The sequence below is a fragment of the Pipistrellus kuhlii genome, unplaced genomic scaffold, assembly GCF_014108245.1.
Source record: "Pipistrellus kuhlii isolate mPipKuh1 unplaced genomic scaffold, mPipKuh1.p scaffold_m20_p_3, whole genome shotgun sequence".
Classification (NCBI taxonomy): domain Eukaryota; kingdom Metazoa; phylum Chordata; class Mammalia; order Chiroptera; family Vespertilionidae; genus Pipistrellus; species Pipistrellus kuhlii.
In genome coordinates this window covers 147439040-147505113 of record NW_023425529.1, presented here as the reverse complement: position 1 = coordinate 147505113, position 66074 = coordinate 147439040, and the positions used below count along the sequence as shown (strand labels likewise).

At 39.6% G+C, this 66074-nt stretch overlaps 1 protein-coding gene across 1 annotated transcript; it reads left to right on the top strand.

The window, feature by feature from the left end:
• The first annotated feature begins 18263 nt into the window (after window positions 1–18263).
• DCT (dopachrome tautomerase) lies at window positions 18264–44249 on the top strand. Its single transcript, XM_036458143.2, has 8 exons — window positions 18264–19051; window positions 24658–24957; window positions 27219–27319; window positions 27458–27624; window positions 30196–30375; window positions 32223–32358; window positions 41022–41223; window positions 43811–44249. The coding sequence occupies exons 1-8, from the start codon at window positions 18757–18759 to the stop codon at window positions 43981–43983; spliced, it is 1554 nt and encodes a 517-aa protein (XP_036314036.1). The 5' UTR covers window positions 18264–18756; the 3' UTR covers window positions 43984–44249.
• The last annotated feature ends 21825 nt before the right edge of the window (window positions 44250–66074 follow it).

Sequence of the window (66074 nt, the reverse complement as noted above, 5' to 3'; positions counted from 1 at the left end):
CTCAATGCTATACCCATCATGTTCCTTGGGGGTCTTGAAGTAGGACTAGGATTTGGGTGGGGACAGGGAAGGGTACTGAGATATAATTGAGATACAACAAACTGCACATATTTTAAGGTGAAACTGAAACAATTGCCTAAACCAAGGTCATACATGTATCTACTATCTCCCAAAGTTTCCCCATACCCATTTGTAACCCTATCCTCACAGTTATACCTGTCATCCTGTCCCTAGGAAAATACTATGCTTCCTGTCACTTGAGATTAGATTGCATTTTCTAAATTTATAAAAATGGAATCAATCAACCTCTTTGTTTGGCTTCTTTCACTCAGCACAAGTAGGGCAGTCATTTCCCCTGGAATCTGTAGAAGCATATACTTCAACTACTGACAAGTCTTCTGAAAATGGTAACTGATAATATGGAGTCAGAGGTTGCCCTACTGTCAAATATCCCCTCACCAAATATTGTCTTATGCACTGTTTATCTCTATATCTATCTCTAATCTATCTATCTATCTATCTATCTATCTATCTATCTATCTATCTATCTAAAAGCCTAAGTGACTGTCACAACTAAAACAATTGAACAGACAACTAAACAGCAGGCTGCGTGGGGTTATCAGGCCGGCAGGGGAGTTAGTGAGGGCTGACCAAACAACTGAACAGCTGGTTGCATGGGGCGAACAGGCCAGCAGGGAGGGTAGTTAGGGATGACCAGGTCAGCGGGGGAGGTAGGGGAAGTTGGGGGTGAACCAGCCAGCAGGGGGACAGTAAGGGAAGACCAGGCCAGCGACAGGGGGACGGGAGGGAGTTAGGGGCAACCATACCAGTGGGGGTGGGGGGGCGGGACAGTTGGGGGTGACCAGGCCAGCAGGTGGGTAATTAGGGATGATCAGGCAGGCAGGTAGGTGAGCAGTTAGGAGCCAGTGGTCCCGGATTGTGAGAGGGATGTCCTAAACCAGCAGTCAAACATTCCCTGAGGGGTTCTGAAATGGAGAGGGTGCAGACTGGGCTGAGGGGGCTCCCCCACCCCTTGCACAAATTTCATGCATTGGGCCTCTAGTATTAATTATAAAAAGAGTCCAAGCTGGTTTTTTTTTTTTTTTTCCTTCAGAGTCATGTTGCAAGAGTCAGTACAGACATGAAGCATTGATACAATGAACCTTCCCAGCACAGTGGGCCCCTGGATGTTAACATTCTCTCTCTGAATGCCATGTTTTGATATGACTGATATGGTTTTGGTGAGTGAAACTTTCAGCCTTCCTATTCTCTGTAATTTAATAACTGCAAACTATGGAAAAGTCCTCAGCATATAATTAAATGGAGGATAAAAGTAGATTATGGAAAGGTATATACTCTCATTCCAATTTTATTAAAAAACTATGGGAGGAATGAATAATTACATTTACCTGGAATGATAAACAGCAATAGATTAATTAGAATTATTTCTCAATGGTGAGAATTTGAGTGATTTAAAATTTTCTTCATACTTTTCTGTTTCTTAAATGGTCCAAAATGAATGTGTGTATTGTTATCAGAAGACAGATAATAGTATGGTGATTACAAGAGGAAAAGAGGTTTGGGGGAGATAGAAGAGGGCAAAAGGGAGATAAATGGTGATGGAAGGAGACTTGGCTTAGGATGGTGAACACACAATACAATATACAGATGGTATTTATAGAATGATACACCTGAAACCTATATAATTTTATTAACCAATGTCATCCTAATAAATTCAATGAAAAAAAAGTAGTGTGAAAAAATTTATATTAAACCTCAAATTTGGGCTTTTGATTTGTGAGAAATTATTAAATTATATGGAATAGTTTTCACCTTGGAACTAACTTGAACCCTACAGCAATGATAGCTATTGTTTGTCATTCATCATTCATTCATTCATTCATTCATTAACATTCCTCCATTAAACACTTATTATTCAGTTACTAGGTCCTAGATTCTGTGTTAGAGGTTAGATATAAAGATGAACAAAATGGTAATTCCCTTCCTTTGGAAAAATTTCTCTACAGTCAACCAGTTATCCAGGTCAGTTTACTAATTTGAAAGCGTCAGTCAAGGGTTGGGCCTTAAGATTTGCATTAGGAGTAGGCTTGGAATGAGAAGAACTCTGTTTGGGTTCTTAGGGATATGGCACCAATTCCAGTGACAAATGTCATTCTGCATGAGTGTATTGGTGTTTCCATCAGTGAAATGCAAAAACAACGAAGGGCCTTTAAAATGCTTCAATGCAGTGGTAACTGCAGTTGTATCATTTGCTTGCTGACTCCATTATTCTAGAGATTTTTTCAAAGTTAACATTTTTTAATGTACACTATATTTTATTATACTTTAAAAAAGATTTTAACTTTATTTTTCAATTACAGTTTGCATTCAGTATTATTCTGTATTAGTTTAGATGTACAGAAAAGTTGTTAGAAATAATGTACTTTGCAGGGTGGTACACCCAACTGCTTCAAGTACCCTGTGGACCCAGACATTCTCATCTCAATACTATTGACTCTATTCCCTAGGCTGTAATCCACATCTCTGTGAGTATTCTGTAACTACCAATTCGAACTGCTTAACCTTAACTTTTTTTTAACCTACTGTCCCAACCCTCCTCCCCTCTGACAACTGTTTCTCTGTTCTCTGTATCTATAGGTCTAGTTTCTATTTTGCTTACTTGTTTATTTTGTTCAGTTGATTTCACATATGAGTGAAATCATATGATATTTGTCTTTCTCTGACTGTCTTACTTCACTTAGCATAATATCCTTTCGTTCCATCTGTGCTATCTAAAAAGGTAAGATTTCCTTCTTTTTCAGGCCAAGTAGTATTCCATTGTGTAAATATAACACAGATTTTCTTTTTATTCACTTATTTATTGATGGGCACTTGGGTTGCTTTCAAATCTTGGCTATTGGAAATAATGCTGCAATGAACACAGAGGTGCATATATTCTGTCTAGTTAGTATTTTGGAATTCTTTGGATATATTCTCAGAAGTGGAATTGCTGAGTCATAAGGCAATTCCAATTATAATTTTTTGAGGAAGTTTCACACCTCTTCCCATAGTGGTTCAACCAATCTGTATTCCCACCAACTTTATCTTAGTAAAAAGGTTAACTTTTTACTTTATGATAATTATAGATGCACATACAGTTATGAGAAACAATACAGAGAGATTCCATGTGTCCTTTATTCATTATCTCATAATGGTAATATCTTACAAAACTATAGTACAATATCACATATTATAGAAATTTTAATACCTAGGAAAAGAAAAAAGAAAGCTTTGGCTCCTCATCAAACTCCATATATAGCAAGTACTTGTCTTTTTCTTGGCAAGCTTCTGCAACATTGACTCTCTCACTTTAATGAAGAAGAGTTCTCTCAAGATAGGTTTTTCTTTACATCTTAAATATTTCTTTAAAAGGTTACATTACAATCACCTTGCAATAACTTGGATTATTTTCTTTGGGGAAGTTAATATAAGAATGTGAAGGAACAGTTTCAAGTCATCAGGTTGTAGGGACTTTTTGAACAGAAAAGCTTACCCTATTTACATGAAGTATATCTGTAGGGGTGGAAGGAAGATTGATAGAAAGAATATTCCCAAAGGAGGTCATGTAGAAGTGCACAATCTCAAAGGAGCCTTGATGGGCCAACTGAAGTGAATGCAGAATCATGTTACAACAGCCATGATTCCATATACAAGGAGGCTTCTCTTTCTCCAGAAAAAATAGAAGCCACACTTGGAGACTCTAAAAAGAGGCAGTTCAAGAAAAAATCTAAGAGAGGGCAAAAGGGGTAGTTTTTCTAGGAGAAGATCAACCCACCTTCCAATTCAGAAGGAAGCAAGTAGCTCCTTGGATCTTTCTATAGAGATGAAGGAGCAGTGCCAGAAGCCAGTTCCAGCATGTCAGCAGGGCTGAATCATCTGTATGTCTAAGGGCATTTCCCCAAACCTGAAAAGGATGCATAAAATAATTGCTTGCTGCCAGACAGCTCAGGGTATTTTAATCTACATGTTATTGCCTCCTACTGGCCAAACACCTGAACAGCCATGGGAAATTTTCCCCAATCTGACAATGGATTCTGGATAGTAGCCCTGGCCTTTGATGTGTATATCTACCTTGCCTTAGGACAATTTGTGTTAATAAATAGCAAGGGGTCCTGAGACAAAAACTTAGTTCCTTTAGCTAAGTCTTTTCTGGCTCCCCATAATGCCTTTCAAAATTATGTTTCATTTCTGGACTCTAATTTACACACAGTGCCTTCTCCAGATTCCTGAACTCTATTAGATGCTGGATCAAGATCACTGGCATTAGAGCAGTAAGTCAGGGACCTCTTGGATGTTCAGCTGAAGAATTTATCTTTAAAGGTACAGTGCTTCCTGTTCTCATTCACAAATTTATTTAATAAATTTATTGAGCACTTTCTCTTTGTCCATCTCTAATGTTGACAGAAAGATGAGTGACTTTTAAATATGAGATGCTTCATACAAAGATGAGAGGGAAAAAGTCCATATCAGGAAAAAGGTAGATCATATTAAACTTATCTCAATTGCCTAATATTAGGAAAGAGCACTGTATTCTGAATCAGGAGACCGAGGCTGTGTCACTAACTAGCTTTGTGGTATTGGGTAAGTTACACTCTGGGTGAGCCTTGGTTTTCTTAATTGAGAATTCTTGTCTAAAATGTTCACTTCTGACCCAGATCTATAATTTATGAGATAAAATTCTTCAAAAAGACCATGGATAGCACTAACTATAGAAAAACAGGAGATCCTGGCACTGCCAACCAAATACCACTCTTTACATAAATAAGCTCTTCTCCACTCAATTTGGAATTTCCAATGAGTTGAAGTAGAATTTCCTTAACTGGAAAAACAGTTAAGGCTTATGATGGTGATTCTCTGATTTCTCTACAGTGTCTCTTCCCACCCATGTGATCCATACCAACTCTCATTCTAAATTCAAAAGTTTGAGGATGTGGTGAGGGTGACTTGATTGTGAAAAGAGAGTGAGCTTATGACTTTTGGTGCCCAGTTTCACCTTTTACCCCATGTGAAGAGGTGAATTGTATCCCTACATACCAAATTTATATGTTGAAGTCCTTACCCCAGTACTTCCAAATGCAACCCTGTTTGGAAATAGGGCAATTGCAGATCTAATTAGATGTAAAATGAGGTCATGGTGGAGTACAATGGATCCCTAAACCAACATACTGATGTCGTTATGAAAAGGGGCAATTTGGACACAGAAACACACACACACACACACACACACACACACACACACACACACACAGAGGAAGAACACCATATAAAGATTGGAGTCATGCTACCACAAGCCATGAGACTACTAGAAGTTGGGAGAGAGTCCAGAAAGATATCTTTCTATTGTATATTAACTTCAAAGGGAGCATGGCCCTGCTGACATCCTGATCTCAGACTTTTAGCTACCAGACAATAAATTTCTATTGTTTAAGCCACTCTGTTGTACTTTGTGCTAAGGTAATAAAACAAGAAGGCCATTGGTTTGAGGTGTAGATCTTGCTAGTCTACATAAACAAACCAAGATCCAAGTGAATTGCTGTAAAAGTCTCAAGGTTAAGAGCAACCAATCACAACCAACCAATTAGGCTTCCCCCCAATTGAAACTGCTTAAGCTATAGCTAAACAGATAATTTCCTTCTTTGCTTCCAAATCTTTTGTAGAAAAACCTCTCCCCTGGTTCCTGTTGGTAGAATGCTCCTAACTACTTTCGGTTTGGGACTACCCAATTCAAATCCATGTTTGCTCAAATAAACTCTTTAAAATTATAATTTAAAAAATTCCAAAATAATTCAGTTTATCTTTTAACATTCCTTATAATAGCCATAGCTAACTAATATAACACCTGTGCAATCTTGGGCAACTCAGACAAATTCTATGAGTTCAAATTTACTTAATAGAGATTGAAGACATATAGAAAGGTTTATTTTGTTTTTTTAAAATATGCTTTACTCTTTAACTTTTCACCTTGCATAGTTCCCAGTACCCAAATACATCGTGACTTTGCTTGTTCACTTATAGCTATATATTTCCTGTTTTTCTTATACTAAAATACTTTTTATAAATAAAAAAATTATAATAGCAAAATTTACATTTAGTAGGTAGCTGTTTGCCCCAACTTTTATGAACACATTTCTTTTCTATAGCTTATAAAATGAGTTGGAAGTTTAGAGTTATTCTTTTGGGTCATGTGTCTCTGTGTATGTGTGTGCTAAAAGTAACCAGTTAGGTCCTAGCCATGTAACTCAGTTCGCTAGAGCATTGTCCCAATATGCCAAGGTGTCAGGTTTAATTCCTGGTCAGGGCACATATAAAAATCAAACAATGAATGCATAAATACATGGAATAACAAATTGATGTCTCTGTCTCTCTGTCAAATCAATAAATAAAAAGATTAAAAGTAATTGAATTAGTGCAGATGAGATTAAATGAGAAAGGGTCATTTTTAATGAGAGTGTCAGAAAGACATAATGGTTTAATGCTTTTGACAGAAATTATAAAACAATGAGTATCAGATTCAGGTCAAGTATTTTAAAAAAATAAATCTTTATTGTTCATATTATTACAATTGTTCCCCCCCTCCCCCAAAGCTCCTCTACACCTGGTCCCCACTCCACCCTCTGCCCTTACACCCCCCCCTCCACTGTCCTTATCCATAGGTATATGATTTTTGTTCAATCTCTTCCCATACCCCCCCCCCACACACACACACAGACACCCCTTTCTCCCTGAGAATTATCAATCCCCTTCCATTCTATGCCACTGATTATATTTACCAGTTTATTCTGTTCCTCAGATTTTTAATTCAGTTGACTTTTAGATTCACTTGTTGATAAATATGTATTTGTTATTCATAATTTTTATCTTTTTTTTTCCTCTTTTTAAAGTACACCTTTTAGCATTTCATATAATACTGGATATACAGTAATACTGGTTTGGTGGTGATATACTCCTTTAGCTTTTTCTGATCCGTGAAGCTTTTTTATTTTATTTTATTTTTTAATATATTTTATTGATTTTCCACAGAGAGGAAGGGAGATGGACAGAGAGCTAGAAATGTCGATGAGAGAGAAACATCGACCAACTGCCTCCTGCACAACCCCTACTGGGGATGTGATTGCAACCAATGTACATGTCCTTGACCGGAATCAAACCTGGGACACTTCAGTCCACAGACTGATGCTCTATCCACTGAGCCAAACTGGTTTCAGCCCGTGAAGCTTTTTATCTGCCCTTCAATTCAGAATGATAACTTTGCTGGGTAGAGTAAATCTTGGTTGTAGGTTTTTGCTATTTATCACTTTGAATATTTCTTGCCACTCCCTTCTGGCCTGCATAGTTTCTATTGAGAAATCATCTGATAATCATATGGGTGCTCCCTTGTAGTTAACTGTTTTTCTCTTGCTGCTTGTAAGATTCTCTCTTTGTCTTTTGCTCTTGGCATTTTAATTATGATGTGTCTTGGTGTGGTCCTCTTTGAATTCTTTTTGTTTGGGGTTCTGTGTGCTTTCTGGATTTGTAAGTCTATTTCTTTCACCAGGTGGGGGAAGTTTTCGGTCATTATTTCTTCAAATAGGTTTTCAGTGTATTATTCTCTTTCTTCTTCTGGCACCCTCATAATTCTGATGTTGGTATGCTTGAAGTTGTCCCAGAGGCTTCTTATACTATCTTCAACTTTCTGGATTCTCTTCTCTTCTTGCTTCTCCAAAAGAGTGTCCTTTTCCCCTTTCTATTCCAAATCTTTGACTTGATTCTTGCGTTCTTCTGGTCTGCTGTTGGGTCTCTGTATAATATTTTTTATTTCAGTTAGTGTATGTTTAATTTCTAGTTGGTTTAATTTCTTTTTCATACCATCGAGGGTCTTGTTAAATTTATCAGCCTTTTCTAGGAAATTCTTGAAAAATCTTATAACCATGGTTTTGAACTCTATATCCAGTCTTTTGTCCTCCTCCATTCCTTTTGTTTGAGATCTCCTTTCTTTTCTCAGCATTTTCTCTGCTTATGCAAAAGCAGCTGTGTGGAGCCTAGGTGGGTTTGTAGAATGTGTGGGGTAGGGCCTCAGGGTGGGGTAGGGCCTCAGGGTGGGGCGGGATCACAGGAGGTCACTAGGCTGGGACATGGCAAACAGCAATGGCTGCTGTCAGCCATCTCTTCCTTTCCACATTTCCAAGTCTCCACACTCCAGTGCAGTAAACCATGATTGCTGCATGCACCTCTAGGCTTTTCAGCTTTTCAGTGCTTTCTTTTTCAGCCAGCTTTCCCATGGTTTTGGGTGATAGACATTTTGTCCTTTAGTTGTAGTTTTGAAAATTATTGTGCAAGGTGGCAGATTAGTTGCTCACCTATGCCGCCATCTTGGTTTTCCAGGTCAAGTATTTCTTGAAGAAGATTTATTTTTTATTATTTTTAATGATATAATTTATTTTGGTCAGCTCTTGAAATTAATAAAAGTGATTTCAAATTCAGTTTACTTGTAGTTTCTATTACTTATTTAAGCTTTGTCCACACAAATATTTTTTATCATTAATGGTGGGAAAACCTAAGTTCCAAGGCTAAGAAAATAGCATATCTAAGAAATCATTATTTAATTAATTTTGCACAATCTAAGGAAGAACAGTTTTTTTCATTTCTGAGTAGTAATATTGCATCATTGGTAAGCATATTTCCCATATGAAGCACTGATTTGAAGGAAAAATATTGTAAAAGGACCTTATAATTGGATTTTTGGATTAGATATGTGTATATGAATAAGTATGAATATTTGCATGTTCATGTGTATATATTAATTAATAAGTCCTGAAATAAATATGCAGTGGGAATTTTTCAGTGTCCTAGTGGGATCATCCAACCCCTTCCTAGTTATACATTGAGATAGACAACCAGGAAGTAAGGGCCGTTGATTAAGAAGGTAATGATTCTCCAAACAAACACAAAATGACCTAATAGGCCAGACCAATGATTTGCTAGTGCAGGAATTTGAAAGGCTGACAGTGACATCAATGGATTATTTTATGGAAATAATGATAATTATAGTCATTCTTTGTTGAGCACCTACTAAGTGTCAGGTTCTACTAGGCTATTTACATATGGTGTGGTATTTAATCATTATAGTTAAACATAATAGATATTGTCATACCAGATTTATAGATTAGGAAACTTAGACTGGGAGAGAATCATCACATTGCCTAAGGTAAGAGCAGGGTCAAGATCAATAAGACAAATCTGTGTTGTGGCAAAGCCATCGTAATGTTACTGCTTGCAAATATACTTCCACTCTTTCTAAAGTCATTCACATAAGTACTCATCATTCTAAAAATTTTAACTTAAAAACTTATTTATGATTAAAAAATAACTACTAAACGTCTATGATTCAAAATTCGATATGTGTAAAAAAAAAAAAAAAAGAATAATAACAAGTCTTTTTTCCTTTCTGGTTCCCAGTCATTAGGCCCACTTTTCAGCAACAGCCCCTCAAATAGGTTCTTGTGTATGTTCTATACATGCAAACACAGAGACTAGAGAGTCACATCCTCTCCTCCCAGCCTCCCACCCCAACCCATCCACACAGAATGTTGACAGCTATGGACCTTATATTTTCATTTGACACTATATATATCGTGATTCTTACAGACACTGGTCAGTCATAATCACATATTTGTAAACTCTGTTGGATCTGTTAGCACTCAAGTTGTCTAGAGAAGCCTGTGCAATCTTTTGCAAATGTATAAGTGGTATTTGCTGGGTTTGATCAGCAAATTTTGAAGCAGAAGTGGTATATTACTTACTTCCCCATGGCAGTCAGTAAATTAAAAGGTTTTATATTAAAAAAAAATCCAAATTGAATACCCATTACCAAGATGAGAAATAATAAACAAAATGTTGACATAAGAATTAGAGGACACAAGTTGCATAACCAAGAACTGAGATAAAGATATAGAGGAGTGATGCAAAATTTGAAATTAAAACGTGTTTGATGTACAAACATAGCCTTAAGGATAGACCATCAACAAATGCACGCAGGAGGGAAAAAATTCTTTCAACTGAAATACCAGAAGCCACACAGCCCATCTCTAACCCGTAATTCCAGTGAAGAACAATTCACATCACCAAGAAAAGAAAAGCTCTTAGATGTAGAAAGCAAAAATCCTTATCGGTACAAATGCCCAGCGTTTAGGAAACAATTTGGACACGGGAAAAAAAATATAATCTCTTTTCCCCATGATGCGGCAGCAGAGAATAGATCAAAAAGCATCAGCCGGAGGAGTCCAGCAGGGACTAAAAATGGGGAGGATTTTCACATTTAGAGGCCTGGAGAAAAGAGCATGCAACTCGCTCACAAGCAGAAGAAAGACACAGGTGATTTTTCTGATTAATCTTAGCAACAGCTCTAAAACATTTAGCACCCCATCGATTGCTTACCAGGCATTGAGTCTTCCTTTGAATGTAGGAAAAGCACAAACTGGCATCCTGTCTGCAAAGTTTTACAGGCACACCCTGCACCATTCACTCACAATTCTCTAAAGTATGTAATACAGTTCACTCTCACGAACAAGCATCAGGTCCTTCTTACATGCAAGAGGCTGAAATGCAAAATAAGTTTGCAGAACATCTCTTTCTTTGAGATGCTTGCATTGACTGTAAACAAAGAGGGTAAAATGAATTGCTTTCTAATCAAGCACTTTTCTACATTCAGATTATTTATTTAGTTTTATGATACTCAGCTGCCTCTCTTGACTGGGTCTCAGAACATTCCTTAGAATATTCCATGGTTTTATAGCTTCCATTGGCAACAAATGGTCTCAAAATACCCATGAAATATCTCCTACTGAATTTCGCTATGCAGTTTCTAGCAAAGAGTTTTCCTTTTGTTAAAAAAAAAAAAAGGCAACATTTAATTACAGCCATGCTCATGAACTGAGGAATTGGCTTATGTCTTTTGATCTCAGATTTACACCAATTTCTCAGGAATTCATCTTGAATTCTTCTCTAAGCCCTAACTTTCTTACAAACAATAACTTGGGTGGGTGTTTATTACCTTTGGGCTGACACAGAAATATACGTGAATGTATATATCTCCCTGACTCCTTTCTCAAGGAATCTGAGATAGGCTGGATAAATGCATAAATTTGCAAAGGGATAAAATCGGAATCCCAGAATCCAAGAATATATGGGGGAAAAAAATATCAAACTAAATGTTGTATGACTCAGTTGCATGATACGAGGGCTGCAAATTTGGCTCTAAGCTTCATAACCGCAAAGGCAAAGAAAGAAACATTATTCTAAGAGTCACGGGGTCTAAAAGCTATGAGGAAGCACAACTTTTCTGGGTACTGAGCCCTGAGAGAAATCTCTCTCCAGGATCCTCATAAAAGTAACACTGTGAAGTATATTAGATGATATAAAAATGCCTTAGAAGTTTCACATGACGTCTTCCCATTATGTGCCTTAATGTAGGAGGATGGCAGATATCAAAAGGTAATTCAGTTAATGCAAGGTTAGGAGGGACCAGACATTCTCAGCTTCAGCCATTTCCCTATTAGGATGAGGATTTCTTTTCTTTTTCTTTTTTTTTATTTCAGAGAAGAAGGGAGAGGGAGAGATAGAAACATCAATGATGAGAGAGAATCATTGATTTGCTGCCTCCTGCACACCCATTACTGGGGATTGAGCCCACAACCTGGGCATGTGCCCTTAACTGGAATCCAATCCAGGACCCTTCTGTTTGCAAGCCACACTCTATCCACTGAGCCAAATCAGCTAAGGCAGGATGAGGATTTCTTAATTTGATTCTGACCTGCTTAGGGCTTCTATCTAGGGTAGCAAGATTAAAACAATTCATTTAAATTGGAAGTATTTTATCACAAGTAGCTGTTCATTGCAATTAAATGGGATAACACAGGTAAGGAAAGCAAGCCCAGCACAGGAACTGGTAGAGAGTAGGAGATAAAGAAATGTGAGTTTCCATGAGTCCCTTAGCATGAAGCACTCTCCTGGTAAGTTTGCCAATACAGTATAACGAAAAGACCATGACCTTGGAGTCAGGGAAATGGAACTCAGTCACATGGCTTGTTACCTGAGGTCTCACAGCTTTCACTTTCTACTGTGTAAATGGGGATAATAGCAAGATAATCAGAAATAACCCTTAGCTACTTAAATAATAGCTTCTACAATCAGTGAAAGGAAGTCCAAATGGTCTCTCTGCAGCTCTGTTTCCATGTTCTTTTGCATAGTTGATTACATTCAGTTTGAATTTTGCAGAGTAAGACAATCGCTTACCTGTATTTATCTTTTGACAGCTTTATGGGTTCAGAATGCTCCCATCCCTGTTTCATCTGTGCACTCTCTTCCTCCACCTCCAATTATGGCATTAGCTGATGTCAGTAACAATAAGGCTTGTGATGGGCGGAAGCCTGTTTGACAAGGAATGGGCAGCTGCACACCCTCCTCCTCCTCGGCTGACTTCCATGTATAAGATGTCCCACGATTTTTAGTCTAATGATTTTAGAAAAAAATATCATCTTATACATGAAAAAAATATGGTATATTTCTGTTTATTATTGTAACTGGAACAAACAAAAGAAAATTTCATAAGAAAAGTACAGGGAATGGAGATAAGAGAGACATTGACTTTAAGAGCAGCAGTGTCAAAGCTATATGAGACATTTAAGCTATATGAGACATTTAAAAAAATATATGTATTTTGTTATTTTGTCCAGAGAGGAATAGAGAGTAGAAACATCAATCAGCTGCCTCCTACACACCCCTACTGGGGATGCGCCTACAACCAAGGTACATGCCCTTGACCAGAATTGAACCTGGGACCTTTCAGGCTGCAGGTTGACAATCTATCCACTGAGCCAAACCAATTTTGGCAGCTATATGAGACATTTAAGTTAATTTTAAATGCAGTGAAAATAAAATATTTGCTGACCCTCCCTGTAGGGGTCCTCCTCATAGAACCCGTCTTTGAGAACAGCATTCTTGACCATGAGACTTGCTTTTGCCAATGAAATGTGAGAAGTGAGCATTAGGCAATTTCCCATTATTGCTTTCTTTGCCACAAGATAAGTAATGTCAGAGGCATTTAACCAGACACTGGTGATACCTTGTCAGAAACAGTGAGGAGCAAATTTTCTGTTATTGGTGATGTGGAGCCAGTAGTTTTTAAACATTTTTAGTAATGTAACAAAATCTTAAAAGTAACCCTCAATAGAGACCAACATGTGTTTATTAGTCTACATTTTTCTATATAGTAAAATTAATAACATTTAGTTTGTATGAAACCAATTTCTGTAATGGTGAGGTTTTGCTGATGAAATTAAAAATTTAGAATTGTAAATATTTACTCATCAATTATTATCAAGTAGACACTCTTTGCCAGTACTGTTCTTGACACTGGAAATAGGAAATGGTTAGGTTTCTTGGTCTCTTGGAAGAACCTGAGTAAAGAAGACAGACAATCAACAACTAAATCAATAAATAAGATAATTTTAATTAGTAGTACATGCTATGAAAAACAAATAATGCAATATAGTAGAGAGTAGGTGACTGTGTAGACGCAGTAAAAGGAGTGGTCTCTTAGGAGTTAATGTATGAGTTGAAACCTGAGTGACAAGGAGGATTCTGAGCATGAATGCTCCAGGCAGAGGAAAGGGCAGTACAAAGGCCAGGGTGGAAATGAACACATGTTTGCCCTAGCTGGTTTGGTTGTGGATAGAGTGTCACTCTGCAGACTGAAGGGTTTTGTGTTTGATTTTGGTCAAGGGTAGATGCCCTGGTTTGGGCTCAGTGTGGGGCATGCAAGAGGCAGCCAATCAATTATTCTTACTCATCGTTGATGTTTCTACCTTGTTTCCCAAAAAATAAGACAGTGTCTTATATTAATTTTTGCTCCCAAAAATGTGCTAGGTCTTATTTTCAGGGGATGTCTTATTTTTCCATGAAGAAGAATATGGTACACATTTATTGTTAAATGAAAATAAAGGAAATTTATTACCTGTATACGGTAGTATGGTAGTTGTCAACACAAACCAGACAAACTGTGAATCCTACAGTATCAAGAATTTACTCATTTATTCAGTGACAATCATGTCATCATCTTCTGGAACATCATCATAACAATCCAATTCCTGAATTTCCTGGTGAATTTCTTGTGACTCCATTTCTTTCAGAATCAGTGGACCAAATCTCTCATGTTTAGCAATAGCATTCTGAGACAGAGCCTAGGGGGGCCTTATTTTCGGGGGGATGCCTTATATTTCACTCAGAAGGAAACCTATAAGTAGGTCTTATTTTCGGAGGATGTCTTATTTTCGGGGAAACATGGTATTGTTCCCTCTCCCTTCTCTCTGAAATCAATTTAAAAAGAAAGAAAGAAAGAAATGAACACATGTTTGAATAACAGAGTGGTTACTGTGCTCTGCTACTGCAGAACAAGAGGTAGAACACTGTGGGTGAGGGATAGATTACAGAGGGTCTTACACACCAGTTATCAAACTATCTATGGTAAGGAGCTTTAAAAAAAAATTCAGCCACAGATCAACATGTGATCCAACATAGTTTGTTTGCAGCATGTGCTACAAGATCATCACCATACAAGTTGGACACCTCCCAACCCCAAATGTACCCTATCTTCAAAGCAATGAGTCCACAGATCATGTGCTTGACATTGTGTCAATGTCAAATTGTTATGACAGTTTCTAAATGTTGACTTTTAATTTCTCTCCTTATTGTATCCTAGAGGCCCAGTGCTGAAAATTCATGCACTGGGAGGTGGGGTTCCTCAGCCCTCTCACAGTCCAGGATCCCTTGAGGGGTGTCCCTCCTAGAGAGAGCTGACCTAAGTCATCAGTTGGACATCCTTAGTGCTGCCATGGAGAGGCTTCCACCACCGCTGCTGTACTTGCCAGCCATGAGTCCAGCTTCTGGTTGAGCAGTGCTCCCCCTGTGGGAGTGCACTGACTACCAGGGGGCAGCTTCTGCATTGAGTGTCTGCCCCCTGGTAGTCAGTGCATGTCATAGCAACTTGTTGTTCTACTATCAGGCCGAAATCGGCTCTCTGACATCATCTGAAGTCCCAGATTGCTAGAGGGTGCAGGCCAGGCTGAGGGACCCCATTGGTGCATGATCAGGGCTGGGGAGGGAAGTGGGGGGTTGGCTAGTTGGGAAGGGACTATGGGAGAGCCCATCTCGCTCAATCCTGATAGGCCAGACCCCAGCAGCAAGCTAACCTATCGGTCAGAGCATCTTCCCCCTGGTGGTCAGTGAACACATAGTGACTGGTCAACCAGTCAACTGTCTGCTCCCTGGTGGTCAGTGCATGTCATGTGAGCAGTTGAGTGGCCTTAGCATATCATTAGCATATTATGCTTTGTAGTCGAAGGAACTGCTGAGCTAAAGCCAGTCCAGCATATTATGCTTTGATTGGTTGAACAGCCAACTGGATGACCAGACACAGCATATTAGGCTTTTATTATATAAGATACCTTATTGCAGACCAGGAACACATGTCTGTGGATCTGTGAACCACACTTTGAGTAGTGCGTGGAAAGGACCTTAGATTTTACTCCAAGTGCCAGGGGAGGTGAAAAAGAGAAGAATCAAGGACCAATTACAGGACTGTGGGGACATTCTTTACTAAGGTGGAGAAACTTATGGAGAAACAAATCTGGGAAGAGAAAGCAAAAGTTCTGCTTTAAATATGTTAAGTGAGAACTTTCTAGATCTCCAAATGAGAGGTCAAGGAGGAAGTTAGGTATATGAATCTGGAGCTCACAGCAGAGGTAGGGGCTAGAGATGTAATTTGGGGAGTCATGATAGCCTGCATTTAAAGCCACAGACCAGGGGAATTAGTTAGCAAGTGCTGTTATGAAAGAAATGAGATTCCATGACCTAGATCTGGGAGCATCCTATCTAATAAAAGAGTAATATGCAAATTGAGCATCACTCCAACACACAAGATAGCTGCCTCCATGTGGTCAAAGATGGCTGCCTCATGTGGACACAAGATGGCCACCACAAGATTGCCAGCAGGCGAGGGCAGTTGGGAGGGGTCAGGCCTGCAAGGAAGGGCAGTTGGGGGTTATCAAGCTTGCAGGGAAGGTCAGTTAGGGGTGATCAGGCTGGCAGAGGAGGAAAGTTGGGGGCAACCAGGCCTGCAGGGAAGGGTAGTTGGAGGGGGGACCCAGGCTTACAGGGGAGAGCAGTTGGGGCCTGCAATGGAGGGCAATTAGGGGTGACCAGGTCTGCAGGGGATGGCAGTTAGGGACATTCAGGCTGGCAGGGGAGTGGTTAAGAGGTGATAAGGCTGGCAAGCAGAAGTGGTTAGAGGCAATCAGGAAGGCAGGCAGGTGAGCAGTTGGGAGTCAGCAGTCCTGGGTTAGTCCCAATCTGGCCTAAACAGGCAGTCGGACATCCCTCAAGGGGTCCAATATTGGAGAGGGTGCAGGCTGGGCTGAGGGACACTCCCTCCCACTCCCCACACCCCCTGTATACTGGACCTTTAGTTCTGACATAAGAGTCATTGACTCCATCAATGTCAGTATTCACAAACTTTGAATCTAATATTTATGGAACCAGGGCATCACAAAACATAAGTGAAATCCCAAAGTGCGACAAGATTGGCATAAACAGGATCAATAAATACACATGGGTTGAATGGGCTCCAAAATATCCTTCCAAATCTGAGATACTGAAATTCAAGTATTATTCAAGCTTTATCTCCATGACATAGTGTGTTGAATAGAGTCTCCAAGAAGCCATTACATGCCTCAGAAACTGTGAATGGGAACTTAAATTATAAAGTGTCTTTGTGGATGTAAGATTTCAAGATGAGATCACCCTGGATGATCCAACTGCGTCTTAAAGCCAATGACAAGTATTTTTATAAGAGTCACTGAGAGGAGAGACACAGACAGAAGAGAGGAGGCCATGTGGCCATGTGATGCTGAGGAATGGTGGCAGCCCCCAGAAGCTAGAAGAGGCAAGACAGATGCCCCTCAAGAGCTTTAGAAAGAGCACAGTCCCACAAACACATCGGTTTTGAATTTCTGGTCCTCAGAACTGTGAGAGAATATATTTAAGTTATTTTAAGCTACCCAGACTGTACTCTGTTCGGGCAGCCAAGGGAACCTAACGTACCGGTACGGAATCTTTTAGCTGACTCTATTTCAACATTTCCCTTGGAGCTGTGTCTTATTCTGACCCAGTGAGTCTTAACTCTGAGTGCACACTGGAATGGCCTAGAGAACTTATGACAGAGATTCTGCTTCATTGGGCTTGGGGTACAAGCTGGCTTTGGGGTATAGTCAGGTTTGAAAACTGTCATTTAATTATTCACAACAACTTAATATCATGGGGTGACATAGAAGTACATGGGATGGGAACAGTTATAGAAAATTTTTTAACCTTAAGAAATTGCTCTGGAAATAACATTCTGAAATTTTGTGCCCTAATATAAAGTATTCTTAGGAACTGTTTGAGCCATCATCAGTCTGTATGGACCCTTTTGGAACTAAGACAGTCCTGTTTTCACTGTGAAGAAGTGAATGGATGCTCTGATGAATCTGGATCTCCCCCCCCCCCCCCCCACGGTGCCCCAGAAGTACTAGGGGAGGCATTGCCTTCTAGGTCAACAATGCTTAACTTTGCATAAATCAAAGGATGTCACTGGCAAGCCCTTCCTTACAATTAGATAATGACAATTTTGAATTTCTTGTGGCTGATACTTCATGTAATTAAGAAAAAAATCTGCAGGCTGGATGTACTGAATAGGAGACAAGTACCTTATTATTTGGAAGAGGGTCCCTAATTGCGGAACAAAGCAATTCCTTGTATGCCATCCCTAAATAAATGTTTCTTTATGTCTGAAGCTGTGTGACCTCCTGGAGCGGTCTTCCTAGCACGTCAGGGAGCAGTCAGGAGTGAATGTAGTTAGCAACGCACGCTTGTCTGTAAAGGGCCTTTGACAGTGAGCTCACTGCATCTATTGACTCCCTGGGAAGTCTGAGGTCACAAGCTTGGCTGGAGCACATGAGCCCAGATAATGAAGATGGTTTTACCCTCTTGAAACAGAGCCAGAAACTTTATCTACTTCATTGTGCGCTTTGGGTCATGTGCTAACCATGAGGCTTTCTCTAACACTAATCCCCCTAATGATGGCTTCTCCCAGCCCTTCCACAAACCCCACGAGGCCCGGTGGCTGGCAATCCAGACGGAATAAAGGCAGCCCGGTGTTTGGCTTTTGAACTGAGTTCAAGGCAATTAAAGTCATGGGCTAACGAGTAAAGGAGGAGTTTTAAAAAAATACCAGCATAATAAGCAGTATGACTGGAGTGCTCTGCAAATTAACTCAATTAGACAAAGCCTGACTTAACGGGGAAGACGGTGAGAAGGGTTCCCCTCATTAAATCTGGCTGTTAGAGGCGCTTCTATAAAATTAAATTTGTTTGAGTTGTTTGGATCCCATAAAATAGCCTGTGTGTGTGCATGTATACACGTGCACATGCATGGGTTCTGTGATTTTGTGGGTATTTTTTAAAGAGGAGCGGAACAGACCGCAAAACAAAAATATACAAAAACAAAACAAACAAACAAAACAAAACAAACAAACAAAAAAAAAACCTGAGTGAATACTAAAGAGCTCAAGTGGAAGACAAGAAGAAAGCAGTATATAGGAGGAGAAAGTTCTCGGATTATAAAGCCATGCGCTCTCTTTGGTGTGGGCTTCTGCTCAGTTGGCTGGGCTACGGAATGCTGCCTGGAGCCTGGGCGCAGTTCCCCCGGGTCTGCATGACGGTGGACAGCCTGATGGCCAAGGAGTGCTGCCCGCCCCTGGGTGAGGAGCCGGCCAACATCTGTGGCTCTCAAGAGGGCCGGGGCCAGTGCACGGAGGTGCAAGTCGACACCAGGCCCTGGAGTGGTCCTTATGTCCTGAGAAACCAGGATGACCGAGAACGGTGGCCACGGAAGTTCTTCAACCGGACCTGCAACTGCACAGGTGAGGCAGACCGCCTGGGGGAGACCTGGCCTGCCCCTAACTAGGTGGGGAGGGCCCGTTGGGAAAGGAGCCCCATCTAAGAGCCTGCTAGACCAGGCTTTGAAAGGCAATCCAAGTTTGTTTCTCATGGGGAGCAAATTGAGGAAGGATAATGCCTTGCTTATATTCTTCACGTCCTCTGGTACATGTAGTTATGGAATCTAAATAAATATTACATGAGCCAAGCCTGGCTATATGAACTCATGCCAACATACCACTGGCTTGTCTGTTGGGAGCTACAGGGCTCAGGAGTCAGCTTTGAAAGCCAGAGCAAGTCCTTTCACGATGGATTCAATGCTTCTCCCGAAATAGGTTGGCACTTGTTGAAGAGAGGGGTGGGTGAGGTTGGCATCTGGAGGGTGGGTGTGGAAGGCAGGTGTTCTGTCATCTTCGTGTCTGAGTTTCGAATGATTTTGACAGGTCTCACTCAGGGGGACATTATGCCTTGGTGTGTAGTAACTTAGCCAAAGCTGGAGAGATGTGGCAGGCCCAAGCTGCCTCTGTTCTGGGAAGGGAGGATGGTTATCAGAGAGCAATGGCTTTTCTCTCTCTTTTCTGGGTTCGATGTGGGCATTTCAGAGTTGTGCAGTGTCCCTCTTTTTGGCCTTGTTCTCTTTTATGACCTGTTTCTTTTTAATCTCTGTGCACTTCTTATGCCTCTGGCTCTTCTGAGCCTTCTCAGGTCCTCTTCACTGGGCTCCCTCCATGCTCAGCAGCTGTGACAACCGTGACAAACTCTCAAAGGCAGATAGGCCATTTGAAACACAGAAAACATAAGCGCAACTTGAGCAAAGTTCTTCGACACTGTCCTGCAGTGTGAGCTGCATAAGGGGTTTTCCTTTTGAAATTATGTTTTGTTATATTTCACCAAAACCCTGAAAAATATAGATAATTGAACTATGTAAGGTTATTAAAAGTAAACTAAGAGAATGTACAAAGGATTGTGATATTAAAGTAGGAATGATGTTGGTATTTTTAAACTTTAAAAATAACTCTGGCTTTATAATCATTTTGTAGTCATATTGTTAATTCTATGACTCAAAAAATTATTAATTTTGCCTTGAGTATTAATTGTGGCCTAAAGTTTTTAATAGCAAATTGAATATTACCATCCATTTTTCTAAACCAATTGAGTGTTTGCTTCTATAGACATTATCTCATGGATTCTCATGGCTTTGCAGTCTAATGAGAAACAGCAGGTTTCATATTACTTGGGTGATTGGAAACCACACCACACAGTAATTTCTTTGTATGGACTGAATCAAAATTTCTTCCAGAATACTATTTGCAAGTCAATTAATGTTAGAGTTCCGCAAGTACACAAGTTGGAAATCTCTGAGACAGAGGTATTAAGAAATCAGATATAAATGTCCATTCTTCTTATCATCTTTTACTTTATCTTTTTGACCTGCGTAACAAGTTGTTGTTGTTGTTGTTGTTGTGTGTGTGTGTGTGTGTGTGTTTGTGTGTTTTAACAATGGGGATGGGAAGAACATAGAGTGGCAGAATAGAAGGGATAATTGCAATTTATCATTCCTGAGGCAATTCTCTAGAAGTGTCAGAAACTTGAGGTTAGGGTGATCTACATTCAAAGCCTAAAAGGGAACCCCTGCTCTGAGGAGGATAAACATACCTATGAGAAAGAGCCAGAAACAAGGCCTGTCCTGTAAGTCCAGACTATAAGGACCTCTCATGTCCATAAGCCAGTCAGAGAAAGCAGGGTTTCCTCAAGGTATATGGTGTATGATCTCCAATTCTAGCCATTGTCACTGTCATGGCTGCTTCTGAGACCCACTACCAGGTTATGGCTTACCCGCCTCTTCCATGAGTTGATTTACCCAAGCTCATACAGGACCATAGTTCTTTCCATCCCCACTTTGGATGGCTCCTGTGCATTGGCTAGATGGTCTTTTTCTTTGGGTCTCAGGGCACCAGACTAAGTCCTTAGTGACTGATCTGGGAAGTTATTTAGTAGACACAGTAATCACTGTGATGTGTCTTATGTCCCAAAGCAAGACACATGTCTTTCTGTGTATTCTCCCCAAAGAGTGAGTTGCTTGCCTTCCTAGGGTAGCTTTTTCATGGTTTAGGAGACAGTCTTAACAATTTAAAACTATTCTTGAGTGCTCCAAAGCCCTCTTCTCTGGTAGCCTCATAATTACTTTGCAAATAGGACTCTGGGATTCACCTGGGGTCACCCAAAATTTAAAGATGTATAGCCTTAGCCGGTTTGGCTCAGTGGATAGAGTGTTGGCCTATGGACTGAAGGGTCCCAGAATCCATTCCAGTTAGGGGTAAATACCTCAGGTGTCCATCTGGGGCCCTGGTCGGGGTTCATGTAAGAGGCAAGCAATTGATGTGTTTCTCTCACATCAGTATTTCTGTGTTTCCTTTTTTTTTTTTTTTTTTTTTTTTTAAATATATTGATTTTTTACAGAGAGGAAGAGAGAGGGATAGAGAGTTAGAAACATCAATGAGAGAGAATCATCGATCAGCTGCCTCTTGCACACCCCCTTCTGGGGATGTGCCTGCAACCAACATACATGCCTTTGACTAGAATTGAGTAAAGGCGGGTAAGCCATTACTAGAATCGAACCTTGGACCTTTCAGTCTGCAGGCTGACACTCTATCAATTGAGCCAAGAGCCAAACAGTTTCGGCTCTGTTTCCTTTTCTTTTCCACTCTCTCTAAAAATAAATAGAAAAATATCCTCAGATGAGGATTAAAAAAAAAAGTATAGATTAGCTTCTGGACAATAGACTACTGATGACCTTGAACTTTGTTAAATCTGTGGAAAAATAAGCACACCATTCATCTATTGCTGGACATTTAGGTTGTTTCTACATCTTAGCTGTTGTGAATGAATTAATATCTCTTTAAGAATTCAATTTCAATTCCTTTGGATAAATACCCCAAAGTGGGATTGCTGGATCATATAATAGTTCTATTTTTAAGTTTTGAAGTACATTCATACTGTTATCTATAAGCAGTTACCCCATTTTGCATTCCCACCAATAGTGCACAAGGTTTCCAACTTCTCTACATCCTAGCCAAGTGGTATATATATGTGCAATTGAATACTATTCAGCCAAAAAAGGAAGAAAATTCTGTAATATGTAAGCAATGGATGAACCTGGAGGATATTTTGCTAAAGAAATAAATCAGTCACAGAAAGACAAAAACTGCATGATTCCACTTACATGAGTTATTTAAATTAATCAGATTGAGCAAAATAACTTCGACAGTTCCGTATAGCTTTGTACCTACAATAATGTATTGTACACTTAAAAATGTAAGTGTTTTTATCACACAAAAATAAAAATGAAAATAAAAATTAACACACCATAGTTTCTATGATTTTGAAGTTGGTAAAACATTTTAGCCAATTTAATTAAAATAAATGCAAACTCTGGGGATGTGGTGGGATGGAAGACTCTAAATTATGTGCTCAAATTCTCTAGAAAGAATTTCTAATTTCTCTATTCTCTGTGGGGATAAATTGAAAACAAACATTATTGAACTTAATTGCTAGAAAGAGCTGAATTTCAGGAGACTTAGCCATTCACTTTATAAGTCATACCTGCCAGATGGCATTTCTGAGACAGTTGCAGCTGTGTCTTTAGACTTTTGAAAAACATGCACACCAAATAGTTTTTGAATAGTTGTCTGAGAATTTCTTGTTGGTACAAGTGACTAAGTGCCCCCATTTTCCAATCTCTAAAATGGGGATAATGATGAAACCACACCTGTAAAATCCTTTTGAGCTCTGTAGATGAAAGGCCCTATGTGAGTATAAAGTATTGTTATTAAAATAATAGAATCTCTAATTAAAAGGAATAGGCTATTTAGAGCTCCTTATAAATCCACTAATCGGTGGTCTTTAAGCTTATTTAGTCTAATAGCTTTCTGAGGTGGAGCTGTTGGAGTTCTTGTAGGAACGTGCATTGTTTGGTTGCCCTTAGTCTCTTCCCATTTTATCCCAGTCCTAGTAGATATTGGCCTTTGTCTTCTTAAATTTATTTTTTGCTCAAGGACATACTCAGTAATAGATAGATTGGTATCTAGGGATCCTTTATTTTTATTTTCTCTCTTCATTTCTAAAAGGGCCCTCTATTTTTTTTTTTTTTTTTTTTTTTTTTTTTTTTTTTTTTTTTTTTTTTTTTTTTTGCTGTTGCTGTGGTAGATTAAGGGGAAAAAAATAACATGTTAAATTGATGTAAGGAACTACTAGGAAGCCTAAATTAAAGAAATAAACATTTGGGTGCTACATTTAAGTTTTTAAATTGTTGCACTTTTCAGTTGTCATCAGCATTTTAAGAGATTTTTGAGACCAGGTTTAGAAGCTAAAAAATGAAAAGGATCTGCAGAGCTTTGGAGTATTTTCTCTGAGACATGGTATAAAATGAATTTTTAATTTTTAAAATTTTTCAATAATAGTTGATGTACAATTTTTTTTTGTTCATCCTCACCTCAGGATATTTTTCTATTGATTTTTAGAGAGAGTAGAAGGGATGGTAAGAGATAGAGAGAAACATCGATGTGAGAGAGACACATCGATTGGTTGCCTAGTTCTCATTCCCTGGGTTGATAGAGCAGAGACATTTGTGCAAACATAGGGAACCCGCAGTGATTTGATACCATGGCAGCTAATTCACCTTTATGACCTGCCTGTCTTCATTGATTTTGCCTTAACTCTGTCTCCTTTGTGAAATGAACCGACTTTCTTAACGTTAGATTTCACCTGCCTTCTTGGAAATCAGCTTGTATATTTTGGTTTCACCTTTAGCTTAGTTTTGTGTTTTCTCTCCTCTAAATCAGTGAATTGTCTTTGTCAGCCTTTTAGTGTGTGCCACAGGGTAGCAGGGCTCAGCAGGTGGACACCGAGGCTGCTGCTCAGTCTCAGGTAGAGAGATGGAGATGTCTAGGAAGGGACACCCCGCATGACTCATGAGAGGAAGGAGAGTATGGATGACAACATGTGCTTAGGCTGCTAGTGCTACCATAACAAAGTACCACAGACTAGCTGACAGAAACTCATTTTATCACAGTTCTGGAGGCCTGAAGTCCAAGATCAAGGTGTTGGCAGGTTTGGCTGTATTCTACCTGTGTCTTCACTATCTGTGCAACTGTCTGCCTTTAACTTTCCTCTTCTTATAAGGACAAGAGTCATTCCTGATTAGGGGCCACCCAAATGACCTCATTTAACTTAATACCTCTTTAAAAACCCTGTCTCCAAACACAGTCATATCCTGAGATCCTAGGGGTTAGGATTGCAATACATTAGTTTGGGGAAGACACAGTTGAGTCCATAAGAGCATGTAATACATTTGATATTTCTAGAGAATTCTCTAGTGTCCAGTTCACTTTGAGATACAAACGTTTCAAGAGAGTGAGAGAAAGAAATTGGCTTTCTTTTCCCCCTTGCAAGTACTGTCATCTTCTCATGCATTCTACCCCCAAGTTCAACTGTTAACTTCAGAAATTTCTTCCAAAGGACATAAACTTACTTCTTCTGTCTCTCTCTATCCCCCCCTCACTCCCCCCTCCCCCCATCCCAAATACTCTAGGAAACTTTTTTGGATTTAACTGTGGAGACTGCAAGTTTGGCTGGACTGGCCCCAACTGCGATCAGAAGAAACCACCGGTTGTTCGAAAGAACATTCATTTTTTGACCCCTCAGGAGAGGGAGCAGTTCTTGGGTGCCTTAGACCTCGCGAAGAACACCACACACCCTGACTACGTGATCACCACGCAACACTGGCTGGGCCTGCTTGGGCCCAACGGGACCCAGCCACAGATCGCCAACTGCAGCATTTATGATTTCTTTGTGTGGCTTCATTATTATTCTGTTAGAGACACATTATTAGGTGGGTTCCCCCCTTTGGTTAACGTATATTATCATAGGTTTGTGTTTGGGGCTGGGGTAGTTGGATGGAAAGTAATTTCAGACAAGTTAATTCACCACAACCTGAAGGAAGGGCTAGGTGTGTGCAAAAGTCAGAGAACTGTCAAAACTGCTGCCTAAAGTTAGGCTGGAGCAGTTTCTTCCTGCACATCAGCTGTAGACATTTGAAAATGTTCTCTCCTGTAGTTTGTGTTTTGAGTTAGAAGTCCAACTCTTGTCTACAAAGCTATTAATTCTCAAAGGCAAGATATGGTGAACTGAAGGCAAATTCCTTTAAAAAATGGTTTTATTGAGTTTAGAGAGAGGTAAGGAGAGAGAAACATTGATGTGAGAGAAACATTGACCAGCTACCTCCTGCATGGCCCCTACTGGGGATAGAGCCAAAAACCAGTCAGTGCATGGGATGATGCTCAACCAATTGAGCCATATCAACCAGGGCAAGGCAAATTTCTTCTTTCGATTCCAGAAGAAAACATTTTTAAATCTGGCCATGGGAGCCCTCTCTGACCCTTTTTTCAAATTAGAGGAATTAACTGAACACATGCTAAACCACATGACACTTCTTTGGGCAGAATTAGAGTGTGTTGGAAGCGTGTCATTACCAGTAAACTCACATGTATTAGTCTTTAGACTTCCAGGTCATCATCTACGGTGCCCATGCCCTGCTGGGATCCCCAGGGTTTTTCTAGAGTTGCATTGTCAAAAAAAAAAAAGAAAAAAAAAAGAAAAAAGCAGCATAGCCACAGCAATGTAGTGTTCCTTCTGGCTCAGTTATTGGACTACAGTTATGTTTGATGCTTAAGAAAATGGTGCCTTGCCTTCTGGATCCTAAAAATTGGGGCCTGAGTAGGACTTGGAATGGGAGGAACTTCATGAATCTAGTAAGTTCAGCTCCATCCTCAGTCCTTTTTGACTCAGGTGAAAGCTGTAAACCCTCGTTTGTTCCAGAGTCCATTCCAGGGTCTTCTCAGTGCAGTTATGAACCCTTGGTTACACCTGCTATTATTTCCACTTTGGGAGCCCTCACTGGAGTGAGGTTAATGAGGACATGAAGCTCACTTTGAATTGGAATTGTCTGTCCTCGTGTGTATTACTGGTTCCCCATCACTTGATTTTTCCTAATCATTTTTTAATTTTAACTTTAATTAATTTTTTGAATTAAAACAAGATTCTCCATCACAGTTGACATACAATATTATGCTCCTTCATCATTCTGTTTTGAGAACTCTAAAGTTTTTCTGGGTTAAAATATTTAAAAAGGGCTACATAACCACCAGCAGCAACTGTAGTCCTTTCTTCCATGTGTCTTTAAAACACTTGCATCTCAAGTAAGCATCTGTCTTTATCGATAGATAAGGAGGCTCTTCTGGCTGTAAACCTTTATAGCTTTCCCGTCCTGACTCTGAAGAATTTTTGCTTTATGAGAAGCTAGTGTCTCAAGAGTAAAAGAAAAACTATAGTTTCTGGTTGCATCTAGGAACTAAATTTATATTCATGTCTGTTCAGCTCTCTGAAGTTATTATAGGTACTTTGAAAAAGAACTAAAGTTAGCTACAGTTTCTACATAACCATCAAAAGCTGTTATGAAAGGGGGAAGAAGGATGGAACAGGCAGCAGGGAGGTCATTAAATGGCCAACAACTTTTCAGTAAAATTGGCTTTTCCAGCGGCCAGCCAAATTGGTTTGAACATATTTTCTCTCTTCTAGTGTCGGTGACCACACTTGCCAGCCAGTAGTTCTAACTGATTGATGGCTAAGGCAAAATCCGTGAAAGTTCCTTTTGGCTATATAAATACTGAATTAGACTGAGTGCATTAGAAGATGCTTTATTCTTAATTAACCCCTCCCTTATAAATGTATTCATTTGTATGGGTTAGAAAATATCTTTTAAAAATATATTTCATTTAGGTCTTAATGACCTATTCCTCTGGAGACTAGAATTTCATTAAATATGTAACATGGACTTTTAAAGCTGAAAGTCATCTGAATTTCTCTGGGTCTCCGTTGACATTCAAACTTTGGAGAGTTGAAGAATTCACCCTAAAAGTGCCAGTTGATTCTGAAATTATTTTGTTGCTACTTTCAGAAAGATAAATGACAAAAACAATTACTTTGGACTAAAACACCATGGACTTATTGGCTTTGCAGACACATCCTAGGTAAGGTTTAACTTTAAAAAAAATGCTGCTCTGTGGTCTCTGATTAGTTTCCCAATTGTTTTAGGGCCAGGCCGCCCCTACAAGGCCATTGATTTCTCACACCAAGGACCCGCCTTTGTCACCTGGCATCGGTACCATTTGTTGTGGCTGGAAAGAGATCTCCAGGTTGGTGAAAACTATACTTTTGGTTCTTTACATTCTGTTACACATTTGGTGAAGACCCATAACATTCTTTGCATTATATGCTTTCCTGTTCTATCTGATGGCATGGATAAAGTGACCAGGCATGTCCTTTGCTTTTAGCGACTTATTGGCAATGAGTCCTTTGCGTTGCCCTACTGGAACTTTGCCACTGGGAGGAATGAGTGTGACGTGTGTACAGACCAACTGCTCGGGGGAGCAAGACAAGATGATCCAACACTGATTAGTCAGAACTCAAGATTCTCCAGCTGGGAAATTGTCTGTGATAGGTAATCACTTCTGGTCTGGATGGGTCTGAGAGATGGCAAGTCACTTTTTATTTCTGTTTCTAGTGTATGTTGGGTTCTATTTACATATTTCTGCAAATGACTTTCCTGGAGGAGGTGGGATTTTAAAAAATTCTAAACTCTTTCATAAAATATGGAGGCATGGCCCTGGCCAGTGAGGCTTAGTTGGTTAGAGTCTAGGGCCATGCATTGAAGGGTTACATACCCAGGTTGTGGATTCAATACCCGATAGGGGCACATGAGGGAGGCAACCAACCAATCAATGTCTCTCTCTCTCTCTCTCCCTCTCTCCACCCCTTACATTCCTCCCTCTTTAAAATCAATACAAAACCATAAATTTTTGGATGAGGATTTTTTTTTTTTAATCATGAAAGTTACATTGTGAGCTGAATGTGCTTGGCCATCATTTTGAGACAAACTATTTTAGCACCAATCATATTCTAAGCATCATAATAATGCTGGGAATATAAGGATGAATAACATATAGCTTTTAAAAAATATTGTTTTATATTTACAAAGGTGGAATGCTTGTAAACAAATTACAATACAAGGTAGGAAATATCATAATAGATGTATGTGCAAAGCCAAGGAGAGGAAAGAATCTAAGAGGTAGAGATGATTATTCTGAGGCTTTTAAGGAGGTACAGATTTCATTCAAGTAGAGGAGGGTGAAGTGTGTGTCCCAGGTGGCAGGAATATCATACATGAAGCTAGAAAGTCTTTGGAAGCAGTGTGGTGTGGCTGGACCATAGGGTGCTGGGAGTTGAGAGGGATGGGGGATAGGATTGGGGGAGGACAGGCTCTAATTATTAAAAAACACAGAAGAAAGTAAGCAGCCCACAGCCCAGGAAGAAGTCTGTCCTCAGCCAGTCCTTGAATTTGTTTTTCTTTCCTGGCAGAGAGCTCAGAAAAAAATCTCCCAAGAGGGCTATCTTTATTCATTTGCTTCTTAGAAAATCTCATTTTTAACCCTGCTGATCTAGCTCCCCTGTCGTGTCTTTTTTTTTTTTTAAATATATTTTATTATTTTTTTACAGAGAGGAAGAGAGAGGGATAGAGAGAGAAACATCGATGAGAGAGAATCATTGATCAGCTGCCTCTTGCAATTGGATGTGCCCACAACCAAGGTACATGCCCTTGGCTAGAATCGAACCTGGGACCCTTCAGTCCGCAGGCCGACGCTCTATTCACTGAGCCAAACCGGTTTTGGCGTCCCATATCTTTTGACCATTCCAGGGCACAAAGCTTCAATATCAACCACCCCCCTACCCCCACCTTGAGCCAGGACATGTGCATACTTTCAGGGGTGGAAGTCTAGCTTGCAAGATCCCATCACTCTATCCTAAGCTTTTGCTACAGCCCTCTGAACAGTGCTCCACACACATGGGGGTGTTAACACGTGCTTTTTACGTGACTTAGCATACTTTCATAAAGCATTGTTTCTTACAATGCCTTGAGGTATTCATAGGTGATATGTGAGAGAGATTTCTATAAGTTTAGGGAATGCTGATGAAAAAAAATTTTTTAGTTTCAGAATGTCTCAGGGCTTTTCTTCTATAAGTGCATTATTACCCTTCAAGAGGGGTCTACCCATATATGACCCTGGCACCCTTATTTCACAGACCATCTTCCTGGAACACACTTGGAAACGCTGCCTTGGAGACCTGCTTTGTTCACCCCACCCTACTTCGCCAGGTTTTAGGGAACTGGCCTCTTTCATCCTCCTGTGTGCTGATTCTACTCTCATATCCCTGATACTATCCATTAAAACCTACACAGAAACAGCTCTAAATTTTTATTTCTATCAGTGGGATGGCATTCTGATGGTGGAATGTCAGACCACTACAGGCATGGGGGATATAGTCTTTTGGGGGCATGGAACTTTCGCAGCCTCCATGTTCATGACATGACCATCCCCACTGCCCTAGACTTGAGCATTTGTTAATACAGTGCTTGCCGTAATACCTCCTCTCTGTATTGTTTTATTTGTTTTTACTCTGACCACCTCCATTTGCCTTCAGTTTGCCTAATTGCTTTCCTTGCTTTACTAGTACAGAGGCCCTTCTGCCCAACTAGCTTAGCTTGTATAGTACTGGTCACCCTCTTCTCTCTTTAGTCACTCAAGATTCAAATTCACATAATAGGAATCAACATCTTATCTGTACACCCTCTTACAGTCTCTCCAGTGGAATAGTAAGTACAATATAATGATTATGCATACCTATTCACATATCATTGTTTTGCATCTGTGTTTTTGAAAGTCTTTAATACATAATTAGTTTTGGAGGCAGTACTATTACCATATATCTTTGGCCCTTTAAGATACCGTAAATGTAATACAGTGGTGCCTCGCATAAAGAACGCCTCGCACAGCGAACGCGGCACATAACGAACTTTTCGCATAACAAACTTGCTCCTGGAACGAATTAAGTTCGTTGTGTGAGGCACCACTGTACATTTTATTGTATGACCCTGGTTGGTTTGATTGGCCCAAAGTTACTATTCTATTGACACATTAAGACATATTCTTTTTAATTCCCATACAAATCTTAGCTTAGATGACTACAACCGCCGGGTCACCCTGTGCAATGGAACCTATGAAGGTTTGTTGAGAAGAAATCAAGCGGGAAGAAATGGTGAGAAATTGCCATCGTTGAAAGACATAGAAAATTGTCTGTCTCTCAAGAAGTTTGACAATCCTCCTTTCTTCCAGAACTCTACTTTCAGCTTCAGGTATGTGCTCTGAAGTCCAGCACTTAGGTTTTCATGTCTGGTTGAAACGAATTGAAAGGGAGTCCAGGTGTTAGGAGAAAAAGCTAAGTAATGGAGAGGGCTTGATAAGAGGGGATAACCAGGAATTAGTGTTAAAAAAGTCATCATCCACCCACTATAATTAATAGTGCAGTTTTAATAATTTAACTATTTAGAACAATATTTTAATATTTATAATTTATATACACATATAGGCATAGTCTTCAGAACCAGGGAACCTCATCAAATATAGAACTTTAAAAATATTTGCCAAAGTAATTTTGCTAATGATATTTCTTATACTTTTCTGTTTTGTTTTTTAAAATCTGTATGCCATAGAACTTAAAATAGGGGTTTGATATCTCAGAGGGGGAATTACAGGCTTCATGTAACTCAAATTATAACACAGCAATGACATTACCCTGCCTGAAATTTAAAGATCAGCTAATAATTCTCCCCCTCTAAACAAATTTTAAGAATTATGAGAAATACGTTTGTATATAAGTAATATTTTAAACAAAGATAAATGAGACTCTAAAAGGAAATGATGGATAGATTCATATTCTTCTCCCAAACTTGGTTTTCTCTCTTTCCTGTGTATAAATTATGTAACTGATGGGTTATTTGAGGTCAGGGTGTGGGTAGACTGAACTTAAATGCAGAGATTGTGCTAAATGCAATAGATCTCAGGGTCTGTGATGGGCTGGCACAGTCCTCAGGGCAGTGTCAAAGATGACGTAAAGGGCAACTTTTAAGATTGTTTTGAAAATAAACATGCATTAGTTTTCCATTGTGATACAAATGCTTTAGACAGAGATTGCATTTCATATAGATTTAAGGGAGTGGTTCTCAAAGTGTGGTGCCCAGACAACCATAATTGGCATCACCTAGGAACTGGCTAGAAATACAAATTGGTAGGATCCCACCTGAACCTATTGAATCTGAAAGTGTGCATGAAATAAATGCTTTTCTCCAGTGATTCTGTTGTATGCTTACATTTGAGGATCACTGAGTTGGATATAGACACTGAAAATAGGGAGGTTAAAAAAAAAAAGAAAGGGAAATTTGTGGATATGTTTAGAACAGTGTTTTTCAACCTTTTTTGGGCAAAGGCACACTTGTTTCATGAAAAAAATCACGAGGCACACCTCCATTAGAAAATGTTAAAAAATTTAACTCTGTGCCTATATTGACTATATATAAAGTAATTCTCTTGAATAGGAATCAAATAAACACAAAGAAAGTATTTTATAATTACTTTATTATGAAATATTAAGTAAACAAAATAGTGAAAAATTATAAAATTCTTGTCTTGTCTGCACCTACAGCACACCAGGCAACATCTTGCCGCGGAACAGCGGTTGAAAAACGCTGGTTTAGAAAACTGAATATATACTAAAGTCAAGCTGCAGGTCTATTTAATTGAGAAATTGGAATATAAGAGTATATGTTGATTCAAAAACGTTTACTGATCCCAGACCATGTGCTGGGTGTAGTACTGAGTCCTGTTAATTAATCTCGGAAGAAAAAAGCTCTGTAGGACTTCATTGTCTGGTCTGGGAGACAGATGTGAAGGTAAAAAGTTGTCATACAGACAGTAAAGAGCTATAACCCAGCTGAGCAGGTGAAGAACCAGTGCTGAATAAGAGTTCCCTCCCCTTAGAGGAGATCATCATTAACGGTTAAGGCTATTTCTTAGTTAATGAGCCAGGCAGAGCTCCCCATTTCCCTACCCAATCTCAAATTAGAAGATGATTAAGTAGGCTGGGGCAAATGAAAAACCTTTATCAATTTGTGACTGTTATTGCTGACGTACCTATTCCTCCCAGGAATGCCCTGGAGGGGTTTGATAAAGCAGATGGATCCCTGGACTCCCAAGTGATGAGTCTTCATAATTTGGTTCATTCCTTCCTGAACGGGACAAATGCTTTGCCACATTCTGCAGCCAATGATCCCATATTTGTGGTAAGTTCAAAGCCGCAGCATAGAGGAAAGATTGAAGTTTGGTATGTGTTTTATTCTCTGTGTAAACAATGGGATGTATGTCTATGTAAACTAATTTTAATCTGCACCATTGGTGTGGTTAGAGAGCATTGGAAGTCCCCTTATCAGTGTTATGCCCAGATTTGTGATCCCCAAGGACCACCAGGGAGCCGAGTCTGATGCAATAAACAAAAGAGCCTTTCCATGCTAGCATGGGTTCTGTCCCACTTACATTGACAGTGGCATGGCGGAAGAGAGGCCAAACTTCCACAGGTCAAGAGGTTTTATAGGGATGATGATGTCACTGCTCTGGCATCATCATCCCTATAATTGGTTGGGTGAGGGCTAGGGTCCAGTTACACAAAATGGAGGATAGCTCTGCCCTCCTCCACAGTACAAAATGGAGTCAGGAGTTAGCCTTGCCCAACCCTGCCCTCTCAATCATAAACCTGTGCTCTGGAGATGGTTAGCTTTAGAATGATTCTAGATAGGAGATTACCGTCCAGAGGAAGATTCAAAAATTAGCCTAATGATTTTAACTATTATGTCATAATGTAGCATAATTTATACCATAAATCAGCATACCTAGAAATGATTTCTAATTGGTGAAATTAATGGTATTGAAGATAAATGTGGGCTGCAAGGACTTTGAACATACCATGACCCCTGCATGAAGTTCAGTAACCTGGCACCTTTGAAGCAGCCCACAATGTCCAAAGCTCTAATTGGTGTTTGGTTCTGGTCACCTCACTTCACAAAGCATTCTGATTGAGAATTGGCTGCTCCAGCTGTCAGATATTATTGTGTTCACTTTGGAGTGAGTCTTCCATGCAAGACCCTTGCCAGAGGAGAGCGTGGATTTCCCTGGGTGTACACGAACAGGCTCTTTCATTTATTTCTGTGTCTACTTGCTAATAAGTGCTTGTGGGTTTACTAGAATTTGGTCTTATACTTTCTTTCATTGTTACACACCACCTAGTAGCAAATCTACTTAATATGGGGGACATTTGACCACTACACACCCCCAATTGCAGGCAGCTTCTGATATAGTATAAAAGAACCTGGTAGAGCTGAAATGACAAACTGAGCTGGGTCGACTGCAAACCTCAAGGTATATTAATTGGTCCTGTTGTTACTAGATAGAAATTGGGTTTGCATCAGATCTGCCTCTGGCTGGCTTGTAGCTTGTGAGTTCTTGATTTAGTTTAGGAAAGATTTTATAACATGAGTCCAGGTTATTTTGAGAATACATTTATTAAAGCTGAGGACAATAAAACAAAGAAGAGCTTACAACAGAAGAAGTAACAGGAAAGCTAGGCTGGGCTGTTTTGGCTCCCTAGAAATTTTATGAGAAAGAGGTGAGGTAAGATGGGCTACTTTCACTCACTACAAAGTCAGAGAAAAGTGGGTCTTGGGGACAGGTTCAGGGGGTTAGCCTGGGATGAGCTGCCGCTGCCTATTTGCCCTTCTGGTTGCAAGTCTCATGGGAGCCTTAGAGTTTAGGAGATGAATACCTGGGGGCAAGAAAGGTGTGGATGTGTTCCTAAGAGTGAGAATGTGCCCTGGGTCCTTCATCTTGATGGCTTTAAAGGGAATTTAAGGACGGTCTTAGGGGAAGATCTCAGCAGAATATTCATCAGCTTTATGCTGATATACCAAAAGGAAATTTATTTCCTTAACTTGATCCATCATTGGGTGAATTGGAACAAATGGTATTAATTGGATTTCTGTTATCTATCTTCCCTGAGTAGGGTGATTTAAGCTATTTTCCCTCTGGTAGGGGAGGAGAAGTGTAAACCATTTACTCTTAAATGTCCACGGTTACAGAAGACAGGGTTTTGTGACTTTCTACCCTGTTTTCCCAAAAATAGGACAGTGTCTTATATTAATTTTTGCTCCCAAAGATGTGCTAGGTCTTATTTTCAGGGGATGTCTTATTTTTCCATGAAGAAGAATACAGTACACATTTATTGTTAAATGAAAATAAAGGAAATTTATTACCTGTATATGGTAAGGTAGTATCTACGGTAGTTGTCAACACAAACCAGACAAACTGTGAATCCTACAGTATCAAGACTTTACTCATTTATTCAGTGACAATCATGTCATCATCTTCTGGAACATCATCAAAACAATCCAATTCCTGAATTTCCTGGTAAATTTCTTGTGACTCCATTTCTTTCAGAATCAGTGGACCAAATCTCTCATGTTTAGCAATAGCATTCTGAGACAGAGCCTAGGGGGGGCCTTATTTTTGGGGGATGCCTTATATTTCACTCAGAAGGAAACCTGTAAGTAGGTCTTATTTTTGGAGGATGTCTTATTTTTGAGGAAACAGTAGATAGTTGTAAACTGCTTGGCCTTTTAACTGTCTGTTTTCCCTATTCCACTTGTCCTGGCTTACTTACATGTCTTGCATAGATTGTTTCAGAGAAATTAAAGAAGAAATCTTACTACTGGTCCTTTTTTTATTTTGCCAGTATTTCGAGTTTATATTATTATTCAGATTAGATTGTACTGCAGCAAACAAACACTATGTGTTCTTTTTCTCCCCAGATTTTTCTCTCACCTTAATGTTAATCTTAGCAATGTGTTTTATTCTGCTAGGATGCCACAGAAAAATAGCACAGGTGGGGTGGCTTCAACAATCAAAATCTACCGTATATCTCACAGATCTGGGGACTGGGAAGTCCGAGATCAAAGCACTGGCTTATTGGATTCCTGGTGAAAGACCTCTACCTTCGTACTGTGTCCTTACATGGCAGAAAGAGAGAGGGAGTGGGCTCCTGGTGTGTCCTGTAAGACTTAGAAAAACACGAATCCTATCATCTTAGGGTCTCACCTTTATGACCTCATTTAACCTTAATTACTGCCTTATGGGCCCCATCTCCAAATATAGTCACATTGGAGATTAAGGCTTCAACATGTGGATTTGGGGAAGAGTGGAAGTCACAATTCAGTCCGTAGCAAAGTGTATTCTGAAACCATCAGGGTATAGCAGTTTATTTTTCTGGACACCTGGGAGTCCACATGACTAAATCAAAAGTGCACAGGATTACAAATCAAACCAGTTTCACTCAGTCCTGCCTTGTGCAGGGAGCATCACTGGACTATGGAGAGCCTCTATCTGGTGTTAGGTAAAAGTGTCGTGTTCCTTAAAGCAACTCCTAATAAATTAGGGTGTTATGAAGGCAGCATAGAAATGGTCAAGTGCAACATGAATATCTCACAAATCTCAGTGTGTTTTATTGTAGTTGGTGGGAAAGAGTTAGAAAACTGTGTACTGCATTTGAATTTCCAAACCTTAATTAAGATTCTTCTCGCTCTCCTTAGACAGTTGTGCCTTAAGGCGATTGACTGACAAGACAAAGTCAGAGGTATTTCAAAGATGATGATTATTTTTACTCCATCCAAAGTACCAAAAAAAAAAAAAAAAAAAAAAAAGGAGATTCAAAGAGGGAGGGTAAAGGTATAGTAGAGTTGCCACAACTCTCAGCTTGCCTGATGGTGTGAAGGCTGAAGGAGTGTTCTGGACTCCCAGATAGATAAAAGCATGGTGAGAGAGAGTTGTAAGAAATCCCGAGATGGGAGCAATTGGTGGAGTGGTTCCTTCTTTTCAAAAGTTGTTTCTCCTATCTGTGTGGTAGCCATAAATGAAGAGGTTGTCACAGATGTGAACTATTGGTCCCAACCTCTAATAAAGGGGGTGAGGGAGAGCTTACCTGTTAGGTCTCTCCAGCCATCTTTGCTCTTCTGTAAGATGTCTGCCTTGTTATAGCTTGGTATTTCACTCTATTTTCTCCCCCCCCCCCTTTTTTTTTTTATCAATGTTATAACAAAACGACGAATAAAACAACATTTTTGAGGACCTACTGTCTAGTAAAATGAGAAATACATCGTTTTAGCTGTGCACTGCCTAGAAGGCTATTATTAAAAAAAAAAGTTTTTCTTCTTTTTATTATGGCTTCCTGTCTCTCTCCAAGTCCACTGTGTATGGAGTACACATCTCCCTGTGGCAGAGGGAAGTAGAAGCTTGGGTATGATTGAACTATCCCATGCTTATTGCATGTGGCTTATTTAGGAAAATGCAAACACAACATCCCGATTATATGCTGTTTCAAATCCTTGGTAGAACAAGGCAAGAATAAATAAATATTACTGTAAAATAACAAGCATGATTAACTATGTCTTTTAGGAATTACCATTAGGAATCCTCATACGTAGAAATTCGGACCCAATGTTCTCATTATGTCATCTACCTTAAGTTCTAAATTGGAATTTCCTATATGGAACTGTGGTCTCTCTTGGGACTTAGGCACTCACACATAAATTCTCAGAGGGCCTGAGCATTAGCATGCTACTACTGTTAAGAGCCACTCTGAATGGAATGTCATCTCTGAATAGCACACGTGAATCCAAATGCTGAATGCGTATGCTGGTCTTTGGTAACATATAGATGTTTTTGCAGCCAGCCCCTGGTTCTTATGGTACTGTTCCTCCAGATGCAAATACTCTTGTCCTGTGACCTGTGTGGCAGGGTTCTGAACTTGCAACCATCTTAGTTAAGGTTAAGTTTGATAGTAATTTCATTCTCTGCTGATCTTGAAGATATGTGTGTCTTTTAATGTAATTTGTTAAGTGTCTTTATGCCTGTAAGTACACTATTTGTTGGTTAATTGCTTTCTTCTGCAAGGGATACATTAAAATTTTTTTAAAATTTATTTTGTATTACTATTTATTATGTATTTATTTTGTATTACTATTTATTTTGTATTACTAAAATTTTTTAAATTTATATTTTATTGATTTTTCACAGAGAGGAATAGTTAAAAACATCTATCAGCTTTAAAAGCCCATGCATTCACATTTTCTTCAATAGTGCTTTCATGTTAAAATTTGGTGGTATTTTTTTCCCCCCTTCCTGTATTTATTCTACAGGTAGTATTACCTCTCTTTCTAGTCTATGGATATGTTATTGCTTCTAGAATTTGCTTATTGCATTCTTTGCATTTTCTTGGCACACACTACCTCTTTTAACTGCATAAACTGGGCTCTCTGTATAGAGTTCCTACCAGAGCATTTATTGTACAATGTTTTATAGCTCTTCTGAGAACTACAATCTCTCCCTATTACTTTTTCCTGTTCTTTTATCTCTTCACATTGTGAATTGCTTTAAGAGCCTTGTCCCCTCCTTTATTATTTACACTCTGTACTGGGCGAATTCTGGTGCTTTCCAAAAGTTATTTGCCTCTTGCAGCACTAAATCTGGAGCTTTCTATGTCCCGGGAGTCTCTTGTCTTTTTTTCTAATCACAATTTGATTTCTGACTTCAATTCAGACAGTATCTAACAGTTCAAGAAATAGTGTGGACTTCTTTGGAAAATACATTCTGATATAGCCCTAGATACTTTTCCCATATGTCACTTAGGATTTGTCTCAACTGCTTAGAACAGGAAACTCAAATTACAGAAACCTAAACAAAAAAAAAAGTTTATTTTTTTCTCTATGTGGAAGAGTTCCAGGGACAGGCAGTCCAGTAATCACGGGCTCTTTCTGTCTTTTTGGTCCTTGGTGAGTGGCTTCTTAGCTTAGCTGTTTGGCTCTTCTTTGCTTGAAGGCTGCTGCAGCCACATCCACACTCCAAGAGGCAGCAAGAAGAAATAGAAAGAGCCAAAACCTGTTTGGCTCAGTGGATAGAACGTTGGTCTGCGGATTGAATGGTCCCAGGTTTGATTTCAGCAAGGGCATGCACATTGGTTGTGGGCACAACCCTGGTAGAGGGTGTGCAGGAGGCAGCTGGTTGATGTTTCTCTCTCATCGATGTTTCTAGCTCTCTATCTCTCTCCCTTTCTCTCTGTAAAAAAAATCAATAAAATATATTTTAAAAAAACTAGAAAGAGAAAAAGGGACACTTTTAGAGTGAAACAATCATCTTTATTTTTATTTTTTTTAAATATATATTTTATTGATTTTTCACAGAGAGGAAGGGAAAGGGATAGTTAGAAACATTGATCAGCTGCCTCTCACATACCTTCTACTGGAAATGTGCTCACAACCAAGGTACATGCTGTTGACTGGAATTGGACTTAGGACCCTTGAATCCGCATGCCGACACTCTATCCACTGAACCAAACCGGTTAGGGCAACAATTACCCTTAAGAGCTTCCCTAGAAGTCCCACCTAATGACTTCTAGTAAAATCTCATGGATAGTTTGACATAGTCCTTCACTCAAAATGCAAAGAAAGTTCACTAAGGAGAAAGAGGGGAAGGGACATTGAGTAAGCAACCAACAGTGACTACCATCCTTAGACAGTCCCACTGTAGTGCTTGGGCTCCACACTTGAGGCAAAACTTGCATTTGAGGCTGCCAGTCTCCCCAGGCCACATCCTCCCTCTCTGGGAAATGACTAACCTTCTCTGGACTTCCCATGACATAGGGCATGCATACCTTTCTCAAGGATATACACCAATGACAAATGCTTAGCTCCTTTCCCAGGGATGATGACCCTTCTCAAAGATGATTCTTTATGAAAGCTACTTGTGAGAAACATTGATCATTTGCATTATCGAGTATTCTTCCAAAGTTGTTGCTTTTCGCAATAAACTATGCCTTTATTCTTTATTCTTTTTTTTTTTTATTATTGATTTCAGAAAGGAAGGGAGAGGGAGAGAAAGATAGAAATATCAATGATGAGAATCATTGATTGGCTGCCTCTTGCACACCCCGTACTGGGACTCGAGCTTGCAACGCAGGCACGTGCCCTTGACTGGAGTCCAACAGAGGGCCCTTCAGTCCACAGGCTGACACTCTATCTATTGAGCCAGACCAGCAAGGGATGCCTCTATTCTTTTGGGATTTAAATTTTGTTACTCAAAGCCAAGACTTTAGAATTAAAAAATCCTTTATCTCTCTAAAATCCCAGGCCTTATACATTTGATATTTTGGTTTTTAAGATGATTGTCTCTGCCATAAACTTTAAAAATTTACTTACTATAACAAATTCCCTTCAGTAAATAACTTGACTTCTGTTACTATCTCGAATGCAACTTCTTGAGACAATGTAGAAAGCCTCAATTGTTACCTGACCCAGGGGCAACTAAACTGCAAGGAACCTCGGGTAAGATATGAAAATCTACTGAATAGATAATAGTAATACAAACCAGAAGGGCAATGCATTAAAAGTGGTTTGAGAAGTGCAAAGAGCAAAGAATTCTGACTGTGGGCAAGCAGGGAAGATGTGCCTGGACAGGGACCATTGAGTTCCTTCGTGCCTAAGAGACTCTGATGCCAGAAAATAGAAGGAATGACTTTGTAGACAACCCAGAAAGGTGACTGTTTGGGTTGATTTTACAGAAAATATAACCACTTTGCATGACACTGTCAGCCAACAAATACTTCTTCAGCATCAGCTTTGTTCAGGTTGCATGCTAAGCTTGAAGCTTCAAAGGCAAAGAGACCTTATCTCTGACATTTAGGAGTTAGGGTCTTCTTAGGGAAATAGGTAAATAAATAACATTATAGTATAATTTGAGCAGTGCTATATTTGGGATAGAAGTAACAATGGTGAATGGATGAATAAATTTATTAAGTATTTATTGAAATAAGTATCTTCCTCTCCCATGTGACAGGCCCTGGGGTGACAGGCCCTGGGGACACAATGGAGAGAAAAGCAGACAGTGTCTCTGAGCTCCTCGAATTTACAGTCTAGAAATGAAAGAAGAACTCTAATGACCAGCCATAAAGCCTAAGCTGAACTTACATTTATATTCTGTTGTGAAATCAGGGCTATACATGTGGAAATTTTGCTGTGACTATTTTAAAACATGGATATTTTCTGTATTTAAAAACTTTAACAGCTTCCTTGAGGAAATTAAAATAAGCACTCTGCACATTACAACATCTTTAGACTTTCTTTTGCTGGCATAATACTCAAAATTCCAATGAGAGGGCTCTCAAGTGAGTACACAGAAGGGTACTCCTGGTGAGAAAAATGTGAAGACCCATTTCAGATATCTTTTTAACTGTCCATTTGTATTATAATACTGGTAAATGCAACCTCTTCTATCTCTCCTGTTAAAGCAAAAGCATCTGAAATTTGACTAGGCCAGTGGTCGGCAAACTCATTATCCAACAGAGCCAAATATCAACAGTACAAAGATTGAAATTTCTTTTGAGAGCTGAAAACTGACTTCTGTTCATGGGCCACAAAGTTTCAATTCCACTGTAAGTGCGTGCCCGCACGTGGTATTATGTGGAAGAACCACATTCAAGGCGCCAAAGAGCTGCAGTTTGCCAACCACTGGACTAGGCTATGTATCTCATCATCTTTGCCCTTTTTCTGAACTAATAATTAACCTACACTTGTTGAAGGCCTCAAATGTTCCCAAACCAGTGTTAAATCTGTAACAGAACCTTCATCTGTTCACTTGACAAAAGGGTTTGTAATCCTGTTTGGAGAGATACGTCATACATCCTTGAAAACTTAACTGAAAATGCCAGTAGGCATGTGACTGATATTAGGTTGGGTATACAGAGTTGCTCATGTCAAGAAGACCCACATTCCATAGTAGAGAAAGCTCCAACTCGGTTGATCTAACTGAAATAGTCTGATAAATGTTCAAGGTCATGTTCAATGTCTTGCAGGTTCTCCATGCCTTTACTGATGCCATTTTTGATGAGTGGATGAGAAGATTCAATCCTTCCGCAGATGCTTGGCCTCAGGAGCTGGCACCCATTGGTCACAATCGGATGTACAACATGGTTCCTTTCTTCCCTACGGTGACTAATCAGGAATGCTTTTTAACCGCAGACCAACTTGGCTATAGCTATGCCATTGATCTGCCAGGTAACTAATACAACTTCTAAATGGGTGATTCATCTTTTAAAGGAGCTTTTGTTTTTATTGTTTTGTTTTGTTTTTGTTTTTGTTTTGTTTGTGTTTTTTTTTAATGAAAAAATGTAAACCAATTCCTTAAATTGAAGCAAATTAACTTTATTGGCAATTTTCTAGGATACAGATATTTAGTAAAAGTAGCTTTTGAATTACTAATTAAACATCAGAAAAGGGATATTTTAGAAAACTGAAAGATGTGAACAAACCTTGATTTTACAATTTTGTTTGAGTTAATCGAAAGCTGGCCATGGTCTGAACTGTTTAATTAGTAAAGTAAAAATTCACTAGCCTCATGTGAAGAGAAACTCCCAAGAGATTGTTACTGGAAAGCAAGGCTGGGTTTAGAGTGAGGCGAGAGCAGCACTAGTTTGGGTCACAAAGTTTCAGGGGAGGCCAAATATGTTAGTAATCTAAATAGGTAATAATATCATGCAATATTTTAAAACAATGAATGCAAAAAATGTTTTGATGAGTTCACTATCAGAATTTTAAATAAAGACAGGCTGTTGTTTGTTTTATATTCCTGCAGTATTTTGTAATTGGACCATTTTTTCCAGTTATCCATACCACCCCTGCTGGGTGGGGTTTGTGAAGCTGACCATCGTCTGCTAACAGATTGGGCGACATGGGACTTCATGTGTATATTTTATAAATTAATGTGTTTTTTTAAACATGTTTTTAGGTTGTTGATTTTTTTTATTTCTTTTTCTACTTGGTTCAAAATATAGAAGGATATTTTGATAAGTTCATATAGGAACACCTTTTCTTTCTTTCTTTCTTTTTTTCTTTTTACCTAGGCCCCAGTATAGCTCTGTGTGCCATTTAAAGGATCTTAGTTTGCAATACATACAAATATTGAATCATTATGTTGTTCACCTAAAACTAATAATGTGCTATATGTCAATTAGACCTCATTAAAAACAATCTTAGAACAGGTTGAGAAAGAAAGCTAAAATAATAACAACAAATATCTTAGTTTGTCAAGAAGTCAAAAACACATCCCCTCTGCCAGTAGCTTTTCCCATCTTCACTAAGTCTCTTTTTTCATCTTCACTAAGTCTCCACCTACAAAGTAATCAGGACCGTTTTGAGCTCACTTTTGTCTTTGACTTCAGAGTCTTTCAGGCTCCAGAATATGTCCCCTGCTTTTCCTTCTAATTTGCATCTACTGCTACCCCTTCTCCTTACTGATTTGAAATTTTATTTCTGTGGACAACTGAGGGTATCTCTTTGAAACTTCTTTTCCTTTTAACTGGGACATAAAATAACCAAAAATTTTGCAATGTGCTCTTTGACCATGTTTTCTGCTCTGAAATCAGCCAGTTAAGAGGTATAGACAGAGGCTCTAAATATGCCCCCAAAGCATTAACTCACTAGAAGACACAAACTCATGCTCATTTTCTGGTCTGATAAATAAGTTTACAGTTGCATCTGCGGTAACATAACTATAATCAGAAGTCAGAGAATGGAGTGAGGGATTTGCGAAAAGAGATAGCTTTTAAGCTAGATTCGAAGAGATGATAGATCTTAGGTAGCCGAGGAGGAAAGAAGACAATATTTTATATTGAAGAAGGGGAGGGCACAGGACTGTGAAAGGCACAGGTAGTCCACATAGAGGACTGTGAGAAGAAATCCTCTCATAGTATAAGGCTTCGGTAGAAGATTATTGTGAATTCAAGTTGGATATGTGATGTACACCTGCAACCTATATAATTTTATTAACCAATGTTACCCCAATAAATTCAATTTAAAAAAAATGAGCATTGAATAGTTAAAAAAACAAAGTTGGATCTGTGAGAAGTACCTGATTATGTAGGAATTTAAAAACTAGGCAGAAACCACAATTAGGTATCATTTTCTACCCATTAGAATGGCTATTAACAAAAAGAAACAGCAGAAAATAACAAGGGTTGATGAAGATGTGGAGAAATTTGAAGCCTTGTGCACTGATGGTCAAAATGTAAAATGGCATAGCCTCTGTGGAAAAACAATATGGAAGTTCCTAAAAAACATTAAACATAGAATTATCATATGAGCCAGCAAATCAGGTTCTGGATATATATCCCAATGAATTGAAAGCAAGTAATCAAACAGATGTTTATACAACTTGTTCATAGCATAAAGAAGGTAGAGACAATGGCAAAAATTCTTCACCTGAGGGTTGCATATTTTGCATTTCACCAGTTACCATTTTAGCACGTGCTTTTACAAATGAGTTTCTAACTCACGGAAGTAGTTATATATACTTCCTTGGAGGGTTTATTTTGTATAAGTATTTATTGTAAGAAATGTTTAAAGATTCAGCAAACAGTATTTAAATAAGGGAATGACATTTCCTGCTTCCTTAAGAAAGAAAACAATTGTGGACATGATAAATAGTTGGTGCGGAAGGAGAAGATACATTTTATTCTAGCCAGTGTTTTGCTTTATCAACAAAAATGCATATAAAAGGCAAATTTGTTTATTTTTTTCCTTTGTGAAGAGTGTTCAGCTGACGAAAATCCCAATCACAGACTTTTTTCTTCTGCTTTGATTTCAGATGAAGAAATTCCAAGTGGGTCCGCGACTCTCCCAGTGGTTATGGGCATGCTGGTGTTTTTGGTCGGTCTTTTTGCCTCGCTGGCTTTCCTTCAGTATAGAAGACTTCGCAAAGGATATGCACCCTTAATGGAGACACATTTGAACAATAAGAGATACACAGAAGATGCTTAGAATGCTCATGCATTACCCTAGAAAAGAAGCCCGCTATCCTGTTGCTGAGACCCTGATAACAAACTAACCCTCACTGTTCTTCCTTTAGTCAAACATCTTCGGCACAGCTCATTGTGGTGATGATGATCCCCAACACAGAAGATGCTTAGCTGTAGTTTCTGGCTTGCTTTGCTGTGTAACAGCCTTAAGCAAAAGTGCTGAAGATTTGTGCTTGCTCATAATAGTTCCTCATATTGATTAAGCCTCCTCAGTGTTTTGAGAATATATTAAAAAAAAAAAGTTGATAGTGTAGAGTTTATTGTAATTTTATGGTTAGTGAAATTTGAGACTTGGACAAGATTATGGTTCAACCTTTCTTAGCCCAAGTGTCACCATTTGTAATAGGGTGGGTAGGGTGTGGCAGGGGCTACAATGCTCTCTAAGCTCCCTTTGAACTTTAAATATCTACGCTTTTAGGTGCCCTTCTGATTGTCCTCTGAGGCTTATTTTTCTTTTTTTCCTCTCCAGCCTTTAAAATGGCTGTAAGGATGAAAATAGGCTTATTTTCTAAGTAGGATAGAGAATAAGTGAGTGAATGATTAATTCGGTTCTTTTCTAAATTAGACTTCACAGAATTTACCAAAAGTCTGAAGTTCTTAACAGTAGACATATCACAAGATTCAATAGCTGGATAAATATGAATGATAAATAAGTAGGTGAAGGATTAAATTATAGATCTTTCCATTTACCTAACGTACAATTTCAAACTCATTACCAAAAAATAGAATCCCTCTTTCCAGGAAAGGCTGACTGGAGAAGGCTGGCGAGGATATAATCCAGAATATGAGACAATTGGATCAGAGTTCCATTGCTCCCAGTCTCATTTGACTGATCCTGAACCAATTTCTTTACTAGGTAGCCTCAGATGAAAAATTACTCATGTAAAATGCATTTGGCTTATTTAAAAATATATATATATCGGGTCTAGTAATAATTAATGTCGTTTTTAAACATTCGTTTAAAATCTTGCTTGGCGTTGACTTGTATTGACATAACCTTCAAACACGTGGTATCTACAGAACGTGTGAAGTGCAATTAACAAGTTTTGCTTGAAAAAGTTTGTGTTTGGTTTGGTTTTTGTTGCAAAACTAGGGCTAAGAAGATGGCGGATGAAGAGCATATTCGGCACTGCATGCTTTACGAGTTCCAATTAGGAAGAAAAGCAAGTGAGGCTGCAAAAAACATCTGTAGGGCTCTTGGTCAAGATGCAGTTAGCGCCATAAAATGCCAGCGTTGGTTAGAGAAATTTCGCGAGGGAAATTTTTCGTTAGATGACAAGAGTGGTCGAGGCCGTGTGTCCAATTTTGATCAAGAAGCTCTTCAAGCTCTTTTGGTGCAAAATCCTCAAATTACCCAACAAGAGCTTGCGACAACTTTAAATTGTTCACAAAAAACAATTTCCAATCAATTGCGTGCACTTGGCAAAGTCCAAAAGTTTGGAAAATGGGTTCCTCATGAGTTGACCGACAACAACAGTAATCAAAGAGTCACAATTTGCAGTTCGCTCCTCTCTCGTCAAAACCGTTTGCCGTTTTTAGAGCAAATTGTTACCGGAGATGAAGAATGGGTGCTGTATGTTAATTTGAAAAGGCAGCCTCAATGGTTGGACAAAAATGAGGCTCCACAGCCCACGCCAAAACCTGACTTGCATGCGAAAAAAGTGATGTTGTGTGTTTGGTGGAACTTTAAAGGAATTCTTCATTATGAACTTTTACCATCTAACCAAACCATTACAAGTGCAGTGTATAGTGCCCAATTGGAAAGGTTAGCCCAAGCTTTAAGAGAAAAAGAACCCGCTCTGATTAATCGGAAGGGCGTAATTCTTCACCACGATAACGCACGACCGCATGCTGCAAGAATCACTGCTGAAAAACTGCACCAGTTGGAATGGGAAGTTCTCCCTCAACCTGCATATTCTCTTGATATTGCCCCTTCCGAGTACCATTTGTTTCTTTCTTTGCAAAACTTTCTTCTTGGAAAAAAATTTAATAATGAAGAATGCCTCAAAAATGCATTGACCGAATTTTTTGCATCAAAATCACAAGAATTTTACAACAGAGGGATTAAAATGCTTCCTGAGTGTTGGGCACAAGTAGTAGAAAACAACGGCAACTATATTGTTGATTAAATTTTGTTGTATTGTTTAAATAAATTCGATTTAAAAAAAGTATTAGAAAACGACATTAATTATTACTAGACCTAATATTTTATTGATTTTGTGCAGAGAGGAAGGGAGAGCGATAGAAAGCTAGAAACATCGATGAGAGAGAGTCATGGATCAGCTGCCTCCTGCACACCCCCCACCGGGGATATGCCCGCAACCAAGGTACATGCCCTTGACCAGAATTGAACCCGGGACCCTTCAGTCCCCAAGCCGACGCTCTATCCACTGAGCCAAACCGGTTTCGGCCATTTGGCTTATTTTTAAGAGTTGCCTTTGTATTGATTAATGTTTCACTATACTGATGTTACTTATGAATGTTAATCAATTAAGTCTCATCATTTAAAAGCAAACAATGTCTACAGAATATAACAATTCATAATTAAGTGGTTATGTTCCATTTAGTAAACATCGGATCATGAGAGATAAGAAGGAGGCATTTTTTCACTAAGATGTTTAAATTTAGCAATATGATCTTCACTTCCAAAAGTGAATAGCTACTGAGAGTTCAAGGCAAATTTCACCTGTTCATATCTGATATTTGTGCATCAGGGGTGAGGCCAAAGTTCTAGAAGGTGGCCCGTCTGTCTGCTCATTTCAGCACTTCTCTCTGGAATTGATGAGTCTTAAGAATGGTTGTTAAGAGCATCCTAGAGCTGCCTTCTACAGATGGGGGCCTAGAGGGTACAAGATTCACCAACACCCAGTGTTGCCCACTGGAATAAAATTGGGAAAGCCAGAGAAATGGACAAAGCTCAAGTGAATTTGAGGCTCATAAAGCCACAAGTATATTTAAGAGTAGGCTCAGCAAATAAGGATCAAGGTAGCTCAGGGTCCTTCATGGGGTGAAGGATTGCTGAGACTTTGTTAGCCACAGCTGCATCTGAATTCCTGCCTTTAAGAGCATATGGAAAAAATTTTAACAATGTTTCATTAACATTCTCCACTCTGGAAAATGTATGCTCCCAACTCAGGTTTGAACACATTCTTACATCCATTTTTATACCAAAGGAGATATACTGTATATTAAAATGAAGATATAGCTGTGCATAATACCATAGGATGTTCCAGAAAAGTTGTGTATAAATTATTTATACTTTAAAAGCACCAGGGGAATTAGTTTTTATAGATGAACTATTATGAATAATTCTATAAAGCAAATAACCACCTCTAGCTTCTCTTTCAGGTATATCAGAATTTTCATACATCATATTCTCATAAGATTTGTTTAAAGCAAGATCTATCTGTGGTAGAAGTAAAGGATAGTCATTTATACTTAGCTGCTTTATCTGTGGTGCTGAAGCTTATAAATATTATATTTTATAATGTCTTCCTGGAAGAAATAATTTCTTAATTTTATAGTTCTTTTAAGAAGAATAACATTTTCTAATAGTTTCTAATATTACAATAAATCAGTGATGAATTTCTTTTAAAAATTTAAAAGTAGAACAAACCTGTAGAATAAAAGAGTTTATATTTACGTACATTGCATGTTATGCAAATAAACTCAAAAATATCATTGAGCATTGTAGAGTTATACTTCTCAATGATAGGGGGAAAATTCAACCTTGAAGAAAATGAAATCCAATGCCATATTTCCTTTGTGAATGAAATTCTCCTCTAATTCTAAAATTCTTTAACATTAATTTGTCTCTTGCTTAGGATTTACTAGTAACATCGTTAATTATAATAATCCTAATGAATAATTTTAATATCACATTAATAAAAGTAAAAAACTTATTAAAGAAGAAAATAAAAATAAATGTTGTTTTGCAGATTATTGTCATCTAATGGGACTATTGCTTTTTAACAATAATAATTTTTGAGCATCAATTCCCATATACATATATGTATATATATATATATATATAAATATATATATATATGAACATGATATGTATGTATTATATAATACATAATAATTACTTCACTCCTTAAAAACAAATATAAAATATCAATACATAATAGTTACTTCATTTTGGGAAGTAAATTCTTAAACTGATGTTTCTACTTTTGAGTTTCTAAGCAATTGAGACTTCCTGGCTCTCTGTTATATAGGTAAGAAAAATGAGGCACCACCCTTTTCCCAGGTGAAGAGTTACATTCGATGTCCCCATGGTCTAAAGACTGATCTTGGGTGGGGGGTGGAGGGTAGGGAGTGGGGAGGGTGGTAGAGTGGCTACTTCCAGTCAGTGACGAGGAAGGAGGGGTCTGTAGTCACTATCTCACTGATCCTCCTGGAAAGCTTTCTCCGTCAGTCAACTTGTTGGAGGTTTCAGAAGAAGGAAGTTAGAAGCAGTGAGATAATGGTCTTGTCCTGTTTACTTCTACATCAAGACTTGAAGCTCTCAGAGGTCAGGTGGCACACCTTTCTGTATGGCTCCAGTGTCACTGTATCAAAGCACTTCAAGTAATCAGAAAATGTTGCCAGTTAATTAACACAGACACATAAAAGAGCCAATTCAGCCCTAACCGGTTTGGCTCAGTGGATAGAGCGTCAGCCTGTGGACTGAAGGGTCCCAGGTTTGATTTCGGTCAAGGGCATATACCTTGGTTGTAGGCACATTCCTAGTAGGGGGTGTGCAGGAGGCAGTTGATCAATGATTCTCTCTCATTGATGTTTCTAACTCTATCCCTCTCCCTTCTTCTCTGAAAAAAATCAATAAAATATATTTAAGAAGAAAAAAGAAAAAGAAAAGAGCCAATTCATTCTGAACTGGGAGATAATTACTGTCCTCAATGCAATCGCAAAACCCAAGGTTGAACTTTTCTCGTTTCTACAGTGCCTTGCTCATCCTGAATGCTCTATTAATAAATTAATAAGTTAATTTAAAAGTGAACTTGAACCATAAAATAAACTATATTTTAGATTTTGAATAGGGCATATGGGTAGGCAAAATTTTACTTCAAACAATCTAATACAAAAAGAACACTTTTTAGCTATATTTTCTTCTTTGGTATATCTCCTCCCCACTGATAGTAGGCCTTAATTCTACCATTTCTAGGGACAAGGACAGAAAGTTGGGTCCTTACAGTGCCATTTTAGGGCCCTCCACTACCTGCTATCTTAACAGCCTTGTTCCACTGGAAGAAGTAAGTGGGCAAATTATCTAGCCAAGCAAATCAGTGCTTTTCTTATTCTCATGGGCTTAAGAATTTCTTTAGAAATTCTCTAAAGATTATATGATATTTTGACTTTAGCTATAATGACAGTTCAAGCTGAAAACAAACTTGTGAAATCTTGAAAACAACACATAAGAAAATTGTGAGCAGAACAAGGTTTTCTAAAAGTGAACAAAGCAAACAGAAGCATGAGGTCCCTTCTCAAGGCCAGTATGCTCTATATATTTTCCCCAAGACTATATCTATAACCCACTTGTGTTATTTGCCACCTTGATTCAAGTCAGACTTCTTGGCTGTAATATGGCTGGATTTGGTCCTTTCTTCTGGCCATCCTCTGCTCCTTTGGAGGTTTATAAACAAAAGCTAAAACCATCACAGTGTCTCCCACATATAATTGTGCTCTGTGTTATAAATAACGCCTCATAGAAAGGCTTAAACTTGTTCTTCTTTATTAAAATACCACAGGTTTCCTGCCAGCGTACACATTCTGATTACTCATTCACTGTTACTGAGCATTTCTGAATGTGTAATTAGCACAGTGACCTTTCTGATTAACCGCATAGCTGAACTGGGTTACAATAAAGCAAAACCTGCCCTCTTGTGTTCTATTGGAACATTGCACAATTTGGTGAAGTTCTTAGGGTTAGTAGTTTTCTCCATGGTGGTTAATTGCCTGGGTCAGAAAAAAAACAAAGGCTGGAAGATTTTCCACGAATTCAGAAATCAGAACAGATAAGCACAATACTTAGAAGGAATGATTTCCTGTGTAGGCAACGTCACCATATAATTAAGGCTCTTAGAATTTCCTTTTAAATATAGTTTAAAATATTAAATGTTCACCAGCAAGCCATAAAAATTTGGGGTGGCTCTGAAACTAGTTTGGCTCAGTGGATAGAACGTCGGCCTGCGGACTGAAAAGTCCCCGGTTCGATTTCAGTCAAGGGCATGTACCTTGGTTACGGGCACATCCTCAGTAGGGGTATGCAGGAGGCAGCTGATCGATGATTCTCTCTCATCCATGCTTCTAACTCTCTATCCCTCTCTCTTCCTCTCTGTAAAAAATCAATAACATATATATTTTTTAAAAAATTGGGGGTGGGGGTATTTCAGGCCACTGAGCAAAACTCTTCTATGCCTGTCAAATACACATAGGGTATAATTTAGTTAAAATTATTTATATGATCATATGGCAGCTGGAGATTGGGGAGATGTTTTTTGTTAGTGTTTTATTTCCCCAATTAAAAACTGTTACTGAGAAGCTGGTAAATTTTGAAAAAAAATGTTAGAAGAAATACTGGATCAGTGAATAGAAACCAGATATAAATACCTGAATATGGGTGTGGGTGAGCTCAGTGTCAGACAACTTCCTTCACGGTGGGAAATTCACTTTTCATGACTGGGCGATAGGCCTGATGATGCCAAGAACAAATATTTATTTAGGTGCCTCCAGTGGTTGATATTAGGTGATTGAAAAAGGGACTCAAGTAATAAAGACAACATTTTTTTTAATGTGTTTGTAAAACCTTTCCTTCTAGTACAAGTATGTCAAACTCAAAGGCTAACATGAGCCAAATAAACAAGGTTTAAGTTTATGTGGGCCGCAAAAAAACCAAAAGCTTCAATTTTCATAGAAACATAAGTTTATTTCGATAGAGACATGCTGAATACAAAGACCTGAAATAAGTGAGTAATCATTAGAATAAAATGATAGAACATTTTAATAAAAATTAGTATGTTTTTTCTTGAACATTAACTTACCAGACACTGAATAACTGCACAAATTAATAAGCATAATGCAAATAAACCTATTTTTCTTGTACTCCAAAAGTGAAATATTTCTTGTTGTGCGCACCAAACAAGTCAGTACAAGACTAGTGACATGGCAATTGGCTGCTAAAATATTCACTGCTAGAGTTAGTGGAGAAAATTGGTGTGCCTACACATAAGGCACGTAAGGGAAATGAATGCAACATGATTATAGTAATTAGTCATTAGCGAACATTGTAGTTCATTATTAATAACTAGAGGCCAAAACTCTTCTATGCTTGTCAAATACACATAGGATATAATTTAGTTAAAATTATTTATATGATCATATGGAATATCCCCACCCCCAATCTTTAAAAAAAAATCATTAAAATCATGTATTTGGGGGAGGGGGGGCGGGGAGAGTCCCCTCAGCCCAGCCTGCACCTTCTCACAGTCCAGGAGCCCTTGGGGAATGTCTGACTTATGGCTTAGGGCCGCTCCCTGGAGGAGTGGGTGAGCTCAGTCAGGCACATCCCCGGGGGAGTCACTCTAAGCCATCAGTTGGACATCCTTAGTGCTTCCAGAGGTGAGAGAGGCTCCCGCCAATGCCACTGCGCTAGCCAGCCATGAGCCCAGCCTGCATTGAGTGTCTGCCCCCTGGAGGTCAGTGCTCATCATAGCGACCAGTTGTTCTGCCATTTGGTCGATTTGCATGTTAGCCCTTTATTATATAGGATTATGTATAACAGAATATTGTAAAACTTAAGTTACAAAGTTTTTATTAAAACGTTTCTTATATATCATTATATTGGCTGGGCTGCAAATATTTGTTGTGGGCCACATGCCCGCGGGCTGAGAGTTTAACATGCTTATTCTATAGTACGTATACCCAGGTAAAGATTAAAGGGGCAAAATGGGAGCGGGGCATTTGCTTATTCTGAGAAGTTTTGCTTAGGTGAAAAAATTGGGGCTCAAATTTTCCAGCAGAAACAGTAGCTGTTCCTATGGAGAGGAGAAAAAAAGGGAATAAAAACACCCTAAAACCAAGAAGTGAAACTGAGGAGTCAGATGGGAAATAGCATGACGCTGGAGAGAGCAATCTACCCTAGAGGAGGATCATGACTCCTCCTACAGATAAATATGTCACCGTACGAAACGCCTTGCCGAAAACTTTACTTCCAAAGCAGCACATCCATTCTTTGCTTCTACTAACGTCTCATCTCCGGTATTTTTATTTGCTTCTTTAAAGAGCAAGTTGTGTCTTGACTATTGCCACTCACCGGTGTTCCCTCTTCTGAAAACTATTTGTATGTCAAAGCCTTGCATTTCACACCAACGAGGCGTGCTCAGGTACAACGCACACGGGCTGGTGTCTTAAGTCTCAGACTGTTTTATGCAAGCAAAGGTGGGCCTTGAATGGAAACGCAATCTAAGAACTAAGAACACTCCGGGTTATCTATGAACCCCTTTCTCTGCTTCAATGTGGCAAGCGCACAACTCCCAACCTTTCCAGCTCCGAGACTCTTTCTCGAGCAGCACGTTTTCTTTTCATTTCAGGCGTTTTACAATTTTGAGGCTTGTAACATTTTATAAACTCAAGGTCGCTTTCTTTCTGTTCCTTTCTCTCCATAGCCTGTCCTCTTATCAAGATGCAGGCTTTGTGTGTGTGTGTGTGTGTGTGTGTGTGTGTGTGTGTGTGTGTGTGTGTGTTTAACGCTTTTACTTGAGATAGTCCCAACTCTTTGATCTGGCGCTGACTCTCAGCCCTGCGTGCTGTCAGCCGCGGGGAGCGTGTCAGGTGCGCTGCCTGCCAGTGCTTGACAGCATCACCGTGCCTCGCCGACAATCAAAGGGCTCTTCCAACCCAGCAACATGCAAATGTGTCCCTTTTTGGCTTCCGCCTGTCACAGCTCCCATTTTCCAGCTTAGCTAGCTGCACAAAAGCACGCTTGATAAGATCATGTTGAAGTTGACGCTGGGTGTCAGGGATGCAAATGCGTTGTTTTTAAACAAGGTCCTCAGAACATGAAGTCAGAGGGAACTCACCTGGCAGCTAGATGGCTGCCTTGGACCTGGTTTTCCGCTCGCTGGGCTGACAATGCAACCGAGCGGCATTTATCACAGAGCAATCTGCTCCCCTTTGTTGCAGCTGTCGGAGGGAAGAATTCTGTCTCTGGGAGACTTTGCTAGGGTTTCTCCCTATGTACCTACTATTCAAGTCACAGGAGAAAACAAGGATGCCACCTTCATGATCTCCCTGTGTGAACTCCCTGGCAGTGTAAGAGAAGAGTGCTGGGCTCCCAGGAATTACAGTCTTTCCTGAGCCCCGCCACAAGTCAGGGTTCAGTATGATCTCTCTTGACATTTGGCAGATTTCTTTCCATGCCTGTTGGTCCTGGCACTGGTTCAGGTATTAGGGAAGGCTCCCAAGGGTCATTCTCAATGGCATAGGGGCGTTTTTGAGGATATAATACTGGCCTCAGCTGGCAGAGAAGTGAAATGTGTTCAGAACATTTTTGAAAAATTTTACTTTTTATATTACTGTAATTTTTTTGTGGCAAGGTATATAACATAAAATTTGTCTTTAAAAAAAAATCCTTACCTGAGAATATTTTTTAAAATTGATTTTGAGAGAGAAAGAGAGGGAGAGAGAGATATCTTGGTTGCCTCCCTTGATGGGGATCACACCTGTAACTTTGGTGTAGAGGTCGAAGCACCAACTCACTGGGTGAGCCACTCAGCCAGGGCAAAATTTGTCATTTTATTTTTAATTTAAAAAATATATATTTTATTGATTTTTCACAGAGAGGAAGGGAGAGGGATAGAGAGCTAGAAATATTGATGCGAGAGAAACATTGACCAGCTGCCTCCTGCACACTCCCCACTGGGGATGTGTCCGCAACCAAGGTACATGCCCTTGACCGGAATCGAACCCAGGACCCTTCAGTCCGCAGACTGACGCTCTATCCACTGAGCCAAACCGGTTTCGGCAAAATTTGTCATTTTAAGTGTACAATTCAGTAGCATTAATTGGATAGAGCGTCGGCTTGGGGACTGAAAGGTCCTGGGTTCGATTCCGGTCAAGGGCATGTACCTTGGTTGAGGGCATATCCACAGTAGGGGGTGTGCAAGAGGCAGCTGATCAATGACTCTCTCATCGATGTTTCTAACTCTCTATCTCTCTCCCTTCTTCACTGTACAAAATCAATAAAATATATTTAATTGCATTCTCAATGTTGTGCACCATCACCACCAGCTATTTCCAGAACTTTTCCCAATAGTACCTCTATACTCATTAAACAGTAATTCCCCATTTACCCCTCCTCAGAGGCCCTGATAACCTCCAGCAAGGCTCAGGGAAGTCTTCATTTCCATCCTGAGACCTTCAGCTCTGTGATTTGGGTGGGAACCTAAACCAATTACTCTAGTTCATGCCCCTGGCTCCAATGTACAACTGAAGGCCAAAACATTGGAAAGGGATGTTTACTGAGGATTCTAGGAAATAAAGCCAAAAAGCATGTTCTCACCCCTGAAGGATATGGTGTAAAGATGTGGGGTCTGGGATCATGGCAGCCATTTTGCCTCCATGAGGTAAAGTTTGAAACAACTAGAGTACCTTACCTTTTTATGTCAGTTTGAGTTTGGGTTTATCTTATAATATGAAGAATCCTAACTGATAAACTTCCCTTCAGGGAATTTAAAAATAAAGTAAGGAAGCAGAGGAGTTGATTTATTTATTAACTAGAGGCTCAGTGCACAAAAGGGTCTCCTCAGCCCAGCCTGTACTCTCTCCAATTGGAAACCCTCAGGAGATGTCTGACTGCTGGTTTAGGCCAGATCCCCTAGGATCAGGCCTAAATCAGCAGTTAGACATCCCTCTCACAATCCTGGATTGCTGACTCCTAAATTCACCTGCCTGCCTGCCTGATTGCCCCTAACTGCCCCCTCCCTTCCCCCCTGGCCAGCCTGGTCACCCCTCACTGCCACCCCTGTAGGCCTGGTCACCCAACGCAGACAGCTGTTCAGTCGTCTGGTTATCCCTCACTGCCCCCCCTGCCAATCTGGTTGACCCCAACTCCCCCCCCCCCACCAGCCTGGTTGCCCCCCGCTCCCCCCCCCCCCCCCCACTGCTGGCCTGGATGCCCCATGCAGCCTGTTTGGTTGTCCATCCAGTTGTTTTGGTTGTGACGACCCCCGGCTTTTTATATATTAGGATTTTCAGACACCACAATCCTTGCCTTCAATTGAGTCAAAGGAAATTTTTTTTTTGTTCCTTAAAGATGCAAAAGAAGCATTGGTACATAAGTAATGTGCCTTTGGGTGTAGAAGGACAGTAGGGTTTAATGGTTGAGTCCATAGCCTGTGGACACAGAGCACCAGTGTTTAAATTCTAGTTCAATCACTTGTCATCTACATTTTTTTTAAACTTCTATTTTTTTTACTGCTCTGGACTTCAGTTTTCTTGTTTGCAAAAAACATATTAAGAATGGCCGAGACCGGTTTGGCTCAATGGATAGAGCGTCGGCTTGGGGACTGAAGGGACCCGGGTTCGATTCTGGTCAAGGGCATGTAATATACCTTGGTTGCGGGCATATCCCCAGTAGGGGTGTGCAAGAGGCAGCTGATCGATGACTCTCTCTCATCGATGTTTCTAGCTCTCTATCTCTCTCCCTTCCTCTCTGTACAAAATCAATAAAATATATTTAAAAAAAAGAAAAAAGAATGTTCTTCCTGCTCCATATACACACAGGTTGTTATAAGAATTAATTGAATTATATTGCATATATAATTCACACCCCTGGTGTCTTCCTGTATGTCTGAGGGCACCTCTTCTAAGGGCACCAGTCAGATTGAATTGAATTTGGTAGCATTTTCATAGCTACCAAATTGTTAGAGGGTATCTATAAACAGCCTAATTTTAACTCAATTACCTCCACTTAAAGGTCCCACCTATAAATATTGCAACATTCTGAAATACTGGGGATTGGGATTTCAACATATGAATTTTGAGAGGACAACCAAAGTCAGATTGGAGGGACATACTAGTAATTCAGCCTATAACAGCCTGGAACAGAGAAGATGCTCAATAAAGGGTAACATTTTCTGTCAAATCTCTTTAGAATGCTTGTGTGTGAAACCAATGCTGCAGGTTAAATCCTATTGATTAAGAAAGCAATTGTACTAGCTCGAAAACTGAGAACCAGGCTCTGTAGAGTGTGCACGGATCTCTGGAAAACTAGGCAGGGTCCTGCTGTGGGATCGATGCTCTTTTATTCACAATGGGAGACCCCGTGCGATTTCTTGATGCTCAGGTGGGAAGGAGTGTCACTGAGACACTGATGGCTTCAGTGCATGAAGACATCTCAGCACAGAGTGAGGAAAAAAGGGAAGAGAGAGCATGACAGGGAGAGGCCCTTCCAGAAAGCCAGCTATCCTGTTCCGCCCCGAAGGGCACCACTGCCTTTCTCATTTGGTGGAGAGAGGACGGAAGTGTAAATGGGGTGTGAAATGTTAAATGTGAGCGAACTTGAAGCAATTGACATGGTGCTTCTGCTTCATTACCAATTTCATTTTTTTCCCCTGTGCTGTGAAGCCAGAGAAAATGTTCCCAATTTCCAGTTCTTCCTAAGAGATTAAGAACTTCAAGGGTGGGCTCAGGCTCGATTTACCGCAGACTCACCTTGGATCCTGCCCTCTCCCCAGTTTGGTTCTGAGAGAGAAACAGAAGGGGTTTGAACACTTGGGAGGGAAAGGGTTGACTAACTTTCCACCTCTGTCAGTCTGGAGCTGGAACTATTTATTGCCTCACAGAACAAGCAAGAGAAGTGAAGAGATTCTCCCCTGCTCAGCCGCATGCCCCCTACTTAAGGGGGTCTTCAATCTAGAATTATAACCTCTCTGAGGTCTTTTTTTTTTTTTACTTTATTTTACATGTTGTCTTTCACATATGTGACTGTGCTAGAAATATTCTTCTGAAAATTATGCATTGATACCCATTGATTGCCTTGCAAATTGCACATTGGATTTGCATGTATTGTCAAACCAATGAGCATTGTGAGCTATGCTGCATAAGGTGTCATCTTCCAGGCAACTGCTGTTTCAACAGAGTTGTTAGGGTTCCTCCCTCCCCACCCCCCACATAGTATTTGCATACTTATTGGAATATTTAATGCTATGCTTACTCCTTAATGTTTTAGAGAAGTAACTGAAAAATGGAGCAAACGGGGAAAGATTAATACTAGTGATAAGTTTCACAAAATCGTATATATTTGGGACAGAGATGGAAATCAAGTGTGGGTAGATTTAACCTCAATGGAATGTAAACTGGTTAACTGTGGGTTTAATAGCAAAGGACAAGAGTAGGATAATCAAAATCCTGAAAAAGATATCAGAGATTTTGTGAAAATGGGGAGGCATAATTAAAATTTTTAGAATATTATTTTACTTTCTGGAAATACATGCTTGTTGTCCGGCTTCCAACTTCAATGCCTTAGATCTTTGGACATTTACTAACTAGCATTAGAATTAGAATTGTCTAATTGTCTGCTGTCAGGTAAATGGTATTTGGCCAAGACTAATTTTAGTCTGCAACCCCAGTCTCAAATATTCTTTTTCATTGGGCCATAAAACATAAATGAAATAACGCCTATTTATTTAAACTGTTAAACCTAACCAAAATGAACTATATTTCCCCTATTGGCACATAAAAGCCGCTTAGTAAACATTGATTAAATAATTGAATGGGTAAATAATAGTTTTGACTCTTTGAATTAGCAATCTTTAGAAAATTAAAGGTGCAAACTGCATTCAAGAGGAAGTTCCAAAGCTAAAGTTACTGGTTTGGGAACTCATTTGCAGGAAGTGATCATCAAAGCATTGAAGATGATGAGATACACAACATGACCCTAAAGGTAAGGAAGGTGGGAAGGATTAAAGAAAAAAAGCATGGGAGAGCTATGATTGTGGGCCCAGAGAAAGGAGATGGGGCACCTTATCCCAAATCTTCCATTTGCTGGCAGAATGGTCTTAGGTAACCAGCCTGGCCTCTACTAGCTCCATTTTGCCCATCTGTAAAATTGAAGGGTTTAGGATTAAATGATCATCAAAAATCTACCAAGGTAAAGAGGAGAAACTGCATTTTATAACGGAAAGAACAACTAAACTAAGAATCAGAAAGCTGGGTCTAAGTTCCTTTTTTAATATTTGCTAGTTCTAGACTTGGATAAATTATGTATGTCCTCCGAACCTTCAGTTTCTTTTATAAAGGGGTGTCAGTAACTCTTTCACTACTGTTAGGTTTGAGGCATAGGAAACTGACCACCAAGACATATTAAAGTAAAGTTTATTCTCCAATAATGAGCCGGAGTCATTACGGAGGTAGAGAAATCAGAATTGAAGGAGTGGGGAGAAGAGAAAGGACCCAGCTGGGCTGCCTCCACAGATGGACATGGAGAGAAGCAACATGTGGCGGGTCAGGGGAGTCTTTTTTGAGGAGAGGAAGAGGAAAGGGTTGGACCCAGGGTGGAACAGGAAGGGGTGGGCTCCAGGGCACTTTGGCATGTGCTGATTGGTGGTTCAATGTCGTGGGGATGTCTCTGTGGCAGATGCCAGTAATGTCATAACTCCACCCACCAGTTGGAGGGTGAGGGAGAATATCACTACTACAGGTGGGTTGCAAAGAGTATTAGATAACACATATGAAGACACCAAAAATGACTCTGACACTCAAGGTAACCATTCAATGAATCACAGCTAATGAATCTGAAGTTTATGTTTTGTGATTATAAAAAGGACTAGAGGGCCATTTCATTTCCATGGGATTTTTGCTTTGCTTATCTTCAGAAATTTTGGCTGACAAAAGTAAATAAACTATAAATCAGGGGATAATTTAAAATATCAAAGGGATAAAAATGAAGCAAAGGGAGCAGAGGAATTGATAATGGCTTGTTCCTGGCATAATTTAATTACAGAATGGGACACCAAATCCAGCTCTGAGTTTCCTAGCAGTTAATTGAAACCTAGGAATGCATTGGATTTTATAATTAGCAGTAGAGCCTCCCAGAAAACATGCACACTCACTTGTGGAGACCTCAATAGTGCATTAAAGCAAGCACATGGCCTTCTGATCACCAGATCTGTGCAAGTGTACAGGTCACACACCCTTAAAAGCTGTACCCCACATTTTTATTTGGCTATGGGCCTGTTAAGTTATGTAGCTATGCCTGAGAGGGGGTACTGACTGAGGTAGGAGAGCAATTTACTCTGTTCTACAAAGGCATATAGGGCCTCAGTAGAGTCAGCAGACCAGCAAAATCTAGAAGGCTTCCAAATTTTCCTTGTGATAGCTCATTTCCATGTCTCATGCCTTAAAGCAGAGTTATAGGAGAGATATCACAGCCAATTTATAGCCAAGATATTGATATTTTCAGCCCTTAAAGCTGTGGACAGAGCCAATGCTGGTTTAAACCACAAGGTAGGACTCCTCTGGGCTCACATAGCCCGTCCATTGACATCAGAGTCTTATAAATGGATAGGAAAGTTGGGAAACATGATCTTAGAGAGAGGTCCAGTGGTGGCTGAAATTAAAAGACTTAAAAATCTATAGTTTAAGATTCTAAAGAGGAGACTATAAAAAACATTTTGTTTAAAATAGACATGATTTGCCCTGGCCAGTTTGACTCATTGGATAGAGTGCCAGCCCAGGCTCAGAGTTGGCATGGTCAGAGCTTGTGCAAGAGACAACCAATTGATGTTTCTATCTTTCCCTCTCTTCTTAAATATCCTCAGGCAAAGATTAAAAAAAAAAAAAAAAAAGACATGATTTAATTTCACAACTAAACCATCACAAATGCTATCAGTTTTGGTTAGAGCCAGCTGAGTAGAGAATGTGAAGTCAGCAATTTTGATGACACAGTTGATTCTTATTAGTCACGGTAGTTACATTTTACACAGTCACAGCAGTGAATTAGCAAATACTAAATCATTCCTCCAGGGGAAAATACAGGGTTAGGTTCCTGCAAGCCTCAACATTTTCATCAACCAATCAATGTGTAATTTTGTTTTATGTGTGTTTCTGTTTAAAGGCACCTTATTTAATATATATTGTTGATTCATTAACATTAAAGTCACAGCCAAGAATACTACGACATGCTTGAATAAAGCTTAACTAATGCATTTATTTTCCCTGTAAGGCACCTTGAGTTTTGGAATGCTACACAGTGCCTCAGCACTATGCTTGGGGGCCATTTTAAAAAGTAAAATCACCACTCAAAAAGCACAAATAGACTGGACACAAGTTTACAGTAGGGGAGTTGAAATGAGAAAGCAAAGCATTGCCTTGTTCGACTTCAGTTGGAATATGTGCATCACGTGACTCATATTTTTTATCACTCTGTGCATATGCATGGCTGAATGGCCGTGGAAGTGCCTGAGTATTGATTCGGTGTTACAAATGATTTTTAACTAGCAGACACATTGGCAAACACTCAAATCAAGAGGATTGACTGTACTGAGGGCAAAGTATAAAAACATCAGTTAGGTATTTAATTCTAGTATTTAATGTAGAGTTCCAAACCAACAGGTTTTACTTTCTTTGCTGGATAAAATGTCAATTTAAAGCAAAAAGATAAGCAACATGAAGTGTGTGGGTGGCATGGCACACTTATTCCATCCAAATTCACAGAAGAATAAAAATCACAATGGAAATGGCAGAGCAGATAAAGAGTTTTGTCGTTAATGTAACTATTTTAACAAGTCTTTCCATGAAATTAAGTTAACTAAGGCATGAGTAAATTTTTCACAGAGAAGAGAAGGGTATACAACAGAGTCAAAGCTTATTCCTGTGTGAATTCTTATTGTGGATCCCAGAGTTGAATAATCATAATAGAGAGACTTCTTGGGCCAATGGCATGGAGAGGTAGCAAGTTGGAGTTGCATTGCTTCTCTGGTGAACTCCAGGTTTGCTAGTGCTGAAATAACTTTCTAGGCTCAAGATAGAGCTGCTCCTGGAGCCCAGGTACCATGTCAACAAAATGTAACCAGACAAAAGGGTCTGTCTACCTGTTTGCATAGTTTGCAGCAAAAAAAAAAAAAAAGGGTTTATTTTCAGGAAGTGACCTATGCCCAGAGACACAGGTGAGCTAATGCCTTTTTTACCTGGCTCCTTGATGGCTTGCAGGGGATGGGTTAGATAGGGGAAAAATCATTAATCATGGTGACTAAGGGAGTCAGGGTCTTGGTCAGGGTTGTGGTCTCTACTGATTGGTCAGTGCTAGGGTAGGGGCCATTGGTCATTGCATCTAGTCCTGCTGTCAGCCATGGAGTCAGTTTGTCTTCTCCATTTTTCTGGGCCTGGAGCTGAAACACAACTGAGACCTAGATGCCATCTCTAATTGGACTGAAACTTTGTCTCCATGATCACAGACCAGAGGCTTTGCTCCCCATATTATTTGATGCTGATCAGTGCCAGAGCCAATTCCAGCATGTCATAATTGCAAGTTACATCAAAAGTTACATTAATAATATCTGGAGACTCAACAAGGACTGAGTCACATATGTTGGGATGGCTGAAGGCATTTCCCCAAACCTGAAAAGGATGATTGCTTGCTGCTAGAGAGCTCAGGGCATATCAGTCTACATGTTATTGCCTCCTACTGGCCAAACACCTGAACAGCTGTAGGCTATTCCCCAATCTGACAATGCTTCTACCCTTTGAAGTGTATATCTCCACCTTGGCTTAGGACAATTTGTGTTAATAAAAAGCAAGGGGTCCTGAGATAAGGAGAACTTAGTTTCTTCAGCCAAGCTCCTCTGACCCCCAGTGCATTTAAAAATTATCTTTCATCTCTGGACTCATATTTAATCTATGCACAGCCCTTCTTCAGATTCCAAAACCCTTCTAGATGCCGGATCAAGACCACCAGTGTTAAATGTAATCCAATGTCTGGCATTAGATCAGGACCTCATTATCCTGAAGGATCAATGCTTAAGGGAGTTCATATGCAAGGGAGTAGGAGGTGGATGAGTAAGGTGCTGGATGAGACCAGTTTGAATCAAAATGGAGAAAAAGGAAAAACAGTCATATTAAAGAAATGAATTTTTATCTTACCTAATAATAGAGAAACATGTATATTGACTGTACCTCTGCTATGCCCAAAGCCAATCAGAGTGAGTATGCAAATTAACTCAACAAAGATGGCAGTTAATTTGCATACATACCTCCTCAGCACCCACGTTACTTCCAGCCAGCCATTAGAGGAGTGGGGGTGTCCCCTTTCCCAAGCCTAAAGCCTGGGGATGAGATTTAGGCTTGTGAAGGGGTTGAGCCCTGCAATCGGAGGTGCAGGTGGGGAATGGGGGAACCCCTTCCCAAGCCTAAAGCCTGGCGTGGAGGCTTTAGGCTAGGGAAGAGGCTGAGCTTGGGATTGGAGGGAAAGGGAAAAATTTATTGAAACATATCCTCAGGTGAGGATTAAAAGAAAAATAAAGAAATGTCATATCCTATGAAAGACACATCTTGAAAATACCTAAAGAAAGTTGTCATTTTTTTTCATGGTGAAGGGACTGGAGTTCGTGTTGATGAAAATTCCTTGGTGGCTGCAGCAGCAGGTTGATGGGACTGTTAACTTCCCCTGATTAACCCGGTCACCTCCCGCAAATGGGGGACAGACTGCGACTTAGTTCTGCTCCCAACGGGGCTCGTGCCTAAGCCATCAGTAGGACAACCCCTGAGGGCTCCCAGTATGTGAGAGGGAGCAGGCTGGACTGAGGGACCTCTCCCCAGGGCATGAATTTCATGTACCAGGCCTCTAGTGCAATTATAAAAAGCAAAACTTTTGTGTCCCTGTGAAGGCTTTGCTTGACTAGAAATGCAGGCTGCCCAGTCAGCCAGTCTCTAAAAGTGAAGCCAACTGGTTCTTCTCATCCCAAACAAGGTTGACTATGTGGCAGACAATAGGTATTTTCTATTTATCTTTTTTCTTTACCTAATAAAAGCTTCCTGTTTTTTTTTTTTTGTCCCATTTTGCAGTATCTAACAGGTACTGCCCATTTGCTGAAGTGTTAAGTTTGTACTGCTTACATAGTCTTTAATCATTTTTTAACACTAGTGAGGACTTTCAAACACTACTGCATCCTAGTTTGAAAATAGTAACTAGAAAGTAGGCTTAAGAGTTTAGGTAATCCCCTTTCCCATGATTTTAAAGAGGGCTTTGCAAACTGGGTTTGGGAAGCGAGATTTGTGCTCTCAGATCTGTTTTCCTTGCTGGCTGCGTGCTGACTGAACATCTCGGAATTGCATCAGGAATTCCTTCAGGGGAAGCTGCTCAAGCTCCTTAGTTGTAGCCACCTCCAATCCAGGTGTCTTATATCTCATCTAGAATTTCTTACAGTTGTATTTCCTGCTTGGTTAAGGAGGCAGCTCTGCAGGCCACTCCCAGCAGCCACGGGGCTAAATGATAAAGAGGCCAAAGCCTCTTTCCCTCTATCCCCTGCATTCCTTTTTTCTCCCCTCTCCAGGTCAAGGAAAGAATTCTGTGTGTTCTGTTCTTTTCTTTTCTTTTCTTTTCTTTTCTCTTCTCTTCTCTTCTTTTCTTTTCTTTTCTTTTCTTTTCTTTTCTTTTCTTTTCTTTTCTTTTCTTTTCTTTTCTTTTCTCTTCTCTTCTTTTCTTTTCTTTTCTTTTCTTTTCTTTTCTTTTCTTTTCTTTTCTTTTCTTTCCTTTTCTTTTCTTTTCTTTTCTTTTCTTTTCTTTTCTTTTCTTTTCTTTTCTTTTCTTTTCTTTTATCAGTGTTTTTTTTCCTGCACCACTCATAGCCCTGACCCTCCCTTGCTTTGGACTTCTCCACATTTGGATCTTCCTTTTTGATATAAGAAGTCTTATTTTCTTTCTTTTTTTAAAAAATATATTTTATTGATTTTTTACAGAAAGGGATAGAGATTTAGAAACATTAATGAGAGAGAAACATCCATCAACTGTCTCCTGCACACTCCCCACTGGGGATGTGCCCACAACCAGGGTACATTCCCTTGACCGGAATTGAACCTGGGACCTTCCAGTCCGCAGGCCGATGCTCTATCCACTGAGCCAAACCATTTAGGGCAGAAGTCTTCTTAATAATAGCAATAAGGCACATTCAGAGGGAAATTAGATGCCTAAGGATTGAGAGTACCTTTTGCTTATTTTCATGCTTTGCAATTATGATGTACTCAGCACAGACCACCCTCACCATTTCTTATTGCTTAATTAAGAAACATTTCAGAATGTTCTCTCTATTAGTTTCAGGCAGATGAGAAGGAGAAAATATTTTAACAGATGCTAACAAGTCCTTCCAATGGTTTGAAGATTAGGAGAATGCCTTTTATAGAGCTCCCAAAGTCTTCCCTGCTGCTTCTGCCAGAGTCAAAAAGAATTTTGTGGCTGAGTACTTGATGAAAAGCCAAGATGCTCTGACAAAAAACAAAAAAACAAAAACAAACAAACAAAAAAACTCCTGCACAACTATTACTCTGGCTCTAAAGAGTTATCGCAAATTAAATTCTATCCTTGTCCTTTATGATCTATATGAAGCCGTGGGTGTAATAACATGAAATGAGATATTCTTGTCTTACACAGTTAATGGAAGCACACATTCATGAATGGGTGTGTACAGCAGGAAACAGACAGTGTGTGCTCCAGCAGAAAAGCTGGCTATTGTATTGGAAACTGTAGTCAAAAGGCAGGGTAAGTACAATTTGGGTTTGGGGACAGGGCAATTACTGTCACCATCTGGTGACACATTCTTTATGTGAAGTCAAACCTCTTCTGTGTTTTAAGCACTTATGGGGCATCTTGCTAGGCAACCTAATATAGTATTACTTTTTAAATGTTACCTTGAAACCTTTCAAGATTGCCTTTGTCTAATTACACAATATCACATCTGGCCTGATTGCCGTCGCTGTAAAGCAAAAATCTTTTAATAGTGTTTATTAAGTACTTTCCGAAGATGCATAATTACCAACAGGAGTTGGTGTTAATAGGGAGTCATTAGTCAGCCCAGTCTTCCCTGTTTGTGGAAAAGATCCGGCTCAGCAAGAAACACGGAATGAATGTAAAGCAAATACAAAACACAACGTCCCTGCAGCCTCCTCCTTCCCCTGATGGATGGGAGCACTGCACTTCACCGTCTAGCTGCTGGGCCATTTCTGAGCACCGTCTCCGAAAGAGTTGGCATGAAATATCATGAGCTAAAACAAGCACGAGGAGCACAGCAGCTAAAAGAGCCTGATGGGGAGAAATGGTATTTACTTTAATGGCCGTGGCTTAGGAAATTGCCTTGCTTCACACTGGGCTCCTAAAGGCTTAGGGCAAAGTGTGGAGTGTCGCACAGACTGAGAGCACGGAGGAAATGTCAAGCACCTTCTTCTGGTTGTCACGGGAAACTCTCTCCTCCCCTCTGCTCCTTCCCCATCCCCGCAGCCCAGAGCAGGGTTGGGTCAGAAGAATTGTGATTAGGGAGATTCAGCAGCTGGGGAAGGTATTTTCTCACAGCACGCTAGGTAATGGAGTGCTGAGTGCAGGGCAATAAATAGGAGAGGATGATTATAAAGCTGTAATTCAGCCAGGAGTTTAGATGACCTCATAAACAGCACAAGCCACTGTGGTTTGTCTTGATGTCACCAAGACCTGAAGACCGAGCCAGAACTCTGCGAGTCAATATTTCGCCTTGTTTGTCTCTCTGGTGTGTAGGGAATTGAGAGAGGACCTCTAGGTCTCCATATGATCAATTATTCTAGCCCATATACATTTATGTGCATATACATATGACTTTATGTATATCCTCTCAGAGCTATGCATCCCCCAACACCCCAGGGTATGTACAGGAAACACAATTTTTAAAATCTTGGCAGAGTGAAAGCATGTATGGAAATGAGGTGATCACTGACTATTTTTCATGTGTTTCGCCTGCAGTGGAGCCTACACTAGTTCATTATTTCCAAAAGGTAGCCCCTCTCCTTCATTTATGCTACCGCATAGCAAGGAGA

Bases quoted from the DNA above. Each gene is read 5' to 3' on its own strand.
- DCT (XM_036458143.2), top strand. From the start codon at position 18,757: ATGCGCTCTCTTTGGTGTGGGCTTCTGCTCAGTTGGCTGGGCTACGGA. The intron at 24,958-27,218 runs GTGGGTTCCCCC...CAATTGTTTTAG, and splicing joins TGTTAGAGACACATTATTAG to GGCCAGGCCGCCCCTACAAG. The intron at 32,359-41,021 runs GTAAGTTCAAAG...AATGTCTTGCAG, and splicing joins CCAATGATCCCATATTTGTG to GTTCTCCATGCCTTTACTGA.